Source organism: Aristolochia californica, unplaced genomic scaffold, assembly GCF_029961685.1.
Source record: "Aristolochia californica isolate CCGP_79_NKW_82.1479 unplaced genomic scaffold, dmAriCali1.0.hap1 SCAF_2, whole genome shotgun sequence".
Taxonomy (NCBI): domain Eukaryota; kingdom Viridiplantae; phylum Streptophyta; class Magnoliopsida; order Piperales; family Aristolochiaceae; genus Aristolochia; species Aristolochia californica.
Window position 1 is genome coordinate 6685530 of NW_027181881.1, and position 72089 is coordinate 6757618.

General features: G+C 37.5%; 4 protein-coding genes across 4 annotated transcripts; 1 reads left to right on the forward strand and 3 right to left on the reverse strand.

Annotated features, from left to right (window-relative positions):
• Positions 1 to 845: 845 nt before the first annotated feature.
• On the reverse strand, positions 846 to 3117 carry LOC137954838 (putative UDP-glucuronate:xylan alpha-glucuronosyltransferase 5). The gene is made up of 2 exons (XM_068801742.1): positions 2238 to 3117; positions 846 to 1771 (listed from the first exon to the last, which is right to left on the reverse strand). The coding sequence occupies exons 1-2, from the start codon at positions 3115 to 3117 to the stop codon at positions 846 to 848; spliced, it is 1806 nt and encodes a 601-aa protein (XP_068657843.1).
• Positions 3118 to 19798: 16681 nt separating this feature from the next.
• LOC137956861 (cyclin-P3-1-like) lies at positions 19799 to 23685 on the forward strand. The gene is made up of 3 exons (XM_068804512.1): positions 19799 to 20005; positions 21074 to 21481; positions 23182 to 23685. Exons 2-3 carry the CDS (start codon positions 21084 to 21086, stop codon positions 23456 to 23458), a joined length of 675 nt encoding a protein of 224 aa, XP_068660613.1. The 5' UTR covers positions 19799 to 20005; positions 21074 to 21083; the 3' UTR covers positions 23459 to 23685.
• A 99-nt stretch (positions 23686 to 23784) lies between these two features.
• On the reverse strand, positions 23785 to 27249 carry LOC137956860 (uncharacterized). The gene is made up of 7 exons (XM_068804511.1): positions 26921 to 27249; positions 26284 to 26364; positions 26094 to 26131; positions 25341 to 25420; positions 24973 to 25056; positions 24065 to 24173; positions 23785 to 23948 (listed from the first exon to the last, which is right to left on the reverse strand). Exons 1-7 carry the CDS (start codon positions 27170 to 27172, stop codon positions 23807 to 23809), a joined length of 786 nt encoding a protein of 261 aa, XP_068660612.1. The 5' UTR covers positions 27173 to 27249; the 3' UTR covers positions 23785 to 23806.
• A 9895-nt stretch (positions 27250 to 37144) lies between these two features.
• On the reverse strand, positions 37145 to 44232 carry LOC137955894 (ARM REPEAT PROTEIN INTERACTING WITH ABF2-like). The gene is made up of 19 exons (XM_068803098.1): positions 43875 to 44232; positions 43604 to 43764; positions 42903 to 43075; positions 42693 to 42813; positions 42523 to 42597; positions 42345 to 42439; positions 42109 to 42184; positions 41883 to 41990; positions 41369 to 41497; positions 41225 to 41293; positions 40849 to 40908; positions 40555 to 40678; positions 40334 to 40473; positions 39739 to 39802; positions 38900 to 38979; positions 38472 to 38536; positions 38271 to 38388; positions 38060 to 38184; positions 37145 to 37542 (listed from the first exon to the last, which is right to left on the reverse strand). Exons 1-19 carry the CDS (start codon positions 44137 to 44139, stop codon positions 37452 to 37454), a joined length of 2139 nt encoding a protein of 712 aa, XP_068659199.1. The 5' UTR covers positions 44140 to 44232; the 3' UTR covers positions 37145 to 37451.
• Positions 44233 to 72089: the final 27857 nt, after the last annotated feature.

Genomic DNA, 72089 nt, shown 5'->3' on the forward strand with positions numbered 1-72089 from the left:
ATAAACTCCCTTATAAAAATGTAAACGTTTTGTATAATTTGAATCAATGAATAAGATTTCTATTAGAATATTTGAAACTGGTGAGGTAAAGGGAAGGGTTGAGTTGGAAGAGAAGGAAGGCAGATGGGGTAAAAATGGATGCAAGAGAATTATTTTAATATTATAGAATTATTTTTAATTATTTTAATATTATAGAATTATTTGCTTATTATTTATTTTAAAAAATGCATTAAAAATATCTTAATTTTTATTACTTATAAATCATAAAGTTTGCTAAATTATTTCTTAGTTTTTTCAATGTTATAAAACATGACCCGATCACTTACCTGGTGAGGTGATCAAATTTTGTCCAAATAGGTTTAACCTGAGTCAAGTGCGAGTTAATAATTCTAAAATTTAAATATTAACTTATTTATTTGATATATTATATTTTTATATTCATATATTAAAATAATTTTTTTGCCATATATCTCATAAGCAAGAAAGAGATATTTAGAAAAATATAAAAAAAATTAGGAAAATACCAAAGTTTTAAACTTATTTGCAAGAATATCGTAAATAATATTTTGGATTTTAAAGATAAGATGCCAAGAGATGCGCTTCGTCCACGTCGATTTCAAAGGTCAAAATCTGAGTTTAAAACTTCGGAATTTTCTAAAATAATTTTTTAATTTCAATGCTGCTCTCCTTGTTTATTCGTTATCTGTTGGCAATTCGCATACAGAAAAAAGATCAACGAATTTACCCTTTGAGATTATTACATTGCAAAATTTACAATAAAATTCCTCCTTAAGCAGCCAAATCCTGGCTGCAAAACAAAAACGATCGATACAACTCCGACTCCGTCAAGAACTTGATAAAGAGTCCTCATGCTGGCGAGGATCCCTGAACCGGACGTTCCAACGGCTGTAGGCCAAATTGGCCTTCTGTGCATTTGCCCGCCATTTCTTGATTCGCAAACCCAGCTTCTTGGGCAGCCCGCAGAAGCGCTGCAATTCCCTCGGCATCGCATCGTACACCTGCCACCACCTTCTGTGCGCCGCCTCGCTGGCGAAGATCTGGTGCCCCCTCTCGTCCCAGTTACAGTCGTAGTCCCTGTAGCACATCCATGGCTTCAAGCCCAGATAGTGAACCGCGTATACCTGAGGTGGCAACTCCCTCGACGCATTGAGGTTCTTGAAGTTCTTGAGCCAGTTCAATCTGTTCGGCCACCTGTGCCACCATACGAACACCTCGTTCAGGTACCCCTGGTCTCCTCCATTGTAGGATACCAGCCTCTCTTTATTCTCCATCAACGTCTCGAACACACAGTGCGAGGGTTCAACCAGCATGATCCCCGAATTGAAGATGAATTGGTCATTACCAGCGGCGGAGAGCTGAGGTGAGGCGAAGAAGCCGTCCAGGTTCTCCAGGATTAAGAAATCGGAGTCAACGAAGATGATCTTGTCGTAGTCGGTCAGCTGCCATATCCGTAGCTTGCTGTAGTTCCACTCATTGTAGGCGTTCTTCCTGGCGAATGGGCTCCGAATGCGCTCGATGTCCCTGATTTTCCACCCGGCCAATTTCAGAGCCTCCCGGCTTTTCTGGGTAATGGAATTATCGGCGAGGAGGACGAGATCTTTGGTGGAATTCGTCTGGATTATGCTCCGAGCTAGCGCTATGGCACCACAAACGTAAGCCTCCGACGAATGCAGAAGAGTCACGTATGCTTCTTTTGGTAGGTGAAGTGGGTTCTTCATCTTTGAGAAATCATAATCTATTCTTCCTTGACCTGAGTTCATAATCTCTGTGGATATTAGGTTATGCAAAGCAGAATAAAATTATGAAGAGGACGCGAATTGAAATAGACAAGCTAGCACGTTTGTTCACCAACCTGCATTATAGAGAACCGAAGTCACACACATTTTTCTCTCTACTTGCCACAAAACGGAACCAGAATCCATTTCTTAATATCACGAGAGCTACCGACTCCATTATTATATCATCAAGCATAACTAATTTGTTTGGTAAACTCTAATATGATTTTATTACTCTACAGCACAGTCATATTCCGTTAAAGAATGGGTGGGCAGAAAACGAGAAACCAGAACAGAAGGGAATGAGAATCATCTGGTATTGATAAGGAAGGAGACGAGCTGCCTGCTGTTGATGAACCATACCATGATCGGGATTTGATGAAACCTTACCCACCCAAGTAACATTTTCATTGGAAAATCGGAAAAGAAATATAAACTTACCATGTTTTATAAGAGGCAGGGACAGTTGGCAGGACCCAAGTGGCAAAGCCAGCTTCTGCTCCAATCTCCTCAGGTCAGGTCTGTAAACCCTCAAATCCTCCACTCGTCTAACCAGATCTTCACACCTGAAAATCTCCAGCATGGGCGCGCTGGAGCCCACGAACACCGCCACCACCGAACCATTCACTCTCCTTCCGCTTCTCACAACCAAACTCGCCGCCACCAGGTTCGCCTGCAACCTGAAAACATCCCGGTCCCCGCTCGGTTGGTCTCCCCCGGAGGGTACTCGGACCACCACCACGTCAAAGTCCTCGTAATCTTCGAACCTCGGCATGGGAATCTCCGGGCATTTGGGCACAACCTTTCTCTCATTTTCGTCGATCCATTCAGGAAAGAATGCCTTCCAGGCGAGCTCCTTCGCGACTCTGTCGAAGCGCACCAGCTTAGTTTCTCCTACCTCCTGCCACTCCCTAATCTCTCCTTCATCTTCAACGTTCACCAATCCGACATTAACCCTCCTCCCACCAAACTCTTCCCTAACGAAATCCAACCGCCCGGGTCGTACTCGTGCGGCGGCATGAGCTTTCACGTCCAGGAACTCGTACCTTGGCTGCCGGTAAACTGTCCGCAGACCCAACTCCGGCGAGCGGGTAGATATTACAACAAGGAGCAAAATAAAGAGAGATAAGAGGCATACATAGGAGACCTTGAGCTGCAGCGGTGAAGGCTTCGAAAACATTGCAGGGTTGCAGCTCGTCTTCCCGGCACAGAAGACGGAGCGCCGCCATTTATAACCTGTAAACACACGCAAGGAAGAAGTAAGATCGTGGATCCACGTTCCGGGAAGTGGGTCCGAAGGGTTTGGAAGCTTGGAATGCATTGATTTCTTCCCTCTCGCTTGACCCGTAGCGCGTTCCGTAATTTATAGTGAAAAAATTCGTAGTACGATAGAAATTTGCTAACTACTTCTACGTCATTCTTAAATAGATATTAACCTCCCCTAAAAGATAAAATCAAACCTAATCACTAGCAGAGTATTTTGCTTAAAAAGCCGAATAATATTTTCTTGAGATGCAGAGAAATATTAAGCCTAATTTGCCCTCACCCGATTGTCCTTTTTGATCCTCTAATGGAAGCTAATTTATGGAGGTGATAATAAAGAGATTTTGGGCCTGTAGTGGAGTCAGTTACTCCTTTCTTTTATGGAAACTTATCATTTCAATGCAGGAGGCCAAACCCAAAGAAACTCAGACGACAGAAAGAACAAACTAAATATGACTTCCAGCACCTTCAGAAAACAACCTTACAACCAAAATTTGAACTACGCAACCTCCTGCTCAGATGTAACTAACACCTCTATACAATTCAAAACTATCCATAAACATATTGGAGAATTCCACAATAGACATCTATTACCCTTGTGCTTCATCATCTAATAGGCAATAATATGCTTGGAATTAGAATAGGCAATAATATCCCCTCATAATTAACCATGCCTTTGATGTATTGGAATAATCCGCGTTAAGGCCTCCAAATGATATTCTTGAGGATAATGCATGCACTGATAGTAGGGCTGACATCAAGTCGAGCCGAGCCGAACTCAAATCTACCTATGTTTGAGCCGAACTTGATTTAAATATTTCGAACTTGAGCTCGAGCCAAGTCCAGCCTCGAGTCTAAAATTATTATCGAGCTCGAGCCCAATAGTTTTAACCAAGTTCGAGCCAAGCTTGAGCTTCAACATTCATTTAAAACTTTTCAAAAAATACATGTCAAATAAATTGTATATAAAAGTATGCATACATTTTACATAAAATTGGGCATGACCTCCACTTAAAATTGGGCATAAGGGTAACATTGAATTGAGTTGAGTCCGAACCTTCCTATGTTCGAACCGAACTTAATTTAAATATTTCAAACTCGAGCTCGAGCCAACCCTAGCTTCGACCATAATAATTTTAATCGAGTTCGAGTTCGAGCTTGAGCTTCAACCTACATTTAATATTCTGTATAAAATATAGGTCAAATAAATTATATATAAAATTATGCATACATTTTTAAAACAAGAATGATGGAGGAGGTTCAGGATTGAATCTCGATAATGAATTAGAATGCACCAATAATAATCTTTTTTACCCAAAATATTGTCTATCTTATTTTGTAATTCTTGAATCGGGCCATAAATTTACTATGACCTCCTTAGTGCCCCTAGTTGAAAATTTATATTCTAGGAAAAACTAGAAATATTTTTTCTAGGATACATATTTTTAAAAAAACCAATAAATAAAATCTTATTACTATTAGTGACTTACTAGAAAATTACAAGAAATATTTTAAAAATTTCTTATGAAAGTTAAATGGACCTCTTATTGCCTCTTCTAGGGTAATAAATAAAAATTAATAATCAATCTAATATATTACTATACTTATGGATAAATTTTTAATCAAATAAAATGTCAAACACAAAATTGCTATAAAAATTGCCTCATGCTAAAAGTATTACATCATCAACTATTAAATACTTATTTAAAAATTTTCTATACGGTTTTCTAGCCCATCTTGGCAGGAAAATTTCACTTAAAAAATTATATGATTTTTTTAATAAGAATTTCCAATTAGATTTTTTTTTTCCAAAAAACATGAAGCACTAATAGTCCCTAGAAATGTATTTGTACTAAAAATGTCTATTCAACATTTCTTGAAAAAACCACTAATAGTCCCTAGAAACGTATTTCTACTAAAATATTTTTTCAATTTCTTCAAGAACCATGAAGAAGGGACAACCAGAGTTCAAGAAAGAGTTTTTTTTTTCACATGCTTATGATCTCGCACGTGCTAAATCGTATGATGTCTTCGCGCGTAGGGGGAAAAAATTATTTCTCCCTTAACTTAGGTTTCTGGTTTTCTGCTGAGATGACGCGGAGGGAAGGGGGTCTAGCAGCGCCGGTGAGGACCTGTCGTCAGGGCAGACGGCTATGACAGAAACAGTGGTGAGGCAAATGAGGGAAGGAATAAATCGAATCGAGCAACGGCGAAGGCGACCGACGAGCAATTGTTGACGGCGAAAGAGGTGGCCACAACAATGGACAGGAGGGGTTTGGCAGTGATGAGGGGATGAAGAATTTTCTCCCCCTCTCTCTCGCTCCCCTCCTCCCGGTCCCAACACCTGAGCATGTTAACGATCCGGCTCGTGAGCTTTCGAACCGAACCATGGTTCGGTTGAGTTTGGCTCGTTAACTCAAATGAGCCTTATCTAGATCTAGAACTTGGTTCGAGATCCAGATAAATCGAATTGAGCCGAGCTCGAGCCGCTCGCGAACCGGCTCGGTTCGATGTCACCCATAACTCATAGATATAATTCTGTTAGATTCTAAGGTTTCATAGTCTTAAGGTGTAAAAAGTAGAAGGAGAAAAAGCAAGAAGACTAGACACCAAAAAAAGACTTTTATTAACGATTTTTTTCGATGGCGGAAGTTCCTTTTTCGTTTACAAAACCTTCTATCTGGCAACTTTCGTTGACTAGTTTTCAATGGTGGAGGGTTTTGCCAGCAAAATTGCCAATTTTTTGGTAGAACGGAATTCAAAATTCATTGGAAGAGATTTCTATCGACAACTAATTTTATTTGTAATGTTCGTTGGTAAGAGAATTTTCACCTTATGTTATTTTAATTTTCCTATTTAATTATTCATAAAATAATAAAAAATAATTAAAAATAAGAGAAATAATATATAACAAATTTTTTACAAAAAATATATTACTAAATATTTTTTTTACAAAATATACAATTTTTTTTTTTAAATTAGAAAATTATAAATTATACAAAATAATAGAAAACTGTAGTCCATCTGTTGGAGAATCTAGTGGTGGCTAGTTTTGTGTTTGCATCTACCAAAAGGACCACTGCATCTGCATCTCTAAGTTTTTCATCTTATGCTCTTGCTCAACACATGCATAGTGCCTCTTTAGTTACCAGCAACTCACCCTCTATATTCTATGTACTGCGAAGAAGATCGTCGAGCCATTCTGGATAGAGGCCGTTAAGATAAATGAAACCTTGTAATGTAACCAGATCGAGATCCAAAAACCTGTATCTCATAATGGCATTCTCATCAACTAGCTCACCAACCTCTTATGCCTCTTGGACTAGCCGCTACATCTCCTCCTATAAAAAATAATATGGGTAATTAATAATTATTCATTCTTAAAATAAAATGATATATTTATAAGAAATACTTACATTTTGTTTTCGTATCCGCTAGTCCACTATCCTTCATCGGATTGATGGGTGAGCCAAAATTGTTCAATGTTAGAGCAATTTTTACGCTGCACATTTATAAGGACACATGCACGTAAATATATTAGAATAGAAGAATATTTGAAAGAAAACATACTTCAATTTAAACATATATACCATGTCCTCTCCGATATGCATAAAACACTTTGACTCTATGGCATATCGAACATTTTGTTTTCTGACGTTTTTGACATTTACTTGGGAATGTCTCTTTAAATGAAAATTAGACATGAGTAAAATAAAAAATAATTGATGATTTTAAAACAAAATTCATTCAAATGTAATTGCCTTGAACCTCTCTCCCTCAAAACACTTTCATGCACAACCATTGCCCGTCCTTGAGGGGAACCTCTTTATAAGGAGTAGTTAATGCTGCAATGTGTGGCCTCCATGCTCTTTATACTTGCCATGCATAGTAGTTTGGGGCAGTTGAAGTGCACCACCCAATATAGCATGCACGACAACTTGTGCTATTACATTACTATTTAAATAGACATCAAAATTTTCCTATAATGTAAAACATATCCAATCTTATCAATGTAAACTAGAAAAACTAAACGGAAATTTGTTGTTACCTCGATATAAGGATAAACACTAGATATATGATCTTTGGTATAGGCTTGAATTTTCCACCTTCACCTCCATAAAATTCTTCAACACATGGCCCACCCAATGAGTGAAAATGACACTATGGAGTCCTAATGCCCCACCTATGCCCATCTCAAAACTCCATTGTGTTCCTCCTTCCATCGAGGTATGACACAAGCTCATCAACTATGGACCATTTGCTCGGGCTTTGTGATCGCCCCATATGTGAGAGTGCAGATGGAGCCCATGTGGAAGGACCCACCAGTGTGGATGGAGATGATGTGGGTATATCTATATACATAGAACATAAATTAATGTGGAAACAATATAATTTAACATAAATGAGTAATAGTTAGTCAGCTATCGTACTTTGTGTTAGTGAGACACGTTGATTTTTAGAACTCCATGGATTATGCCATGGAGAAAATGAGAGAAGTTATGTTGGGGAGAAAAATGAGAAAAAAATGAAGTTATGACCTCTATCCTAACCCTCCCCTTGAAGTTCAAATTATAGATGAATAAACTACAATATTACTATTATGCCCCTAAAACTTAAACTAATTACATGAGTGCAATCTTTATTTACCTTCATGCCACCATTCGTGGACGTGTGGGCCTTCTCCTTGGTCAGTGGGCTTGAGTCCATCTTCCAATTCTTTTGGACTTGTAGGCTTTCTTTGGTCGTGTGGGCTTGGGCCCATCTTCCAACACTCCGCCTCAAGTTGGTGATCTCTTTGTTCTTTACCAAGAGACCCAACATGCACAATATAATGGCGAGAGAAGAAAAATCACTGCTAGCCATTAACAAAGCTCCATACTTTAATAAAAATGGTCATAGTCTGAAATAGTCTCTTCTCAATTTCAAAGGCGAAAAAGTAGCCCAACTGTGGGACACAAAGTCTACTCACTTTTCAAGGGTAGCTAAAAAACACCTTTTGGGTGAATAATAGACTATACTCACATAGGATGTTGCACACACTCTTATCCTTTGTATGTAGTAGGTCTATAGGCATTGCTCAAAAGTGATTTTAACAAATAATAAGAGGGTAATGGGGATTCATTGGAAGATAATATTTTGGGGCCACCATGTACTTTCTTCTTCATTAGAACACTGACAACAGTCAGCAACTGAGGAGTCCTTCAATAATAATGTCTCAGTGAGAGGGACACAATAGTAGCAGTGGAAATGGGTCCTGGGCCCATATAACACGTACTAAATAATGAAAGTCTTGAGTTGAGCAAACCGAGTTGACTTGACTCGCTGGGTTAACCCAAGCGGAACAGAGCATAATCACTGGTTCGTTGGTTCGGGTCACTCGACGAATTTAAATACAAAAGGAGCTTCTTCTTCCTCCCCCTCGCTCAAATTTGTAATGGACTAGGCAGATCGGGATGCGAGTTTGAACCAGCACCTCTCTTCTTAGAAGAAACAATATTCTCGATGGAGGAAATAATCCACTGAACAAAGACATGGAAATAAGAGCAGTTAGCTACCTGTGAGATAAGCCAAGAAATCAGCAGTGCGTATAATCCTCGTCAACGATTCGGTAGAGAATTTTTCCGAAATAAGGAACAACACTCGAATGTAATACCAACAAAGAGATAAGCCAACTAAGAGATGACTATAGGAACTCAAGAAAAATAAAAGTTGCTTCCTCTGTTTAGCCGAGAATAACTCTTGAGTGAAGATGCCAGTAATAGAAACTCTAGATCGGTCAACAAGCAGAGTGGTTCTAGGATTCAGAGATAGCAATGATTAAGGAGATCAGTCGGTGAGCAATCAATGGAATCCATGAAGGCCAAATCATCCAAAAATCAGTTAGTGACATCCAACTACGTGATATGATATCTTCAGAAAAAAATTCTAATGGTGAGTATGGTTCGGATCATAGCAAAATCACTAGGAAGTGGAATTCTATAAAAAATAGCAATGAACTTTTCAGTTACTTTGCTGCAACAAGCTTTTCCATCACTTTGTCATCTCTCCACACTGCAATAACGATGAGCACTCAGGTCATCATCTCTTACACCAGCAAACTCAACCAAGCCACTGATAGAGATAAACATAACGATAAAGATAATGATAGAGATAAAGATAACTAGTGATTCAATTAAAGACAAACTCAAATTGTAGAGTTGTAATAATCTACTATCTCTATTGTAACTCTATAAATAGTTTACAACTGATCAATAATAATTACGATAATATTATTATTTATTTCTATATTCTACATGGTATTAGAGCAAGTACTCATATGTGGGCTTTTTCCCAAATTATCCACACCACAAAGAGTGCCTACACGTAAGGAGAAGTGTTAAGGAATACTCCCACATGGATTAATGACTACAAAGATTTCAAGTTTAATAGTTGGAAAAAAGGTCTCCTAAGATGACTAGTCATTTTGGGATAGGCCGTGAACCCAACTTCACATGGTATCAGAGCAAGTACTCGTATGTATGTGGGCCTCAGCCCAAATTATCCACATGTAAGAGCCCAAAGGGCGTACACATGAGGGGGAGTGTTAAAGAATAGTCCCACATGGATTAGTGAGAACAAATATGTTGAATATATTAGTTGGGAAAAAGTTCTCCTAAGAGCGCCCGATCGATTAATCAAAACCAGTTTGCCGTCCTTGGAAATCCTTATCGGAAGCAGCCTCCGTCGCAGGCCATACCTGGTACTTTTCTCTTTCCCTTCTCCTTACAATCTTGTTGGAGATATTATTTTAAAAACAATCCTCTAGCCTTCATAGTAGAGCCAGTCCCGGCGCCAACCCCCCCCCCCCCCCCCCCCCCCCCCCCCCCCCCCCCCCCCCGACGCTTCCTTTGCTTTGCTCCCATAGCCCTACCGCCACCGTCCGCTGTGCCGACAACCACCCTCCTCTGTTTTAAAACTTCATAGAGCCATCATTGTCGCTCTCCTTGCTGTCACCGCCTCGCCTGACGTTCTTGTCACCGTCTGCCCAACTGCCTCTAGTGCAGCTACTCTTCCACCGGACGAAACAATTCCGTTTGCCCCGTCCGCTGCCCTTCCACTGGACGATGCGATTCCATCTGCCCCAGCCACTGCCCTTCCACAGGATGATGCAATTTCATCCCCCCAACCGCTGCTCTTCCTCCAGAAGATGCGATTTTGTCAACCCCAACCGCCTCTGGTGCCGCTGCTCTCTCCAAACCACTTTTGAGAACACACTATCTCTTTTTGAAGATCAAGATTGGACTCTCCTCTCGGAGCTCCATCTGGCGGGGGTATAATAGAGATAAATATAAAGATAAAGATACTGATAGAGATAAAGATAACTAGTGATTGAATTAGAGATAAACTCAAATTATAGAGTTGTAATCATCTATTGTCTCTGTTGTAATTCTATAAATAGTATACAACTGATCAATAATAATTATGACAATATTATTATTCATTTCTATATTTTACAGCCACGTCTCTTAGTGATGACATTGTTAAAGACACTCTCATTGTTAAAGAAACTCCTCCATCGAAGTGGGCAGGCAAACGGATGGCTTTCACCCCTGGTATGTGCTGATTTCAACAATTTCACCACCAACGCCGAGTTTCTGGTCATGTATTTGAGAAACCTCGGAAATTATTGGAGAAGAATCTACAACAGGACTTGGTTTTTTGAGAAGAGATACGGTTTATGGCTAAGAGGACACTGTCTTCTAGATAGTCTTAGTTTCAGAAGCTTCAAATCAATATACCTTCACTTTTGCAATGAATTTTTGACTCATAATCCATGGTCTTGTGGGTCTTTGGGTACGGTTCTTTGGTCTGGAACCCAGGGTTTGAATATGATGAAAAGAAAATTGGCTTCATCAAGGATTACAAGTGTGTCTTTGATCTAGCCTTCATCGATCATAGAGCACCTATAAAGCTAGCAAGAACTTGAATGAGTTTGGGCCCGTGTTAAAGAATGGTCGTAAGACAAAGGGATAAATATCTATGGGGAAATAGACCATAGTATGATAGTGGAGAGAGTGGTGGCAATTGTCAGCAACTGAGAGATATTATCAACCAGAGAAACAAAAGTAGCAATATGAGAAAAAAAAAAGGGTTTCTGGAATCCTAAAACCCGTACCTATGAGTCTTAAAAATCAATGCTCTGATACCATGTTGTTTTTCAGGACTCCATGTATTACGCCATGGAGAAAAGGAGAGAAGACATGTTGGGGAGAAAACAAGAGGAAAAATGAGATTATGGACTTGTGTCCTAAATTTCCCCATGAAGTTCAATTTATAGAAGAATAAACTATAATATTACTATTATACCCCTAAAATTTAAACTAACTATATCAATGCCATCTTTATCGGATGACTTTTTATTTACCATCATGCCACCACTCTTGGACGTGTGGGCCTTCTTCTTGGTTTGTGGGCTTGAACCCATCTTCCACCTTTCTTGGACATGTGGGCCTTCCTTGGTCATGTGGGCTTGAGTCCATCTTCCAACAAGACACAATATTCCCTCTTACGTAACTCACTATCATGCATCTCAGATGGTAGCAGTGTCGGCACCATCTCCTCGTATGATGTAGAGAGTGCGACCTGTCGTAGCCTAGGTAGACGAAGAGGCATAATATCAGATGAACTTGTATATGAAGTATATTTATAACATCAATAACATTATTTATAAAAAAGAATAACATTAACGATGTTTGAAATAAATAATTTTACAAAAAATAACATTGTACACCCATAAAATAATTTTATTTATTTATTGTCATCTAATAACATCATTGCTTTCTTCCTCCTCTTTGTCAACCTTTTCTTCTTCTTCTCTTGCACCATCTTTTCCTTCATCGGACCTGTCCTTCACCACAACTTCATCTTCTTCTTCTACATCCTCTTCGTTGTCTTTATCCTCAACCATTAATACACCGATACGATCCAAAGGAACATCTGATCTTGTCAACTTGCCAACATCATCATCCACTTGGTCAACATGGAGGTTAGAATTCGACAACTTCTGCTGGTATGCAATCATTCAATTGGTTGTAGATAATTATTCCTCTAATACATCAAACACACTTCTCATTACAACGTTTTGAACAATGCATCATGAATCACCATTTTTTGGGTCTTCCATGTAATACACCTTTTCGATTTGAAACACTAATGCAAAAGGGTCATCATTACACTAGGTCTATGATATATTAACATTGGTAAATGAGTCATCTCTCTTAATACCATGCCTACTATTGCTTGTATGGAACCATTTGCACTTGAGCACATAAATTGAATTGTTGTCCAATTACCGTAATTTTTATATCAACGACAACCCCATAATAATCAAGGCAATTATTTTTGTAGTACCCCTTAACAACACCACTGCTATGTTGAGTCCTTCAATTTGCCTAAAGTTGCTTGATGTGGATGAGTATGCCATTGATGATACAACTCAAGTAGTGACCTATTCCAAAATCAAATATATCACTATTCATTTCAAGTTAGTAACAAGTTACTAGGGTTTCAACTATAATAAATTAGATGACATCGGAAATATTCAATAAGCCTAGAGATCATGAGCTCATGTAATTAATCGAAGCAACTAACCTTTTGTTTAAGTTAACGACAAATTGTTCCTTATGTCATTGGTCCAAGTTAGTTGTACACTCCTTTTACAAAACTTCTCTATATTCTGTATAATAAAAATGCTAAACAATTTATGGATAATGTTCAATAACTAAAAGTTCGATAAATGAAATCACCGAGTACTTACAAGGTGTATTATTTGATCTCATTGCAATTTTAAGTACAGCCCACACCATCTTGTCATACAACTGCATGTCAAGGTTCAATAATTTTTTCCATGTAATTCATGTGAGGTGGGTGCAAAAACTGAGAGTTTGTCCTTCTAGTGATTGATAGTTCCATTATAATTCTGATATGTTTTGTTAAATTTTGTCTCATCACCATGCAAGTACGATGAAAAAAATGCCAAAGCTTTGTTGTCAATATATGCTTTTACAATTGAACCCTCCGGATGAGCGCTATTTCATAATGATATTTTCAATTTACGAAGAGAACCTATCGATCGGGTATATCCATCTATATTGTACTAGACCACATAGTAATGGTTCTTGAGGTAGATGAATTGCCACATGGACTATTATATTAAAAAATGAGGGTGGAAATATTTTCCAATTTGAATAAGATCATCACGATGTCTTCTTGTAATTTTTTCAATAAATCAACTCAAAGTGTTTTTTTAACACAACTCTCTTAACAATAATCACAACTCAATGATTGAAGTAGTTGCATACTTAATAGATAACCACGTAACCCCACTAGAAGCAAACATTGCATCATTATGTGATAACTAGGACTTTTTAAGCCCAATAAATTTTGGGAATCCACCTTGACACAACACGATATATTTGAAGCAACACCATCTGGGAACTTGATGGTACAAAGTCGTGTATAATATCGTCTTTTCTCTTATTGAGTCATTTTATACGTTGCATGGGGCATATAAACAAAATCACTGTCTCTCCTCAAATGCACTTCCATTTTAATTTCCATATCTTCTAAGTCAAGTCTAACATTCACTAAGTCTTTCATTTTACAGTTTATATTCAACAGTGTACCCAAAATACTGTGACAAATGTTTTTTTATATGCATTATGTCCAAATTATATATCAATCTAAACTTCAACCAATAACTCAACTCAAAAAATATGTACTTCTTCTTCCAATTTAGTTCATTAGCAAATCATTTCCTCTTCCTATTTGCTTGACTTTTACCTTAAAGCATAGCGAAGAGCTCTTGCATTTGCTGATCAAAATCTTATCTCGTTAACACTACCGGGGGGTGTGTCGATGTTCCTATATGCCATCAAACTTTCAATCTCTTCATCCCCTATTATAAAAACGTTGATGGCCCATGTAACATTATTTTTTTCCAAGTTTCCATTGCACATAGTGTGTTTGACTAATACATGTTGGACATGCCAACTTTCCTTGGTACACCAACTTGAAAGTAATTTGTAAGCGGGAACATCATTTATATACCAAAGAAGTATTGCACGCATTTTAAACACCTCTCTTGTGTTTGCATCAAATGTCTACGCACCTTTTGACCACAATTCTTGCAACAAGTCCACCATAGGGTGTAAATATACATCAATGTTGTTGTCGGGAGGCTTTTGCCTAGGAATTAGTAAACTCATCATGTAGTAGTGATCTTTCATACTTTTCCATGGCGACAAATTATACGACATCTATAACATGGGCCATATGCTGTATGATGTACTCATAATGGCAAATGGGATGGAACTATCGCTTGCAAGCCCTAGACGTGAATTAGGTGAGTCTACAACAAACCATTTGTGCTCTTTGTTAAACTCACACCAAAGTTCAGAAGCTTCCTGATGTCTCAATGTATCAATTTCGTCCAAACACACCTCGACATATGCCACTTCATGTCCTTGGTTGTATCATTTGACATCAGACATTATTATATGAAACATCAAGGATTAAAGCCAGAATAAAAACTTAGCTTTCCCAAGAAATTCCAACAAAAACTGAAGAAGAATACTTCAGTTCTTCAAATCAAAACTTGCACCTTGGAGTCCTGAAATAAGCTGCCCTGATACCATGTTGTTTTGGGGACTCCATCATCTCTGAACTTTAAGGTCACGTGTGATTAAGGAGAGGAACAAGAAGGAGAGAAGAAAGGAGAGAAGAAAGAAGAAGAAGAAGAAAAGAAGAGAAGAAGGAAGGAAGAGAAGAGGACGACTAGAGAAGAAAGGAGAAGGAGAATGTAGAGGAGGGGAGAGATTAGGGTTGATATGAATGACCTAATCCTCTCCCTTGAGCTTTATTTATAGTGGTCAAGAATACATCAATTACAAGTATACTCTTCACCCAAATAGGTGTGAATAAGAGTAAAAAATAAAATAATTATTATAATAATGCCATTTAAGCTTGACCAAATCTTCCTACATTCTTTTTTATGTAGATGTCAATATGTCACTTAACCTTTAATACAGTGGATTCAACTCCAAGTGCAAACACTTTAGAAGTGAACTAGCAACTTGAGTTCGAGATATGAACTATAATAAATAGTGGTGTTTTGTGTGGATTACATCTAGGTAATTGATGACTTCTAGGACCTAATAGGTTCTTGAAGAGTTTTTTTTTTTTTTTTAATTTTGGATGTAATTTGGTCCTTATCCATCATTGAATGGAAGTTGCCTCTCCATTTCCTACTTTTTATTACTTTTGTTTGAAATGATGCCTTAAAACCATGTTTTGTTTTTACAAATCTCAATAGAGGAGGTATGTGTTTCCACCATACTAAGAATTCTCATTAAGATTCCATAAAAAAATCTAGGCCAGGGCATCAAGACTTTCACATTGAGAAAATTATTTGTCAAGTGGGTCTCAAGTCAAACTTGAGTACGTATCATAATTGATTCAACAAACACCCTCCTATTTTATTGTGTTATTGTTTGTTATACATAAGTTTATAATAAATCATATTACTTAGTATTAAAAAATTATTATAATTTTAAATTAAAAACTATTAAATATAATAAGCACCTACCCTAAAGTTTAGGGGTAAACTTGTGTATATATATTTTTTCTACATATTAGTTTATTTGTAACTTAATATTGTTGAAACTTAGGATTCCATGATGTGTAATCATAATATTAGAATATTAAGGGGTTAGAAGAAGAAGAAGAGTTGTGGAGAGAAGGTTTTAGGAGGAGAAGAGGAAGAGTGACGAATTTGGAGAAAGAATAGGGTAATGGACTTGTCCACACCCTCCCCCTTAAGTTGTATTTATACATATCAAAAGTACTAATATTATAAGAATACCCTCTACCCTTGGACAAGTGAATAAAAAACATAAATCATAAACTAATTACATCAATGTCACCCTAATTACATCATATCCTCCAACATTTCCCCTCAAGCCGGGAGGTAATGACGATGATCCCAATTTGAACCAAATAACATAGATGTAGTAATAAACTCCTCCATCATGGTGCCCCAACACCGGGCAACGATTCTCAAAGGATAGAAATGGGTGATAAAATAAAAGTTGAAGCCAACCTCAAAGAATTTCAACCAAATATAGTGATAATAATCACTAAAGTGGGTAATGTCTGTCATTCACAAGACGACGATAAAAGACCCAAGGGTACCAATAAAAAGTAGAGTAGGTGATGCCTGTCATTCACATGACGGCGATTAAAGACCCACAAATACCAATAAAAAGTCTCAAAGGACTTAAAACACCGATATAAATAAAGGGACCAACCAAAGTAATGCTATGGAAAGGTTTGGCCAAAGGGGTAAGTGGGAGTCAAATAAAGGAGAATAGGAGAAAAGTTGCCAAATAAGAGGATAATAGGTAATGAGGAAGATAAAATGCTAAGGTCACCGTGTGCTTTATTTTCCTAAGAAATTCATATTCTGTATTAGATGAACCAATGCTGACAATAGTTAGCAATCGAGGAGTCCTTCTTCAATAATAATGTCTCAGTCAAAGAGACGCAATTGCAACAACGGATATGGGCCAATGCTTAAATAACACGTACCAAATAATGAAAGTCCTTAACAAGGATACATGAAATATTATGCTGTGAGTCCATCCTTGAATAAGGAAGATATGCATTAAATAATAAGCTGAAACAGAGTTATAAGCAACCAATAATTCAAGTGTTGTTAATCTTCTAAAAAAGAGTAACTAAATTGAGTGTTGCTGGTTCTGAGAGCAGGTGCAAGGTCTTCTAAAAAATAAAGAAGAGTGAATAAAATAGTAATAGATGTTGCTTCCATGCTTACTGTATTTGTGATTAATCCAGACACAAAAATCGAGAGCTAGCCATATTAAACCAACTAATTAGCAGCTAATGACCTAAGTATTCTATTTTTTAATATAGTCACGCTTAGAGATGTAATTACATAATGAAACCGATTTTGAAAGGCAAGATAAAAAAATTGAAGGCAAATCTTGAGGCTACACTGGTTATAGCTTGAAACTATTTCAGCGAGTGATAGGCTGAGCGAGGGTGCTCACTTCATAAGAAGATAAGTGCACCTAGTGTTGCTCCAATATGTTGTTAATATGCTACAAGGATTTTTCATAACTAGAGAAGAAACACACGTTTTGAATATGATCCTTAATCAAAATCTCGTTACATAGATATTTTTATAATTTACAACACTAAATCATGTAACTACATTTTTTTTAAGTTGCCATAATTCATAATAAGAACACTTATTCTCTTTGACAAATAAATTAAGGAAAGTTCATGAAAATAAGATGGTCTTCTAAAGATTCTTTCAGGATATTGTTAGTTAGCAAACAAAAACTTTCCAAGAATAGATCATGAGATACTTTTTTGATATTGTTGACCAATAACAATAACTCAAAAAGTGAAGCAAAAAAATTGGCTTAAATTCGGATCTTCACATGCAACATGTTACCAGCATGACCTTTGATTCTTCCAATGCGAATATCTCCTTAAATATAAATCAGATTGACACGAAATTTTTGCCTTAAGAAACTAGACTTAAATAAATTTCATCCAAGTACAAATTATCTCCATAAAATATAGTTCTTTTGAGATAAATAATCTGATAGATTTTAGATTCTGTCATCTGGCTGAACTGAATACTCTTTCTTCTTTGGCCAACATGACCATTGACTCTTCCTGAGATTGATTTCTCTATTTAAAAAATGAGAATGAGAATTGGTTGAATATGTAAGAAAATATACTTATAGATATTTCTTTTGATATATAATTCTCCATATAAAGTCTCGTTCTTGACCTCATAAAATGACTCAAAATTTGTAGCTTTCTGCTGTTGCTTGAAACTTTTATGTTGCTTTACCTTTGCTGCTTTAGATATTGATTTATCTTTCTATAAAAATATGATTTAAATGATTCTTTTGAGTTGGAAACTAGACTCAAATATCTTTCCAACGTATATAATTTGTTACATGAAACATAAGGTAAGAGAGTTAAAAATCCAATGAAAAACATGAATTGGGAAAGAAGATTAAAAGAAAAACGAGAAACTCTTCTTGTTTCATTTTCTTTTTTTCTTCTTCTTTCTCCCCTTCTTCTCCATCTTCTTCTCCTTTTCCTTCTCAGATCTTTCCCCACACTGATACCATGTTGAGACTTAGGATTCCATGATGTATAATCATAATAGAAGAAAATTAAGGGGTGAAAAGAAGAAGAAGAGTTGTTGAGAGAAAGTTTTAGGAGGAGAAGGGGAAAAGTAACAAATTTGGAGAAAAGAGGAGAAAAAATAGGGTAAGGGACTTGTCCGAACCCTTCCCAAATTGTATTTATAGATATCAAAAGTACTAATATTACAAGAATACACTTCATCCTAGTAAGAATGAATAAATAAAAGACATAAATCATAAACTAATTACATCAGTGTCACCCTTATTACATCATATCTTCTAACATATGCAATGATAAAGTAATTAAATCTATGACATTGGTTATGATAAAGTAATATTAATTATAGATTAGATATAAAGATTAATTTTTTTTTATAATTGTCGTTGTTATAAAACTCTTCTATTCCCCTATTTTTTTATTATTTTTCATACCTAAGTCTATAATAAAGTACATTTATCTATTTTACGTGTTATGTGAGCGGATTATTACTTAGTATTATTTTTTAATTATAAATTAAAATTGTTAAATATGATAAGCACCTACCCTAAAGTTCAAGGCTAAACATGTATGTATATTTATTTTTCTAAATATTAGTTGATTTGTAACTTGATACGATGATAAAGTAATTAAATATTAATTATAGTTTAGATATGAACATTAAAAGTAAATATGGTTATAATTATTTCTATTATAAAATCTGGATTGGACCGATCATTCGAACTGAATTCAATCATTTACATAGGTTATTTGTAAGACTTGGAGAGAGGAAAACCAACTGACCCGACCAAGTTTGTTAGTTGAATCGATGATATAACTTATCAATAATATTGCATAAAATTTACAAGTAATAAACATTGATAAATATTTTATAATAATTAAGTACTAGCTAGTATCATTTTGTGCATTGTTTAGGGCCTTTATTTATAATAAAGTAAATTTTTTTTTCAAACAAACTAATCGAGGTGAAAATATGGGATTGTGGGAATCCAAAAATTTGTATCAGGTCCATGAGCCTTGGCATAAACGGGGTACACTTTTGGTGGGTTAGCCAAGTAAATAATCCATCAAGTATCCACCCATTTCAACGCCTTAGTTACTTCTTTTACTTTAAATAATGAGTCATGTCCTAACAAGTTCGGTAACATATCAAATCAGTCGGTGATGTGCCGTCAGCCATTGGGGCATTGCCGAGTAAGACAACTATTGCTATGGCCCACAGAAGGGGAGGCACGAGATTGAGCGAAGGCCACGCTGGCACCCAACGTAATTAGCGGGAGCTTAGTCAGATCGTCGGTCGAATGAAGCTAAAGTGCGCGTGGTGGTTACGTTGTCGGAAATCGGAAAGGAGGCGGCATGATTGGATATTAGGAGGCTAAAACATGTCTTTTCCTTTAAAAAAACATATCAGCCGTTACAGTAAGAGTGGAGGGCGGGGGAGCAGCGGGTCCCGCCTTGCCGCAATGCCTGAGAGGCATTTTTCACACGGAGACGGCATCACCGACACCTATCTCGGGCGGGAGGGAGTGGTGAGAGAAAAAGGCAAATGGAATAAAGAGATGGATGCCGAGTGTTGAGTAAAGCTTTCTCCTTCTCTTATTCCACCTTTTGCTGCTCTCAACACCGAGAGAATGTGATGAGGGCCTTGTACATGGAGCATCATCTTCGTGCCTAGCGCTCATGTGGAGAAAAGAGTTCTTTAGATCTCTGTAAAAGCTGTAAGCTTTGCTTTTCTCTCTATCTCTCCTTCTCGAGTTTATCCCGTTAAGTTCACAATTAGACCTGCGCTTCTTTGCTTGGATAAAGTTCGGGTTTACATCTTTGTTATTTAACGTATTTCCATTGGTTCCCGCTTTGTAAGTTTGCGTTACTGCACATTGTGTTTGAGTCGTTTGGAGATCTCGTGCTTAGATATGTATTAGCTGGATTCTAGATGGATTTTTGGTTATATGATCCATCTTGTTCTTGTCCAGCTACGGCTTTTTCTTTTTGATTTCTATGTCAGGTAAATGCATTTGTTCCGATCGCTAAATCTCTGAATTTTGTGTTCAATTGGTCTTCTTTTTGAACTGATGGCTACTCGAGACGAACTGTGTTAATCATTCGTGCTGCTAGTCTAAACCTAAGATATCTACTGGTTTGAACGTGTCTTTGATGGTTCTTTATCAGCATTGATTCATTTGCATTTCCTTGTGTGGTTAGATTCAGTCATTTTATTTGTAGGATCTTTACGTAAATATTCAATTTGGTTCTTCTGAAGGTTTTTTCCATATGGCTTTCTATTCTTCCCTATTCAATCCTAACTTCTAAAAAAATCCTATATTAATTTTTTCGTTCCATCTAGATTTGCTTCCGCCATTGTGCTTTTCTGTGTAGTTACTTAACCTGGGTTTTGATTCATTTTGTTAGACTCAGTTACATTCACTTTCTCGTTCTTAAAAGAACTCGGTTCGGACAAGTTCATTTTAATTTGATTGGAGTGTATTATATATTTCGTTAGCTTTTACCATTAGTAAATCACAAAAATACTGCTAACTGGTCTACAAATTACCAGACTAAACCCGAGTGGTGCCCTGTTTGCATTTTTAATTCTGCTGTAAATGACAACATTAAAGGAAAAGACAATGTTGACACTTCACCTGTCTGCCTGAAGTTTTTTCTCTATACTATATTGGAAACTGTATGGTGGATGTTGACAAGAAAAGGAAAAAAAGAAAAAATTGCGTTGTAGCATTTTTACTGTTGCACATATTACCCAATGTTTACTTTTGTTTGATATTTTGCAGCAATCTGCACATGGGTTCATTGGCACATGAAACTAAGGCTTTAGCCTCAGATCTTTATTCAAAACTTGGGCTGAATGAATCATTCAAAGCAACTGGAAGCCCTCGACTGTTGGCTCTTCTCTCTTCTCTGCTTGAGAGGACCATCAAGAAGAATGAGAAGTTACTTGAGACGTCAGGGAAGAAAGAGGTGGTTACAGTTTTCCATGGTCTAAGAGCACCGAACTTGAGCATCCAACAGTATATGGATCGAATATACAAGTATACAAGTTGTAGCCCTGCCTGCTTTATTCTTGCATACATATATATGGAGAAATATCTTCAAAAACCTGATATGCACCTGACTTCCCTTAATGTTCATCGGCTTCTAATCACTACCGTTGTTGTGGCGGCAAAATTCATTGATGATGCGTAAGTAATGCATGTATCTGTTATGGTCAGCATATCTATGAATTTATGTTTCCATTATCTCTACTCCTTTAAAGTTTTACTGGAATGCTGTAAACTATAATCTAAATGCCCCTACAAGGAGAACTAGGAATACCTGTAGTGTAGGAAAATCTAGAATTCCAATGGTACTGTTTCTGTCCCATTTCCACCAGAAGTTATGAATTTGGAAATTTTTGGTGAGGGATTGATTTCCAGCTTAAGAGTTTAGACCTATCTGGAAATTGTTCAGATTGCTTAAATTTTTAGAACTCTTCATTTTGCCTTCATCACCTCATTTACCATTCTATTTTCTTACCTGTAATCCAATATATCTCACAAGCCTTGTTGATTCCAAAATTGTCATTGTTTGCATCATTTGAATTGCAAGGATGATAATGCCAGAAGTGCTGTCCCAAATTCGCACAATTACTGCCTTTTCTCAATGTGTTGTATTCCTCAACAGCACAGTCAAACTTATTTAATTTGAGAAGAATAGGTAAACGCACTGCTTCCTTCCTTGGATTGCTCCTAAAGCTCCCCGGGGGGATATTGGTGCACTACTTTGGGCCATGGCTAACCAATTTGTGGATTATACTTTCTTTTTTTTGCTCTTCATGGCTTCCAATGGAACTAAAGTTAATTGGGAACTATGGATGTTTTCATGAAAGCAAAACATATTTATATTTTTCCATTTCCATGTTGTTTTCTTGCTGTGGATAGTCTTATTTAATATGTCTTCATTTGACTTCTATACAAATTTAAATTACTTAAGATACTGTCTATATGTTTGTCTTCAAACATTTTACCTTTTTAATTGCAGAATTATACGTGATTTATTTGAGAGGGTTGGTCGGATGATTCTTTGAAATGTTGCAGAAGGTTTTAGAACTTTGTTGGGATGAATTTTTTTTTCTTCTGAAGTATGGAACTAATGGTCCTCTGTTTCTTTAATTGGTGGACTTGTTAACTAGAGTTTGCAAGTCTTGATAGAGGGAGGAAGAAGGATTTGGGGAGTAGATAGTGGATGCGATTCTTTACCGATTGGCCATCTTATGCTACAAACTTTTTTATTTTTTTTATTTTTTTTATTTTGAGAAAGAGTGTGTTTTATTAAAGAAAAAAAGTAAAACAAAGACTGAGGAAGGGAGACCCCTCATAATTCTGAGGAAAACCTCCTCCACTCTCAGTTTTGTTATAAAAGATAAGAGGGGGAGGGGGCTACTGCCCTATGGTGGGAAAGTCAGAGGTTTCTCCACCACCAGTGCTGAAAGAGAAGGAAGGAAGATGGCTGCCTCCTCCTCTTTGTGTTCCACAGGGAAAATTTCTGCGATAACATATCATAATCAACTGGGTTTTGACCCACTCCTGGCTCTTAGTGGACTCTGACCCTGTTGAGGGATTGGATTCTGTTGAACCTAGTTCAGTCAACTGGTCTGGTTGAACACACTGGCTGCTCCCGTCCAGGTTTTATAACACTGGTCACATTACTAACATTCAGGACACTTAAGCTCTCCAAGGCTTTGAGTTCCAAGGATTTGTGATTAAATTGTTAATGGTTAATTTTTTCAGATTCACTTTTGTTTCTATTCTTAGAGGGATCTTTTGTTGAAGTAGAACAAGCTTAAGTAGTATGACAACCAAAATATATAAAAAAAAACTAACAATTCTGTATTGATATGCAGATTTTTCAATAATGCATATTATGCCAAAGTAGGAGGAGTTAGTACAGCAGAAATGAATAGATTGGAACTCAAATTCTTGTTCAATCTAGATTTCAGACTCCATGTAAGTGTGGAGACTTTTGACAAATACTGTTTGCTGTTGGAGAAAGAAGCAAATGGAGGTGCCTACCAGGTTGAACGATCAATTCAAAAATGTGGGTTGGAAGGTTGGCCCAGCAAAGAAGAGGTCAACACCCATCAAGCAACCATCAAAAGATACAGTTGTGGTGCCATATAGGAAATGTTATTGATATGTATATATATTGGCTGTAAAATTGTTTCTGTTATACAAGAATTGAAGGTTTCTGCGACAAGACCGATCTATGGGTGTTTTGGTGGATCAAAAGGTCCTGGAGGATGCATTTGGGAATATGATAAAAAAAATTTGCTTTGAATTCTTCATAGCAGGTGATGTGTGCCACTTGGGTGTGCTAGTGCCATTCAGTTTCTTGCAGACAGGATTTTAAGAGGCAATTCAGAGAGAAGTAGCAATTTTGCCATTGCACTATACATGTGTCATCACTACCACGCAGCCTATGATGACATTTTTGTACATGAAAGAATCACAAATTGAATTCAGAGGACATCAGAACCAATCAACAAACTCGGTGGAAGCTTTAGATTCCTTCTTCTTGGGTTTCTGATACCTGTTGTTCTCAAATCTTGCTTTTGCAATAAGAGAATCCAGGATAGCTGCTTCAGCAGAACTAAATGGCGAGCTCAACACACTGTAGTATCAAAAGAATTACCAAAAAAAAAAAGCAAAAAGTCAAAAACAATTGTAATCAAGTTACACCCCTAATAAAAGTCCCCTCTATCATTGCACAAAGAATATGAAAGTCACCTCTCAAGTAATTCCTCCAGAATAAGCCTCTGAGAGGGAGTGACATAATGAATACATCTTCTTGGGCATTGACCAGCCCCAAGCTGAACTTTGTAATCGTCCCCATGTCCTGCTTTACCAGAACACAGATATAAGAAAGACAAAACAAACTTAAGATACGCATGCTATCTTTTTTCTGTAAAAAAAAATTCTGAATCATAGTGGTTTCCTAGTTAAGTACAAGATTTGGGAGAAGATATGTGTCCTAGTCTAAAGAGTAGTAAGAAACAACTTTCCTTGGCAAAAAGTAAGGGAGGGAGGGGGAGAAACTTGTGCATTAAAACCCTAACAGCTTTGGTATCTTTTTTGTTGTGTTCATCTCCATATTGCTTGATAATTGCAAGGCTGATGCAGATCTCTTCTCACTATTCCCTCCCTTTCTCTTGTTTAAGTTACTACACCAATGAATGACTCTTCCCTCTTCCACTCTTTCTTGATGTCACTAACCAAAAGATACAAGCTCTAACATAATGTCATCAAATTACAACTGGCATACTCTTTTCCCAGGTTGGCAAACCTTAGAGAAAGAAATGATTTACATTATAAGTTGCAAAGTGGAACACTTTAATCTATACTTATAAAAACATTTGACTGAAACTTGTAACAGAAAAGATCCTTGCCAGATAAAAAAGGTGCAGTTTGAGAAATAATTCATTTACCCAGACTTTGCGGCTCCAAGACGTTCTTCATATGCAACGGATGATAAAAGGTTTTAGTAATAGTTAAGTGCTACAAGCTGATAGAGATGAAACATTACATGTCTGTCTCCTCAGAGAGCAACACAAGGAAACTTGAAAACTTAAATATGGATTATACCAAAAAGCCTAATATCTAGAGAGAAGAAGAATGGAATTATAGGGTAATCTGACCTTGAGATATGGCCTGTGCAGTACCATAGGTAGAATTAAATGAAAAAGCATGAGGTGCCATTTTCACACATGAATTTGGACAACCTGGAGACAGAAAGGTGTCAGGGACAGCCACTTGATGTGTCAAGTTATGTCAAGGTCCAAAGTTAAAAAAATTTAAATTTTTTTAAAACAAAAAGGATTCACATTGAAATATCAAAGAAAACAACATTAAAAGAACTCAAACAAGAAAAACAGACAAACTATTGCAACCATTGAAGTGATATTTATTTAACAGGTTTAGCAGATTTGCTTTTCTGAATGCTCAGCAGATACCCAAGGAGCATCAACATGGTGAAACGAAATATATTTCAAAGAGCAATGAGAACCTGTGCCAACACACACAGCTTGATTGACAAAAATATCAAATGCCTCGCACTCTGGTTCGTCAAAGGGATCTGAGTTTTCCCTACGTAAACAAATAATAAATGATTCACAGCACAGTTTAAAAATTATAAAGTTGCACAAAAGGATTGATGATAAATATAATAGTACTACCATTCTCATAGAGAGTTAAGTGAAATGGAAAGAGCGAAACTAGTACACATAGAAGACGGGGGCAATATCTCAATGCAATGAGCAAATGTTTTGAAACACAAAACCAAATTTAAAAAATTTGGGTTTTTAACCTTATAATTGTAGCAAAATGATTCTATGTCATGCATGAACAAAGGACTATGGTATTTTCCGGAACAACTAAGACTGTTGCTAATTCACAAAAATATTTGCTTTTAATGAAAAAACGTCTCCTAGTCGTCAGGTTTGCAGCATTCTTTGTTCTCATAAACGTTTGATTAGTCAAAGCTAATACATGCAGGGATTTAGATACTCCTAGACACTTTTTGCTGCTAAAATGATTTCCCATTAGGCAAGTGTACAACTAGTCTTCTGTATCCAATAAAATATAAAACTAAATCTAATCAGTAATGACTGAAAGGTTCTCCAGTTCCTTTGAAGGTGTTTATTGATTTATTTGGTATTAAAAAAATTATCAATCATAATACAATTATAATGTTATCAATCATAATACAACACCAATCATAATACAACTATAATGTTATTAATAGAAAACCACAGTCTACCTTTCAGAAGTCTCAGTCTGGTGGGTCTCAGACAACATCTGCGCACATAAAGAACCAGTATGAAGACCAATTTAAATAACGATAGATGGTATATCTAGTGGAACTGACAATCTTAACCTTATTGAAATATGAGGGTTATGAGAATGTTTCCATGTTTCCAAGTTCTAGTAAAGGTTGTTCATTTTAGTACCTCATAGGCCTTTATCACACAACGAATCATAGCATCGGAAACTTTAAGATCTTTCTGAACGTCAGGATGAAACTCCTTGACCTTCAACATAAAACAAGGTATTATGTAAGGGAAGTTCATACATTAGTGAATCGAAGGGTGAGAGGCAGTTAGATATGCCAGCTTGCCGTCCCATTTAGAAGAAACGGTGGTTGTCAGCATCTTCTTCCATTCGAAGAGGACATATCGGAAAAAAAAATCAAATAGGGTTACAAAAAACAGAGGCGCAAGTGATAATTAACATAGTAGTAAAAAAACACAGAGTTCTCAATAATTCAGCTACCAGGCTGGTCCTGTTCTACATGAAGATTCCCACACTGGCTAGATATAACAACCTAACCGGATTTCTCGCCACAGAGAGTGGATTACTAAAATTGAAGAGCAAGCTGCTGGTCAGAATGACCCTAGAAATTTAAATATTTAAGCAAAAAATATCAGAGAATCATAGACAACCGAGCGCAACAACATCTCACGACATATTCACTATTACCCACTGATTCCGAGATATGAAAAGCAGGAAACAGGATCTTCATACGCAATAAACTTGAGTCATTACAACGCAATAAACAGATACACATGATGTCAAAGACAAGATTACTTTGGCTCGGAATGCTACTTTAAGGTCGGCTAGAGAGCAGGATGGGTCGACACCAAGCACTTCGTAAGGTGACATTCTTCTCAAGTCTTCCTCCGCGGATCCTCTGCATTTGATGCTCAAGTTTCTGGATTCCTTCTTCTTCTCGCCAGCGAATCGACATCCTCGGTTATACGAAGACGCCCAAAAGGTTATCTTGCCGGGGGAAGTGGACATTGAAAGTGCAACAGTTTTAAAGTGGAGCGACGAACTCATGCTTGTCCTGCTCTGTAAATCTACTGAAGCAAGAGGTCTTCAGGTTTTCTGCAACGACCCTGCTTCGAAAGCTTTGAAAGAGTTTATGGACGTGAAAAAGTTTCGATTGAATGTGTGATATATATAAATATGCACAACTCCATTCGATCTGAGATGCCATGATTTGTTTAGATGTCATAATTCAAATATAAACAAATTTTAAATACTACCAATAGAATCCTTCAGCTTTATCTAAAATAAATTAATTTTAAAAAATAAATTAAAGGATGAGAAGTTCCTTTGCCATTTGTGTGAAAATGACAAATATTGGAAGACGTGTCCAAACCCACATGTTCAAATGTGTGAAAGATGGGCTCAAACCACATACCATGGAGAAGGCCCATAGGCCCGCACAATGGTGGCATGATGGTAAATAAAGTATCATCTCATAAAGATGACACTAATGTAATTAGTTTATGATTTATGACTCTTATTCACTCTTATTAGGGTGAAAGGTATTTTTGTAATATTAATACTTTTGACATCTATAAATACAACTTAAAGGGAAGGTTTGGACTAAGTCTATTACCTTATTTTTCCTCATCTTTTCTCTAAATTCGTCATTTTTCCTATTCTCTTCCTAAACCCTTCTCTCGACAACTCTTTTTTTCTTCTCACCCCCTGAATATTTTTTTACTGTGATTATATATCATGAAATCCTAAGTTTCAACATGGTATCAGAGCAGACAATGATCTGAGATGTAAAAGGAGAAGAAGATGGAGAAGAAAGGGAGGAAGAAGAAAAAAAAAAAAAATGAGTTTCTCGTTTTTCCTTAAATCTTATTTTTTCAATTTCTATATTTCATTGGATGTTTCACTCTTTTACCATATTTTTAATATAGCAAATTATATATCGTTGGAAAGTGTTGATTTTCAGGACTCCATGGATTTAGCTCTTGGAGAAAAAGAGAGGAACACCCACTGGGAGAAAACTGGAGGAAGAAGAGGTTATGGACTTATTATCCTAACCCTCCCCCTAAAGCTCAATTTATAGATTAATGATCCTAAATTATTACAATAATACTCCTAAAATTTTAACCTAATTACATTAATACCATTTCTATAAGATAACTCTTTATTTACCATCATGCCATCATTGTATGGGTCTTCTCCTTAGTTTATGGGCCTTGAGCCCATCTTCCACATTTCTTGGATGTGTGGGCCTGGTCTTATGGGTTTAGGCCCATCATCCAACACTCCCCCTCAAGTTGGTGGTCTCTTCTATGATGCCCAATTGGCATAAGATAAGTGAGAGTAAAATCACTCTAAGCCGTATGACATCGCTCTATACTCTAGTCATAACTCATGCAAGATATAGGGCACACTCATATCTTCTGTAGGTAGCAGGTCAATATGCAGTGCTCAGAAGTGTAATAAAACTCCTCCAATACCGTGTCCCTCCACTGGACACCGACTCTCAAATAGTAGGAGTAATAAATACCAATTAAGGGGGATAATGGGTAATCACCCGAAAGATAATATTTTGGGGCCACATTTGCTTTCTTCATCATTAAAATAGCCAATGCTGATATTTATCAGCAATTGAGAAGTCTTTCTTTAATAACGTCTCATCCAAAGAGATACAATAGTAATAATTTAAATGAGCCTGACTCAACTAACACAAATAAAAAAATCCTTAGAAATAACCCAAAAAATAATCTGTTGCGAGTCCATCAAAAGGTTATGCACCAAATAATATCCTGGCACCCAGTAATAAGCTACCAATAATAATCTAGCCAGCGAAAAGGAAACCAAGTCGAGCCGAGTTAGGTATTACCAATATAGCTTAGTCGCGAGAGAAATATGTATAAAACTCATGACCCGGACCCGTATAACTGATGCAGAAAACAAGTGGGTCGAGTCACTTGACCCGGACCCAAGTTGACCAGGATCGAGTTGGCTTGAGTTAACTCGGCAGAGTAGAAGCAACCTCGGGTCGGCGGGTTGACTTGGGCTATAACTCGAACAATGACTCGGCTCGATGGATACTTAACTTAGGAAATATTTAAATAGGCAACAATATCATCTTCCCCGAACAGCACGGGACTGCGACGTTGGTTCCCGAATAGCCAACGATGAACCAACGAGAAGAAATAGGCTGAAACATAAACTATAACAACGGAATTAAACCATCAATCACTTGTCGCTTCCCTCTTGTTTCTGTAGTGGAGCAACGGTCAGAACCAAAGAACCGGAGATCAGAACTAGAGATCGTCGAGTCTTCAGAAACAACAACGGAGCAACGATGAACCAGCTCGAGATTCTGAAAAAACAGCAATGAGAATCGACAACAATAACGGCAGATAACTTGGCGGGATCAATAAGAGATAGCAGTCGTCTTCGCCTTCCAGAAACAGAAACAAATCTGGCGCAATGGCTGCTAAGTGCTTCCAGAAATCAATCGGCAATAATAATCAGTATCAATCAGCAAGATTACCAGGATAGATAGCTGGATATTTCCTGATTAACAGCAGTAATCCAGCTAAGCGTTGCTATGTATCAATCCAACTTTCCAAGCTAAGCGTCGACAACTTATGGAATGATGGGAATGACGAATGTACTAGGCAGGATAAGATCAACTCGGAATGACAGGCATGCTGGATGAAAGAGCAATACAACTTCCGAATAACTTCTGAATCAGGCTGACAACAGAGAAGATACAATTCTATCTTCGGAAGGTAGCAGAGATATGAGGTAGGATCAAAATGAATCAGGATGGAATAACAACGCTATCATTAGCAACGTAGATTAAGTAGGAGTGGAATAATCAAATAATCAAATAATCAATGGGAAAGCCAACTCCCAGCAATTCTTCCAGAAATAAACAACACGAATGAGACAAGTGTGGCAATCGGGATACCAGAGACCTATCAGAAGTGTAATAACCAAGTTAACCGAAACTTTCACCGTTAATGTCCAAAGGCTCAGTGGTGATGACAGCCAATTCCAATGAAGAGATTGTAACTTTTCGGTAGATATTCACAGCAGTAACAACAGATCAGCACAGAGGCAGCAGAATCGCCGGCGCAATATGGACTTGATCTCGGCTTGGTTTTTTTCTACGTTTGCGCCTTTAAATAAGGGAAACGAGGGAAAGAAAAAGGTCTCATCTCTCTCCCTCTCTACGGGCTTCTGCTAGAAGGATTAATTGCTTTGACGCTATATCAGAAAGTCATCACTGGTAGGTACATCATCTGCAACATCCGTGCATTAGAGATCTTAGAGCTAAAGCTGCGTGTTTTTTTTCAGCATGCATTTTCATGCGAGGTTTCATATCTCGCCTCAGACTCGAAAACGCCACACGAGTCTAACACAACTATGTTGATCATGAAGATCTAATTAGACACCATTGCAAAGTATGAGATGAGAATCACAAGATTGCAGAACCAATAACAAATGAGATCCAAAAGGTAAATGGGTGAGATAACAAGATAGGCTGGACTGGACTCACATCGTCGGGCAGCAAAAGAAAATGAGCAGTAAAAAAAAAAAAGTTCTAGTAATTAAGAAAAATGAACCATTAATATGAGAAAGAAAAAAAAATAGGTTTCTCGAATCCTGAAAAACCATACTTGTGAGTCTTGAAAATCAATACTTAGATACCTTGTAGATTTTTAGGACTCCACGAATTTAACTCATGGAGAAAAAGAGAGGGACACCCATTGGGAGAAAACTGGAGGAAGAAGAGGTTATAGACTTATTATCTTAACCCTCCCCCTAAAGCTCAATTTATAGATTAAATATCCTAAAATGTTACAATAATGCCCCTAAAACTTTAACCTAATTAAATCAATGCCATTTCTATGAGATGACTTTTTATTTACCATCCTGCCATCATTATATGGGCCTATGGGCCTTTTCCTTAGTTTATGGGCCTTGAGCCCATCATCTACATCTCTTGGATGTGTGGGCCTTCCTTAGTCTTATGGGCTTAGATCATCTTCTAACACACTGGATATGTGGGCATTCCTTAGTTGTGTGGGTTTGGGCCCATCTTCCAAAACATTGGATATGTAGGCATTCCTTGGTTGTGTGGGCTTGGGCCCATCTTCCAACAGAAAAATATTTGAGTTTAGTTTCCAAATTGTACGGGAGATGTTAGCCAACGAGATCATCTATCCCAGTAGTAGTCCCTTCTCTAGCCTGGTGCTCTTAGTAAGAAAAAAGGACGAAAGCTAGAATTTTTGTGTTGACTACAAAGCCCTTAATAAATTTACCATACGGAACAAGTTCATCATCCTGACCATTGAGGAGCTCTTGGATTAGTTAGGAGGATTATAAGTTTTTACCAAGCTAGACTTCAAGTCTGGATATCACCAAATTCAAGTGAAGGAGGAGGACACCCAAAAAAAATAAAACATTCTGCACTCATGAAGGGCACTATGAGTTTTTGGTGATGCCATTCGACCTCACTAACGCATCCTCCTTCGAGCCTTGATGAATAAGATCTTCTAGCCACACCTCTATAAGTTTATATTGGTCTTCTTTGAGGATATCTTGATCTATTGTTCGGACCATGCAACAAACTTGTTACATTTGCAAACCACTCTCCAACTATTAGGAGATAATCACCTGGTTATGAACCCCAAAAAGTGCTCCTTTGGTCAGCTCTAACTAATTTAGCTAGGGCATATGATCTCGACAGGTGGTGTCTTGATTGACCCCTCCAAAATCATAGTCATACTCCACTAGAAACCACCACAGGACGTCAAGGGACTCTGCAATTTTGGGCTTCACTGGATGTTGGCCTAGGTGGCTTCTCAAGAGGGGGGTGAATTGAGAATTACAAATTAAAATTTAACTAATGCATGAAAATACGAGATTTTTTGTTATTGATGTTCCCTTATTGGTATTCATTGCCCAAGAACCCATGCTTTGAAAATTCCACTATTTTAGCTCTAATAGCTAGAATTTATATCAAAGAGATTTTGACTCTTGTTAAGCCATGTGTAACTCAAGTACACACTTTTACAATCAATCTCCCCAAAAGATTGTTTACATTCTAGCTCTAACTAGACCCTTTCCATCTAGATTACAATAGGTTCTAAATGATCCTTTCAAATGTAAGAAAGGTAAAATACTTACACCCTTTACAGTTGGAGAGTACCTTCCCCTTGAGAGATCCAAATATCCAACTTTGCAACACGATGAAATAATAAGAGCTTGTCTAATGCAGAATGGAGGAAAGAGTTTGAGAATTTTCAAAGGAAAAACTCCCTCTTTCACTCAAAAGTACTTTGAGAAAATTTTCAAGTATTTGAGAATAAAGAATCAAAGATATGCCAATAAATTACCATTAACTTCTCTATGGGAGGTTTGGTGGAGGTATTTATAAGTTCTCCAAGCCAAACTAGTCGGTTTTTTCCTGTTTGCAAAAGTCAGTGTTTATATGATCGATCAATTGAGTGTAAAAACTATTTTTCTATCAGAATGTGTCTTATTGATTAATCAATATCTTCCTATTGGGTCTGATATTTTAAGTTGATCAATCATGGCCAAGGTATGATCGACCAATCAGAATTTCCTCTGGCAATGTAATGCAAGTATGATCAATTAATGAACTTCCTATGATCGATCATACTTTATGTCCTGGCAAAGTTTTGTATGATCGATCGGTCATGTAGATTGATCAATCATTCAATGTTAAATTCACTTATCTGGCTTCCTATGATCGCTCATACTTTATGTCCCTAATTGGCAAAGTTTTGTGTGATCGATTGGACATGTAGATTGATCAATCATTCAATATTAAATTCATTTGTCTGGATAGTATTGATCAATTAGTCCAAGTGGGATAATTGATCATGCTTTATAGCATGATTTGGCCATGTTCTAGATTATTGATCAATCAACGTAGGTTGATTGATCACGCTTTATGATCTTGGCCTTTGCACTTTTGGATGATCAATCATTGGCAGATGTTGATTGATCATTCTAGTATCAGTTCAACTAAATTGACTTTGAAAGTATGAGAATGAATGATCCTAAGTGCTTTTGACAAGTTTAGAAGATGTATATGATATTTTTAAAACATGTATGAATGCAAAGTATGCCCTAAAGCTCCAAGTTTGTATTGTATCTCAAATCGAAGGAGTTTGGCAACTGTCTTTTACATAGACTTAGTTTTGACATATATCAGTAAATCCTAAACTATAGTCTTCATCTTCCAAGGGTGCTTCTTCAAGATTGACTTTTTATGATGCTTGAGTTCTTTGAGTAACTTAATTTGTTTTTAAGCTTTAGACCTTGAAATGAATCTCTTGAAGGAAAAATATCTGAAATATTTAATTTATAATTGTCAGAACTATTAAGTTTTGTTATCATCAAAATAAAAAAGAGAGTCAACATTGGATACTACAGATGGTTTGTCAAGGGCAACGATAAAATTGTTTAACTGCTCATTCAATTGCTCTAGAAAGATGCCTTTCAACGGACAGACACTACCAAATGACATTTGAAAAGTTGAATCAAGCCTTGACTACAATACCTGTGCTAGCCATGCAAAACTTCTATAAGCCATTCATTTTGGAGATCGACACCTCTGACACAGGAATTGGGGTTGTCCTCATGCAAGAAGGGCAACCCTTGGCATTCCTAAGTCAAGAACTACCATCTAGGGCCTGCTAAAATCCATCTACGAGTGTGAATTGATGGCCATCATCTTCGCAATCAAGAAGTGGTCACACTATCTCCAAGGCCGACGGTTCATCTCCCACACCAACCAAACGAGTACGCTTCTTGATGGACCAACATTCGAAGGGAGGAGAACAACAAAAGTGGGTCACCAAGCTCATAGGGTTTGATTTTGAAATCCAAAACAAACCGTGTGCAAAACTTCACGCAAGGAAGAGTCCATGGATATATCCACTGCATCCCTATATATTTTTCCTGTCTTAAAGAACTGGAACAAGAAATCCACAAGGATGATGGACATCGCAAAATTCAGCATGAACTACTCATAAACAGTAATAGCCACCTGCCCTTCCACATCGTCAAGGCTATCTTATCTACAAGAACCGCTTAGTGCTGCCATCTTTCGCCACTTGTATTCCTCTCCTCCTGGAAGAATTTCACTCCATCCCTTTCGTGGGACATTCAAGGTACTATCTCACCTACATGCGCATCACCAATATGATGTACTAAACATGCCTCAAAAAGTGATGTACAATGATTTGTAGCCCAGCTATGAGGTCTACTACTAGAACAAATATAATGCACTCACACCAATCGGGCTGCTCCACCCACTTCCCATCCCTGACTAGGTATGGGAGGATATCTCCCTTTACTTCATCAACAATCTTTCCACGGCTCTATGGTTGGACACTGTTCTTGTAGCCGTGGATAGGCTGATCAAGTACAGTCATTTTCTCCTTCTCAATCATCCCTACACCGCCACCCAGGTTGCTTCCTTGTACATCCGTGAAATTTTTGACTGAGACAGGTTCTTCTTTAGCACTTTCTGGAAGGTTTTTTTAAGCAATCAGGTACTCAACTTTGCATGAGTTATACCTATCATTCCCTAGATAGATGGTCAGTCTGAAGTGGTCAATAAGTGCTTGACCACATACCTCCATTGCTTTGTGAGCAACCATCCTCTGGCAATGGCCTAGATGGATGGATACCTTGGGCTGAATTTTGGTACAACACCACATTTCATCGAGCAACCCACATGACTCATTTTCCAAGGAGGTGACTTTGTCTTCCTCAAGTTACAACCCTACTGAGAAACTCAACCCCCATTTCTATGAACCCTTCAAAATTTTGGCCAAGATTGGTGAAGTGGCCTATCGCCTTGACCTTCCCCCATGTCCCGGCATCCACATTGTATTCCACATCAATCAATTTGAAAAGCCTACTCACCAACCCATTTCCAGCCAACCCTTATCTCATCGCCTAACAGATGATATGGTACTCTCTGTCCAACAGGTCCACATCCTTAGTACCCGGCAAATCCAAGATTGGCTCCTGTAAAGCACTCTGTCAAATGGAAAGATCTCCCTGACTTTGAAGCCACATGGGAACATTACAACACCATTTTGTCCCAATTCCCTTCATTCCACCTAGAGGATAAGGTGCCACTCAATTGGAACCCCCGATCCTACGTTTATAGAGCAGAAGCAGGAAGATGAATCAAAAGAAGACGAATCAGACAGACAAGGGGGAATGGGGCACCCAATGCAGCACATCCACCTAGCCAGCAGCAAGGTTGTCTCTTAAAGGACAATTAGCTATGGGAAAAGGAATAAAAAGAGGGAGCTGGAAGAGTGGTGGGTAGAGGAAAATCAGTTTAGTGAAGGATTCTAGACCCTCGAAGTCTAGAGAGGAGTAACAGTCACAAGCAGCTCTTCCATCATAGTTTTGTTTAATCCCACCAGCACCGGTAAGCTTCTTTCTTATACTTCGATCTCCAACACAATCCTTGAGAGCTACTCTGGGTCATGTGGAGTTTGGCATTCAACATAATAGTAAAAGATAGATGATTTAATTTATGTGGATAATGCAAAGAATTAGTGTGCTACAACAGAGCCAATTTCTCTTTTTGGTAGGGGTGGATTTGGTGGCTAACTTTTGGAAAAGAAGATTTTACCAAGTCGTTTCTCAATTCACAACAGCTCTTATACACCACCATTCATGACACCTACTTTTTGTTCTTCTCCTCGAGTAATTTGGAGTCCAGGAAGGATACCACCTACTCTAAACAAGGGCAGTCTTCAAGGCAAGAGGGATGGCAAGATGGAGAAGGTGGTTTGAGAAGGTCTGCCTGTTTTTTTTTTTTTTTTAAATTTTTTTGTGAGATTTACCATTGTCAAGTTTCTCCAAAACCAGGGACAAGATCATCATGATCATCAAAATTCTCTTTACCAGAATTTTATCATGTCCTTCAATTTGTTTCTAAATTTATCTTCTTGTTGTCTTTTGAGTTCATTAATGTGATTGTATGAATCAATATCATTCACTCAAGGAACGTTGCTTGGAGATTTTTTAAAATTATAGTTTATCAACCACTCTCATCTTTGTTCTTTGATAATTCTTAGAACAAAAAGCCATTTGATTACTACTTTTTTATTTGATGTTTGAAATTTGGATAGTATCCAAATCAAAATACTATCTGACAAAGTTGGATCAAGAAATCTAATCTCAAAGGGTTCATTTAATTTTTGGACTCAAGATATTTGAATATATACTTAAAACGAATCAAATAGTATCTAGTTTATTTACAACCGAGGTAGAACAAGAGACACTAGAAGAAGAAAAATCAAAGCACAATGCACTTTAAGGAAGCTATCAAGAGAACTCAAAAGATACTTGAACTAGTGTTTGCCTTCCTTGTGCTATTTATAGAGGAACATAATGACATGGGGCCAAAAGTTAATACAAGATGGTGTACATGGTGCCAAAATGCCATATCCAAGGTGGCAAAATGTCGCAGGCTCATCATACAAGATTCTCTCTCATGACACCATAGTCTTCGCAAGGGCTTCTCGTGATCTTCACATGAAGGCTTGTTCCCCTTTGTCTTGAGGTGCAATTTCGTTCCTCTATCTTCAACATGATTAGATAATTGCAGTGCTTCTATAACTAAAAACCTTCGTATATGGGTTTCATGCAACGAGTCTCAGAAATCAAAAGCATTATGTATTTCTATGGCTTGGGATCCGTCTATAGACTAAGTTGACTGCTTTCAGCTGCACACTTTTATGTCCCTGGTTAACCATTTTTGTTTTTTCAGCATCAATCCAGCTTATCTCCTTTCTAAACGCTTTTTTTTTTTTTTTTTCAATTCAGGAATGGAAGTGATGCTCCTTTCTTACTAACAGTAGCCTTTGAATATCTCAAACTGCATCTGAGACTTCGATGTAAGTCTCAACAAGATCCCTCATAGAAAGGAAAAAAAAACAAAAAACACCCAAGGAGATCATAACGCACATGAACTATGAGGCTTCACCACTCAGCAAAACCTTTAAAAAGCAAAGAACCGATTACATCACCAATGGACTCTACTAAAGTTAGTTAATCAGCTTGCTGCAGAACAAAATTACACCAGAAGCATGTTAGCTTGAGAAGTGGGACACCCAACTTGACAATCAGACAAGGCTACCCGGGAATAATCATTCCTAGCTTTTTCCCCTTTGTTTAATGTCAGCATTGCAAACAATGACAGGACCCCCAATTCCCGACTGTACAATGTTCACCACAGAATTTTGTTAGTTTACCAACCAAGGTCAGAAGTGTCATGCATCTAAAGTCGTGTGCTCCGCTGATTCGACTTGAACACTTTTGAGAAGTAGCAGCGCAGCTCTGGTATGATACGATGGATGAGATGTGAAAACCTGCAAATCAGATCACAAAAAACTCAGTTTGTTACGGTCATAAAACACAAATATAAGTACTGCATTCATTTGCTGCCAGATAACACAAATGTTCTCTGCTTCCAACTTCAAAGTTTGTTTCGGCTTCAATTCTTCCCCACTAAGCAAAGTTTCAAAATCTTTACAAAAACCCACTTGTTCAAAACATTTTATAAATCGCTTCAGAGATCATTTACAAACCCCATCAAACTTAAAAGTCACTAGTGACCAACCCAGACAGCACGTTGTTAAAGCACAAGAAACTATGCACCACCCTTTTCCAAACCTAAAGAAAACACTAGCTATAATATAGTTACTTCATAGATAGGTGACCATGGCAGGACAGGGTGACCGTGCCCAGCACCCACACCCCACCTCCCAAAACAACAAAAAAGAATAAATAAATAAATTACGAATTTTAAGTAACCAAACACTCCTTGCAAGCATATGCATGTTGCATTCATTTATTTGTAAGGGGGGCAGAGAGAGAGAGAGAGACCCAGGCTTATCTCTCATCTTATCAAACTGCTCCAAGATGAACAAAATACAAGTGTGTCTCAATGACATGGCATGGAAGGCCTCAGACAATTCGTACATGGATGAAACATTCTCCAGGAATATATCCTGAAACAGTTTAATTTTGAGTTAGCAAAGACCAATCTCATAAAGGACAAGAAACTACATAGAAGGTACAATTAGTTGATCGTCACCTGTGCAATGGCATACTCGCAAAGGCGCTTAAGACCCTCCAAAAGATACTGATCAGCAGCTCTGAGGAGATCTTGCGCAATATCCAGAGTTACATCAACTGAACCCGTATAGATGAATCTGTGCAAGGTGCAAAAGTAGTATTCTAAAACTTACATAGATTCAATTACCAATATGAAAAGAGAAAAAAACTTCATCCATACCTCATCATCAATTCAAACACCTCCCATCTAATATTTGGAATCTCGATGTCACGTGCATCTTTTTCCTGAAAACACAATTCCAGTTTGGTTTTCTTTGAATGCAAATAAGAAAGGAGAATAACTGCAAAATAATATATTGGTCATAACTTCCAAACAATAGTATATGGGTCATCACAGAAAAATCAGAAGATACATTGGAAAATAATCACACTAAAAAGCATATTAAAGAATGTACAGATAGCAGTTACTTGTATTTAGAATCAAATACAGCTGCAAAAACTGAAATTGTGATATTTTCTATGCTAATGATCTGAAGCATTTGACAATCACACATGAACTACTGGCCATCACCTTTCACACACTCAGAACCCCCACACATAGAGATAGATAGAAAACATGCGAAGATAAAAGCCTAAAAAATTTCTCACCCTGTAACCACCATCAAACATTGCACGAAATGCATCCGAAGAAGCAAGTAAAGCAATTCTGTGAGCGTAAAAGCGTCTACCTAAAACATAGAATGACAAACTAAATTAGAACTAAAAGACCAATAAAACAATATATACAGACCAATATTAAAAGACCCAGTCACAGGCTCAAAGAGGAGACTGGGAACGGCTGAACCAAGGTCATCTGGTTTTGACCACCAATTGACCCAAGGTGACACCAATATGACATCATTTTTAGTAAAAATTAAAAAAAGAGGTCAGAGGAGTCTTTATCAGGACAAAGAAAGGGGCAGACCCCCTCTTCCAATCTTCCACTAGTGGACTGGAGCACACCCTCCCTTCAACCTTGTGGACAACAGGTAGGGCAGGGGATCCCTCCACCACCATTCCAAAGAAAAAGGGGAGATGTGGTGGCCCCCACCCCCTTCCTGTAAATTATAAACACCCACCCACCATTGATAAAAGGAAGGGTGAGGGTTCTTCCCTCATCAGAGCCAAAAAGAGGAAAGGGAGGCAACCAGCACCCCTTTTTCCTTGCTGGCCCCACACAATATGGGCCCAATGGACCAGGCCAGGTCAACCGGGTGACCAGTTGAACTAACAAATCTGATCTGATCAGCTAGGCTTTGACCTTCCTCCGAGCTCAGAGTCTTGCACATGGATAACCCAAATAAGGAACCAGGCCCAGTTGATCCTAGTTCAACCAACCAGTTCCATCCAAGTTTCATTACACTCACACAACCAACTGTAAGACAACCACAAAGAAATTAAGAAAACAAAATCAAATTGAAAAGGCAAAGAGGTGGAAGATAAACAACCTTCAACAAGAAAAGTAACATCCGAAAGTGTTGCACTGTTTACATACTGCTCACCAAGATAAACCTGAAAAAAAAAGACATCAATAAACATCAAGTAATGAAAAGATATTATAAAAAAACTACAAGGTAACAAAATCTAACTAATGATATTAAAGATTTTAATAACAGATTAGCTCCATTGGATCAAGAGACATGGAGAATAAGGCAGCATATTTTGCAATTTCTTAGAAGACTATATTTTAATAAATGACCAGAAGCCAAAAGAAAATCATATTCAAAAGATCAAACAGAAATAAAAACAAACACTGCTGGAAGCAAAAGGCTTGTATTTTTCAATGGATAAGAGCAGAAGGCATGGGCACAGACCACGGTAAATAAATTAAAGAACTATATTAGGATTTCCTACTTCATTGCCTATAGTCACTAACATTCCATTAGAGAATTCTTCTATGGCTTATCCTTTTTCCTAGAAGCAGTTTCAAACCCAAATGTTTTAAATCAACTCAACAAGTTAAACTTGCAAAAATCAAAACTCATAACCATCAGTTGTCTACATTTGTGTACTTTTTTATCGATTAGTCATAGACATCTGAACCTGTGGTGTTGGCGATGGGGGTGCAGCATCCATGGGTGAGAGTGCCATGGCCTTGTTGGCCATCTTGTATAGTGCTACAGAACCATCTTGCTGCTGCTTTGGATTGTTTGACGCAAGAAGACCCAAAAGCAACTCCAAACCTGCTCAGAGACAAACATGGTTCACACAAATGCACATGCAGGAGAGAAACTGAAGAAAAATGGTATGAGACTAGCTCATACCATTATTATCAATGAATATCTGTCTTTGATCATCAGGAGAACAAAGGTGAGCAAGTGCTACAGCAACCCGCCGTTGAACAGCCTTCTCTCCCACATGCATCATATATAATAAGTGCTTCAATACCTGTCAAACGAAATGATAATGCTTGTCAAAATTTAAAAATCACATGTAACAGGTAATTTCTAGTAATAACATGTCTTGGATGTTAAGAGATAGCGAGAGAGAGAGAGAGAGAGAGAGAGAGAGAAGCATATATGCAAAAATCTGTTGTCCTCTGGAAAGACAAACCATACCCTTTCATGAATCTTCTCCTCTAATCTTTTCAATGTTTTTGCCACACAATCTTTCGTTGCCTGTTATTGTAATTGTCACACCCATGTCAGCAGTGTTATGGAACTAGGACCAATTACATAAGGCTGGGCAATAATTTCACAGCAACTTATACCAAGTAAAGCAACAAAATATTGAAGATAATTATACTCATTCAACCCATCCAACATGCCATACTTCTTTTGAATGTTAAATATACAAGCACACACACCCCTTAACTCCTGGTGAGACTTGAACACAAGACTTCACACTAGAAACCGCCCCATACAATCATTGAGCCAAAGGCCCAACAACTCATGTCAACATCATAGGTTAAAAGTATCCGAGCTAAGAACATACTTGAACAATGAATTCTCCATCCTGAAGCTTCTGAACCCCCCCAACCCTGATGAAGTCAGAGACATTGTCCTGCAGATAAAAAAGAATCACTCCCTTTCTAGTGCCAAATAAGAACTACATATCAACATTATGTGCACATTATACCTCATTGTCAGCTAGACCATAAAGAGCAAATGCAGCATTATGTTGCAGAGATCCGTTCTTGGAGTCAAGAAGCTTCAGCAAAGGCACTAGACCTCCATTGTGAGCAATACCAGCTTGATTGTGTGTATCCTAATAAAGAAATGCAGCATTAATAGAGTAAAAAATCTGCCTGCTAAAAGCCAATCTAAAAAACATTCATGAGGTACACATTCAAGCATAATGGAGAGAGGTATTTCAGCACCTATGCCTATATATATATGTCAGAGAAGGTGAGAGATATTTATTACCTTCTCCACAAAAAAGGAAAAAAAGGACAAAAAAAAAAATTCCACGCAAATAAGAAACAAAGGAAGAGGAAACAAAGCTATTTGAAGAAATCTGTCTACTTGGATAGTTGGCAGATAAAATTGTCCTATGGCTGTCTGTCTAGCCCATTGCCGACAGGAAGCTAAGACTCCAGTGCACTTTTCCCATTTGAACCACACAGCCATAAAAAAAGAATAATGTGAACAACCTGTGCCAACCTCCCTAGTGCAAAAGCTGACATCTCTTTAAGTTGAATATCTGGAGATTGCAGCATCTCAATCAAAGGTCTTACTGCGCCTCTCTGTACAATGTGAACCTGCTAGCAACTCAAATATCAGGGAACATGGTAAAATCAAATGAGCTGTTTGACAGAATCAGAAGTAATAGGATTCCTTTCAAAAGAAGAGAGAGAGAGAGAGAGGTCCTGAAACAACCTTGCAATCTGAATCAGTTGCAGCAAATTGACCAAGTAATAGTGCGGCTTCCCTTTGGCTCTCTGAACAACAGGAACTGTAGCACCATGAAATTAATGTCATAGACTGCAATTTGATATGCTAATTTAAGGCACAGAAAAACCAACAAATATGGAATTCAAAACAAATAAGTAAGGATAAACACATCTGCTCAAAGAACAAACATAGATACCATAAGAAGCCATATTCAACTATACCTCAGTAAGCCAATAACAGGTTGCAGAGCCCCAGCAAGGAGAACTTCTTTCTTAATGTTTGGAGATGAATGGACTAGGTTACCTATAACACCAACCTATTGAACACAAGGAATTATTTCAAGCCACTGAAGTAAAGCTACTAAGCTCATCCAGAAAACAGTTCGTGTTGGAAACTTACTGCCTCATAGTGTATTGCAGCATCCTCTGATCGAAGCATTAAGATCAGGGTTGGAAGAGCATTGCATTCGACAATCTGTGAAGTGTATGATATACACAACATAAACCTATGTCTAGTACGAGTTTCATGAAAACAAAGTAATTAAGAATTACTGAAAAGAATAGTCAAACCTGATTCTTGTTATCATCATTTTTAAATGCCAGAGTTCGTAGTGCTCCAGCAACTGCCCTTTGTACCTTTGTATCAGTGGAATCAAGTAACTCAACAAGAGGAGGAATCCCCCCTTCAACCCTGAAAAGATGGGTCAGTGCATTAAAAAATGAGTTATCATTACAAAATAACAACGATTGTTCATTGGAAAAGTAATCCGCCCACCAAACCTGACAGAGGTTTTGATGATACTATTCTCATGAGCAAGATTAGTGATAGCATCAGCTGCTCTACGAATAACACCGTTGACAGCACGGGAGTTGGAACCATCCTTACGCCTCTTCAATAGACTTACAAGATGAGAAAGCGCTCCACTGTCTACTATCAGCTGTTGGTGCTCTGGCTGTCATACCAAGAAAGCACAGGCATAAGTAACAAGGTCTAAAGAGAAATCAAACAGAACAGTTCCTGATAAGTAACAAGAAGAAACAGCTATTATAGTGAAAGAACATAGGATGGGAGGATTTAGAACAGCTTTTCAGACTCCAGAAAAGTTGCAAAGATTTGGAAACCACGCCAATTTGCCATAAATTAGTAACACAAAACAGATAGACAAAAGATTACTAGCAAACACCGTGTCTCGGGACTGAAAATAGCAGAAACGCAATTGCTAATCTACAAAACTGCCAGTAGGTATTCAACTATATCAAAATACGAGACAAAAAAAAAAAAAAAGAAGGAAATAGTACACAAAAAAATTTATACAGCGAAGGAAAATCACATTATATTGCTGTTAACGTAACATCGGCACTGCCCAAAACAAGCACCCTACTGCAACTACAGAATTGTGTACAGAAAACAGAAATTTTGAATAAAAGCAACTCAAGCTTCCAAGGGGGAAAAAAGATCAAGAAACCAGATCCTTGATTACCTTGACCGCTAGAAGTCCTAAAGCAAACGCGCTTCCTTTCTCCACCTCATGTTCAAACGGCCTCTGCCCTCCGTCACTCTCTCTTAAGACTGGGGGAGCTTGTAGATGCTTAACCAGCGCGGGTACCGCACCAGCTTCCACTATAACATTCACAACCTCCTCTACGAGAAATAACAGGTAATAATCTCAAAACACCGAAGAACAGTAAATAGATAAATAAAGGACTCTGATTTTTCTGTCCTTCCATTTTTATCATTTTTCGTATAGTTACCGTTCTTAGCGAGTTCAGCGAGAACATGAGTGGCGCACTTGGCGGCAGATCGATCAGCCTCTCTCCACGAAAAAGTAGAGCAGAGTATTTTAACTTGCGCCTGAATCTGAGAGACTAGGGTTTGGTGAGGATCAGCTGACAGCACAGAGACTAAAGGTTTATGTTGTTCTTCTTCTTCCTCCTCTTCGTCGTCTTCAATTTTCACTTCAAATTTTCTTTTCTGCCCTTTTCTCTCCGGAAGCGGCTGCTCGTGCTGCTGCTCCATGGGAGACGGGAGGAGAGAGGAAAGGTAGGGGGTAGAGATTGCAGGATTTTGAGGGTGACAGAGGAAAGAGAAGAAGGGTATTTTGGTCAGAGAAGGGAAAAAAGAGCTTTCCGGAGTCGGGAATGGGAGTTTCCTGTCATTTTGTAACAGGCTGATTATCTGAATTCCAAACTAACCCCGCCTCTTTTTTTTTTTTTAATTTTTAAGCTAAATGGCGCCGGCTGACGTTATTGGTCATTCGAAAAAGAAGCACCTGAGACGCGCGTTTTGGTCTCCATCTGTAACACGTCTGCCCCCTGGTCACGTCAATTAATGTTTGATTATGCGCACAAACTACATTAGTTGCCTTTTACAAGCGTCTCATATTAAAAAACTCTGGGAGCTAAATAGGCCTTCTCGGGTAGCAAGAAGCGAGACCGCTTTGCACGTTGAGGGGAATCCGGAGTACGCGCGCCCTTATAGTGCAGAAGCCGTAGAGGCCGTTGATGAAGGGTGGACTTGTTTAAAAACATCCAGAAATCATAGCCGTCCATCTTCCAATCTGTACCACGTAGATCATGTGCGCCCGATCACTGTTGAGTGAATTATTTCAGTTGGTAGAGCCACGTTCATTGAAATTGCCACCAAACCAAATTATTGCTTCGACCTTATTTCTTACGGTAAATAATGATCATTCTAAGGGGTAAAACAGTCCATAAAAAGCCAAGGTGAGGCCAATTAAAAGAGACACAGAACAGAAAGAAAGCAGTAGTTGAGTGATTTAGAAATCGAATCAATCGTAAATGAGATGGTAGAAGTGGGGAAGAAAACCGTAGATTTCCATCGAAAAGGATCTGCCGTCTGCGAAGAATGTGTTTCCGGCAGCTCCGTTTGATCTCCTGGATGCAGAAAGAGCAACTGTGGCTGCTAAAATACGAGGCACTTTCTCCGTTTTCTATATGCTCGGCTTTTAAAGTGGATTCAGACTGCCGAGTGTCCTTGCCGGACAAGATACTACATTTCACGAAACGCTGCATTTACTCAAAAAGAGGAGGAAATCTTGGCACTGGAATGACTTCAGAATGTGGAATTTTACATCTCTGTCGAAATCCAGAAGAGGCCAGGAGACATATCCAGGTACGGAAATGCCTTGTCGTTGCATCTGTTTAGGACTTTTGTAGCCATTTAAACTAAAATTTTAAGATTTAAAGCAAGAAAAAAATGCCGAAAGAAAGGAAAAGGAGACCTACAAATTTTGAGAAGAAAGTAACCTCAAGTGATAATTGGTTGGTGAGGAAAATGATGTTTCATCATTAATAATAATGAAGGAATGTAAGTGCTTCAGCCTTGACTTCATTTATAGATTAAACTAGCTTTCTTCGGTTCATCTCATCGCCTCCACGACTGGAATTTTTCGTTCCAATTTCACAGAGTTTTGCAAGCAATTCGATCGAAATGCTGGAGGCATGAAGCTTTGGCCCACCATCGGCTAAAAATCTGGTCACTAGGCGTCATTCTTTCAACTTTCAAACTCGCACACTCTAGCCTTTGATTTGATAACCCATTTAAAAGTACAAACAATTATTGTGACTAATAGCCTTATGGGCTTGTCGGTTTGTCTTCTCGTGTGGGATGTCCAAATACAGAACCAGTCTATGGCTTTGTTCCACCTGGTTGCTAACTTGTTTATCATTATGTTGTCGAAGCCTATAACTATACTTTCAGAGGCTTGACATTAGAAGATTTGAACTTCTGATATGTATAAAACCTGCTATATATGTAGAACTCCAGATAGTTAAATTTTATAACCACACTATTACAATTTATTTTTCTAAAGAGCAGTTTTGCACAACCCATGCCTCAGCTTTGTGTCTGCCTTGTTCAATCTTCAATGTTATAGTTGGTTAAGTTCTTTTTTTTTTTTTTTTTTTTTTTTTTGCGATGGAAGGTACTGGGCTAGGCAACTATTCTGAAGTATTTTATAACAAATATAATGCATAATTTTTTGTTATTTTTTTTTTATCTTGAGATGTGTCTGCCATTATAACCCCAAGCATTTTATTATAATGTATTAATTACTAATATTTACTAGCTACAATGTAAATAATGTTCTTTGTTCTTGAAACTATTACTTTTTTTTTACTTTATCTTCATAATATTGGAATTTCAAAGTGACTATAAGAGTCAAGGTTATGGAATCTAAACTAGATTGGAGATTTGAATCTAGTTCAATTGAACCTTGCACCTAATTGGGTCAAATATTTCAAAAACCTTGGAAAGAAAAAAAAACTAGCGAATGACTAATCTTAACTAACAAACTACAAAAATCTAACTTCGACTAGACAAGTCTTCTCTCTTCGTCTTCTAGAACATAGATAGGGAAATGTGGGGACAATCACATACCGAACAAACTTTTTTCACATTGTGTTGTTCTTTTTTTTTTTTTTTGGACTTTTGAGGTTTAGCTACCCATCATAAGCCAAAATGTGTTTTTATTACAATTTTTCTAATTAATAATATTTATTAGTTATAAATGCCAATAATATTTTTATTCTTGAAACAATTACTATTGTTGTTCTTATCATCATTATCTTGGTTTCATCAATCATGGAGTTAAGGGCACTAACCATGGTATTTAATCACTATTGTCATCGATATTGAGGGGATTTATCCTTATGGGTTATTCCACCTTTGTTCATTGTTAAATAATCTAATGGCATATCTTGTAATTAAGAGGTACACTTTTGTAATTACTAAAAGGTTTTTTGTGTTTTGATATTTATCATGTATACCCAATTCTAAAAATAAGAGGATTAGAGAGGTCAAGCTCACCACTTGATTTCCTCTCTACCACATGAGTTCTCCTATTCCCTCTCTTCTTCTTCTCTTCTTCTCTCTTTTGTTTCTCCTTCTTCTCCTCTTCTCAAGCATGGAACCTTAATCTAGCATGGTATCGGAGCAAGGGTTCAAGGGATACAAAACAAGTTGCTTTAAGTCAAGTCAAGCTTATTAGAAGACGTCCAAGTTCAACCTCTGGAGGATGAAGTTGTTGAAAAAAAATCCAACACAACTCTCGATTAGTTAAAGGTCTATTCATCCCTATCCTTTGTATATCTTTTGTCATTGAAATACTAGCTATGAGTCACTAAAATGGACATCCAAATCAAGGGACATTTTTCTCAAAAAAGGGTCTTTTTTTTTTGCGAAAAAAAGGGTTGTCTACTGGTCTAATTTAGGGTTATTGAAATCTCTTTCATTAAGCCCTTAAATTGATGCAAAAAACTCCTTCACATGAAATAATAATAAAAAAAACTCCTCTATAGTGCTAGGATAAAAGTCTTGATTTGAAAGTTTAATTAACTCCACAGTTCATGAAATCCTAAGTCAGCGTTTGTTGAACTTATTGAAGTAAAGTTCCTTGTTCTAAGTTATTTTCAACCCTTATTCAAGGCATTATTTTTGTGGGATTTTCCAGCGATATTTACTCTATTTATTCATTATTAAGTTTCTTACTAATCCATTGTACTTCATACTTGTTGGGTTATGAAAAGGTTGGTTGTGCAAGTGATCTACAAGAGTAAAATTTCAACAATTATTACTACTATTAATCTAGTATTGATCCTTGTTCCTTGCCTTCATAAGTTGTTGTTTTTTATTCAACATTCCTTTAGTATTAAAAAGTAGTTTTTCTTTGCTGGCTTAAGATGGCTGAAAGTGTTGGCCCCGGTGTCTTTTCAAGTGGGGGGTGAATTGAGAATTTCAAATTAAAACTAAGTAGTGTGTGTAATAAAAAAATCATGCAAATTCACAATTTTACTGTAAAGTAAATATCTACACAAGATAGGAGACAAGAGAATTTTTTTTATCAATGTTCTCCTAATGGTATTCACTGGCTAAGGACCATTGCTTGATAAACTCCACTATTTCAAAACTCTAATAGCTGAAATTTACACAAAGAGATTTCAACTCTCTTTTAAGCAACATGTAGCTCAATACATGTTTTTTACAATAACAATCTCCCCAAGAGATTGGTGCTTATTGACCCTTTCTATCTAGATTAAATAGGTTCTAGATGAACCTTTCACGAGTTGAAAATAAAATAAAAAAAACTTACACCCTTTACTTGGAGAGTTCCTTCTCCTTAAGAGACCCAAGCTTTCACTTTTTTAGCAGTACAATATGGAGTAAGGGAGCTTGTCTAGAATGCAATGCAAAGAAAGGAATAGAAAGAGTAGTGAAATTTTTAAGGATGAGGCTCACTCTTTCACTCTAAAATACTTTCGATAAGTTTTTCAAGTTTGAGGATAAAAGTTCAAAGGTTTTGCCAATCATTAACTTCTCTATGTGTAGTTTGGTGGGGTATTTATAACTTCCCCATGCCAAATTAGCAATTTTTTGCCCGTTTACAAAAAATCAATACATTAATTGATTGATCATTGTAAAGTATTTGGTCGATCAATTGGCCATAATGACTCTTTTTGTGTCAGAATGTAATTTATTGATCGATGGACTCATTAACCAATTTGTTAGCGTTGGTCCTCAAAAGTTAAGTTGATCGATCAATGCCAAGGGATGATCAATCAACCAAAATTCCCTCTAGTTGTGCAATGTAAGCATGATTGATCATGTTTTATGTCCTTGATTGACAAGATTTTGTCTGATCAATTAATTGTGTGGGATGATTGATCATTCCATGTAAAATTTTCTTGCCTAGACAGTATTGATCGATCATTGTAAAGTGTTTGGTCGGTCAATCGGTCATAATGACTTTTTTTTTTGTGTCAGAATGTGACTTATTGATTGATGGACTCATCAATCAATATGTTAGCGTTGGTCCTCAAAAGTTATGTTGATCTATCATTGCTAGAAGATGATCAATCAACTAGAATTTCCTCTAGTTGTGCAATGTAAGTATGATTGATTATGCTTTATGTCCTTAATTGGCAAAATTTTGTCTGATCAATTAATTGGGTGGGATGATCGATCATTCCATGTAAAAGTTTCTTGGCTAGATAGTATTGATAGATCAATCCAACTGGGATGATTGATCATCGTTATAACATGATACTGACAGCGACTAGCCAATACACCCAAAAGATCGATTTGTTGGTGCGGAAAGCTATCGCCTACAAGAGTAGACGGAACCACTCTGACACCCACCCCGCCCATTCTTGACTGCATCTCACGGGATTCGAACGCGGGACGTGGCATGCCCAGCTCTGATACCAGGACAGTGGCTACCCAATACACCCAAAGACCGATCTGTTGGGTGTATTGGCTAGTCGTTGTCATGGTATCAGAGCTGGATTCATCTGAAGATTGACAAAGCATCTCCGTCCGAATGTTTTTCGCCCGAAGTATCCCTGTCCAACGACCTACGCTGTCTGACGACTCTGTTTTTGGCAACGCTTTCGGGAGTTGTCGGAAAACCTTGTTGAAGCTCGAAAAAGTTGTCAGAAAAGCTCCAATGGGCGGTTCCGTTGTCGGAGAAGCTCCAATAGGTGGTTCCGTTGTCGGAGAAGCTCCAATAGGTGGTTCCGTTGCCTAGAAGGAGGTTCTCGTCGGGAAAGGAGTTTGGGAAAGGAGTTCTTGTCAGAAAGGGAGAAGAAAGGTGCGTTTTTTTCCCGCCTCTGATCGATTAAAAGAAAGATTATTTGGCATAAGGTTGTTTTGAAATTTTTAGAAACTTTGGGGGCCAATTTGGAATTTCTAAAGCTTTTGGGGTCAATTTAGAATTTCTGATATTTTGGGGGTAGATTTAACATTTCTAGAGGTGTGGGGGTGTATTTAAAATTTCGTAAGGTGTGGGGGTATATTTAGAATTTTGGATAATATGAGGGAAAATCGTGACTTTCTAAAGGTGTGGGGGTTTATTTCAAATTTATGATAATTTGGGGGTAAATCTTGAATTTCTGAAGGTGTGGGGTCTATTTGGAATTTCTAAAGAGTGGGGGTATCTTTGGAATTTCTGATATTACGAGTAGGGTGGCATCGAGCCGAGCCGAGCCGAGCCCGAACTTGCTTATGTTTGAGCCGAGTTTGATTTAAATATTTCGAGCCGAGCTTCAAGCCGAACCTCATCTCGAACCTAAAATTGTTATCAAGCTCGAATCCAAAAATTTTAACCGAGTTCGAGCTTCAACATACATTTAAAACTTTATAAAAAATATATATAAAATAAATTGTATATAAAAGTATGCATAAATTTTATATAAAATTGGCCATGACCTCTACATAAAATTGGGTATAACCTATTTATATAATACATATATAAGATTGGGCATGACCTCTACTTAAAATTGAGCATAATCTATGTATATAATACTTATATAAAATTTTGCATGACCTCTACTTAAAATTGGGCATAATCTATATACATAATACCTGCATAAACACTCCATAAACACTCCATTAAATTGTCTATACGTTCCATAAAAACTCCATGAAATTGTTTATACACTCCATACACTCCATAAACAGTCCATAAAATTATCTATACATTCCATAAACACTCCATGAAATTGTTTATACACTCCATACACTCCATAAACACTCCATAAAATTATCTATACATTCCATAAACACTCCATGAAATTGTTTATACACTCCATAAAATAGTCTAAACACTCCATACATTGCATAACATTATCAATAGACTCCATACAATAATCAAACACAACAAAATTAAATGAAGTATCACTATCAATTTACAACCCAAATAAAAACTATAAATCTTTTAAATAAAATCTTATTACTATTAGAGACTTACTAGAAAATTACAAGAAATATTTTAAATTTTACTTAGGAAAGTTAAATGGACCTCTTATTGCCTTTTCTAAGGAAATAAATAAAAATTAATAATTAATCTTATGTTACTATACTTATCGATAAATTTTTAATCAAATAAAAATGTCAAACACAAAATTGCTATGAAAATTGCTTCATGCTAAAAGTATTATATCATCAATTGTCAAATACTTATTCAAAATTTTTCTATACGGTTTTCTAGCCCATCTTGGCAAGAAAATCTTACTTAGAAAATTATATGATTTTTTAACAAGAATTTATAAATAGAAAAATATTTTCCAAAAACATGAGGCACTAATGGTCCCTATATTTCTACTAAAAATGTCTTTTCAACATTTATTGAAAAACCCACTAATAGTCTCTAGAAACGTATTTCTACTAAAATATATTTTCAATTTCTTCAAGAGCCATGAGGAAGGGACAAAAAGTTTTTTTTCCTTGTTTATGATCTCTCACGTAGGGGTGGCTTCGAATAAATTATATATAAAATTATGCATACATTTAAAAAAAAAGAATGATAGGAGAGGTTTAGGATTGAATTTCAATAATGGATTAAAATGCACCAATATTAATCTTTTTTACTCCAATTGTTGTCTAGCTTGTTTTGTAATTTTTGAATTTGGCCATAAATTTACTATGGCCTCCTTAGTGCCCCTAGATGAAAATTTATATTCTAGGAAAAACTAGAAATATTTTCCTATGATACATATTCCCAAAAAAAACCTTTACATAAAATCCTATTACTATTAGTGACTTATTAGAAAATTATAAGAAATATTTTAAAATTTTATTAGGAAGTTAAATAGACCTTTTATTGCCTCTTCAAGGGAAATAAATAAAAATTAATAACCAATTTAATATATTACTATACTTATCGATAAATTTTTAATCAAATAAAATCAAACACAAAATTACAATAAAATTACTTCATGCTAAAAGTATTACAACATCAACTGTTAAATACTTATTCAAAAAATTTCTATACAGTTTTCTACCCCATCTTGGCAGTAAATTCTTACTTAGAAAATTATATGATTTTTAATAAGAATTTTAAATTAGAAAAATGTTAAAAAAAATGAGACACTAATAGTTCATAGAAAATTATTTCTATAAAATATATTTTTAATTTTTTCAAGAGCTATGAGGAAGGAGAGTTTAAGGAAATAGGATTTTTTTTTTTTTACTTTATGAACTGGCATGTGCGAAATCATCTTTGAGTGGGGGAGGGGGGATATTATTTCTCCCCTAATTTCTCCCCTGAACATAGCTGGTTTTGGTTTTCCGCCGAGACGACGTGGAGGGAAGGGGGTTACAACGTCAGGGAGGACCTGTCGTCAGGGATGACGGTTGTGACGGAGGCGGCGGTGACGGAAACAGAGGCGACGACGAGGAGAGTGTTGGAATGGCTTGTCTTTAATATGCATGTTGCGCCTTCGCTAATAGACATGTCTTTTGGCGCAATGGTTAGTAATAGAGAGGAAGGAATTGGAGGAAGAAATCGGACAGATGGCCATAGAGGCGGCTGACGAGCAGTTGTCGACGGCGGTAGAGGCAGCAACAACAGCCGACGGGAGGAGCTTGGCGGTGACAACAGCCGGCGGGAGGGGCTTGGCGGTGACAACAGCCGGCGGGAGGGGCTTGGCGGTGACCAGGGGGGTGGGGGTGTCACGCTCCCACTCCCCTGCTCTCGATCCTGATACCGATCCCAACTCATCTCGAGCTGGCTTGCGAGCCGACGAACCGAACCTAGCTTACGTCGAGTTCGGCTCGTTAATTTAAACGAGCCGATTTTGGAGCTCGAGCTCGAGAGATAATGAATCGAACCGAGCCGACACCGAGCTGAACTTGAGCCGCTCGCGAGCCGGCTCGGTTCGAAGTCACCCCTAATTGCGGGGGTAGATCAGGAATTTTTGTTGGATCCATCATATCTACAGACAAGTTAGATTTCTCTCCTATTCGGTTCACAGTCAAGAACTACTGTGCTTGGGAATTTCAGTTCCGGTTATTTGTTCAGGGAAAGGGTTTATGGGGTCATATTGATGGGAGTAATCTGGCACCTGGCGATGTTGATGCATTGTCAAAATGGATCATCCTGGATGCTAGGGTCATGACCTGGATACTTGGATCCATTGAGCTTCATCTAGTCCTTAATCTGATGCCCTACAAAACTATAGTAGATATGTGGAATTACCTGCCACAAAACTGCGCAGCGGAAGCATGGTGGGCCCATAACCCACAGGTCCCAGGATCGTGCCCAGCTCTAATACCATGATAGCGGCTAGCCAATACACCCAAAAGACCGATATGTTAGGTGTGAAAAGCTACCGCCTACAAGAGTAGATGGAAACACTCTGACAGATACGACCATGTTCTAGATGATCTATCAATTGATTATGGTTGATCTATCATGCTTTATAGTCTTGGCCTACACTCTTCTGAATGATCGATCATTGGCAGAGGGCTGACCAATCATTCCAATGCCTGTTCAACTATGTTAACTTTAAAATCATATGAATGACTTTGTCTAAGTGCTCTAACATGTTGTAAGAGATGTATATGATGTTCCTAAACATGTTTATATGCAATGTATGACTTAAAGGTCCATACTCAAAAAAGGGAGTGAGGACCCTTTTTTAACATATGACTTTTACACTTAAACTCTAGTCTTTTGGTTATCTTCTTCCTTGTGGGTACTTCTTCAAGAGACGTTCTTCAATGTTGTTTGAGGTCTTCAGTAGGTTTGATCGTTTTAAAGCTTTAGACATTGAGGTGCATTAACTCTTCAAGGTAGAGTATCTGAAATACAATTTTACAATTTGTCAGATCAATTAAGTTTTGTTATTATCAAAAGCAATAAGAGAGTCAACCTATGGTCAACAATCTCCCCATTTTTTATGATGACAAAACCTAACTTTAGAAAGAAAAAATTGCACTCCCCTAATTTATAATTTTGACATATGTTCCCCCTTAATTGTTGCATAGATTGGTTAAGTTCTTTTAAGTGTCAATTTACAATTTTTTGTGTGCCTAGGGATTCTAGGTCCAATTTTCTATCTTTATCTCCCCCTTTTTATCATACTCAAAAATATATTATAATATAGACATGAAAGTAATCAAATTTTTTTGGCTCTAAGGCCATGTCACATATATATGCCAATGATTATAAAAGTTGTACTACAATGCTTTAAGTGATAAAAAAGAAATAAAAAATTTCAAGCATTTGAAATACATAAGGGAGTCAGTAGGTGGTCCTAGAGACAAGTAGCCAGAATGAAGGTGGTAGCTGACTGAGCATGGTTGTGAGACGGTTCTCGATCCTCTCCTAGCTCTCTCGAATCGCTATCTGACCAACCTTCAATTGTTCTTGAGTAGTAAGATCAGTTACTTGTGTCGCCTAGAAGTCATCCAATGCTTCTTCAAGTGCTAAAATGCAATCGATGGATGATGAAGTGCCTTCTTCCATTCTTCTCCTCTTCACGAACTCAAACTGATCCGCGAGAGGCTCCGGGCTAAGCTCATCACTGGAAGCTACAAGTTGTGGGGCAACCTCTCTCTGTATTTTTTCCTTCTGAACCCACTGACCTCGCCACTTGGCCAAGCCAAACTTTCCAACCTTGGTCTCTCCGATGGACATCTTTTTGGTGATGTCCACCATCTCCTCATTAGAGAGATTCACTCTACAAGGTCAGAAGAAAGCCATGATCTCTTGAATGTAGGGTAAACCATCCGCTCTTGAGCTCATGGCTATGTCAACCATCCGACCCGCCATAAAGTAACCAAAATCAAGTTGTACCTTCTAAAATATCACCATAATAGAGAAGATGTACGTGGTAGTAAACTTCGAAAATGTGCCCTTCCTTAGACTAAGGACATGTGAGATGATTTCCATAATCACCCATTGAGGCATGACGAGGTTCTTTATCTTGACCTTGTAGGGTCTCCCTGCTATTAGGCCAAACATCAAAAGAACAACGTCTTTAATGTTTTGTGGAAAGTTCAGGTGAAGATCCATTGGCCAGTTTTCCTTCACATACCGGGTCATGCCCATGAAGGATGTGTCAAGAAGGTCATTCCAGATCATAAGAGAGCTTGAAATTGTAGAGCCCAAGCTCCTCTACCTTGAGATTCGAGTAGAAGACCTTCACGAGGAGTGGGTAGACATGCTCCTCTCTCGCCAATAGACATTTATAGGGTCTAAGTAGTCCCTCAAACCCATCAATCTCATACTCACAAAAAGAAATGTCAACCTTACTGAGTTCCAGAATGTTTTTCTAGATGAAACTCAAAAAATACCTATCCCATTGTTGTCTCGTCAGAAAGTGCTCCCACCAATTGGGATTTCCTTGCAAATATCACTTTCCTTGAGATGGGTTTTCTTCTTAGCCATCACTTTCATCCTTTCCATGGTGGAAAATCGAGTTTGAGGGAAATTTGGGCAAAAAAGAGGGTTTTATCCTCGAAATCAACCGAAAATACGTAAAAAAATCGCAAGAGAACGAATTTTTGGGGCTCTAGAGCTTTGAGGATTCATTGGAAAATGATTTGAAAATGATTTGGAGTGAAGATATTTGGTTAAAAATCATCTATGTCTCTTCAACTTCTTAGTCCGTTCAATGAATAATTGGTCATTCTGTGCCGATTGAATGATCAACTGTTCTAGTTGATCGATCAACCAATTGCTATTGATCGATCAATTGTTTTAGTTGATTGATCAACCAATAGGTATTGATCGATCAATGACCCAGTCACATTGACAAATATGTAATCTTTTAATTTCCACTTCACTCTTTTGGCACTACAAAGGTGAATTGCTTATGCCTAAGTGAATCAAGGTGGGTTACTCATGCCTCCTTAAAGCTTAGAGAAACAATCAAATCTTAATGGATTTATAAAGATAACCGCTAATTGATTTTCGGTGGGGAGAAATTCAATTTTAGTGATCTTGGTTTGGACCAACTCTCTGATGAAGTGATGTCTAATTTGTGTTTTTCGAGAGTGGTGAACCGGATTCTTACTTAAACTTATGGCATTCATGTTGTCACAATTGACTAATTTTTTTTGTTTTTTTGTTCGAAGTCGTAGTCATCTAGTTGTTGTTTCATAGAAAGAAGTTGAACACAACAACTTCCACATGCTATGTATTCAACTTTGGAAGTGGATAGTGCAACCGAATGTTGTTTCTTAGAAAACCAAGAGACAAACATATTTCCAAGTAATTGGCAACTACCATTTGTACTCTTTTTGTCAATTTTGCAACCGGAAAAATCAGCATCCGAGTAACCTACTAGATCAATGACTGAAGAGTTTGAGTACCAAAGACCCAAGTTTAGTGTACCATGAAGTTAACGAAAAATTCTTTTCACTGCTACTAAGTGAGATTCTCTAGGATCAGATTGAAATGTAGCACATAGATATACCGACAACATTATATCTAGTCTACTGGCTAAAAGGTAAAGTAGGGATTCTATCACGCTTATATATAGTTTTTTATCTATGGCCCTACCAGAGTTGTCTGAGTCAAGTTTCAAGGACGAACTCATGGGTGTGCAAATTGACTTAAGGTTTTCAATGTTGAATCTCTTAAGAAATCTCTTGGTGTATTTGGACTGATTTATAAATGTGTCATTTTCAGTTTGCCTTACTTGAAGTCCAATGAAGAATATAAGTTCACCCATTAAACTCATTTCAAACTCATTCTTCATTACACTAGCAATTGTTGACATTGAGAGAACCAAATATGATATCATCCACATAGATTTGAACGGTAATCAAGTATTGTTCATGGTTCTTAGTGAATAGTATCTTATCTACACTTTCTCTCTTATAATTTTCTAAGAATTTGCTTAATCTTTCATACCACGCTCTAGGAGCTTACTTTAACCCATATAAAGCTTTATGTAATTTGTAGACATGGTTAAGTTTGCTCAAATCTTCAAAACCTTCGGGTTGTTCAACATATACTTCTTCTTGAATGTACCCATTTAAAAATGCTTTCTTTACATCCATTTGGTAAATTTTTAACTTCATGTGAGTGACATAGGCTAAAAGAATTCAAATTGCCTCTAGTCTTGCCACGAGTGCAAAAGTTTCGACAAATCAATACCTTCTTCTTGGTTGTATCCTTTGGCAATTAATCTAGCTTTGTTTTTCATTAGATTTTCTTCATTAGCTTTGTTCTTAAAAACCCATTTTTTCCTATGACTTGTTGATTTTCGGGTCTAGGTACAAGAGTCCAAACGTTATTTTTTTTTTAAATTGATTCAATGCTTCTTGCATTGTCATGATCCAAAAGTCATCTTTTCCCGATTCAAAAAATCTTTTGGTCTCTATTTGAGAATGAATGCACTATTTTCCATAGTCATGAGTTGCTCTCCTAGTTGTAATTTTGCCTTGAAGGTCACCAATGATTCGATCTAGATGATGATTAGTCATTACCGTATAGTTCTTTGGCTCCATAGGTAGTTTTTCTTGGTTATTCAGGTCATTAGGGTTCTCTTCAAGATTTTGGTCTTGAGGTTGAGATCCTGGTGATGAATCAAAGGGGTTTTCCTCTTCATCATCTGAAATTGGAGTTGAGGTTGGATTTGTCAAATCAGATTCATCACACTCAACATGAACAAACTCCTCTACACTCATAGATGTTTTTTTTATCAACTCTATATGCTTTGCTACGAGTAGAATAACCCAAGAAAATTCCTATATCAACCCTAGATTTTGTTGAAGAGAAGATATGAAAGCCTCTTACATGACTCATAATAAGATGTCTTACTGAGACAAAATTATTATGGAAGGAGGTCTCACAAAAGAGTTTCAGATTAAAGGTGTTTTAGTTAGTCTTCTATTTATGTTGGGTTATTTAATTATGCTAGGACTTATCTTTAAGTTTACTCTGATTAAATTAAGTGAATGAAGTTATTCACTTTTTCAAAAGTTCAACATGGTATCAGAGCAAGTTCTATGAGTTGACTCGATCAACCCACAGAGATAATGTGATCCTTTTTCAGATCTATGATCTCTAACAATTTAGGTTCGTATCTGTTTTTTTTTGTCTTTTCAGTCCCTTTACCCGTTGTTTGCTTTGCGTTTTTACCTCTATACTGAGCTTTTATTATTGCATATTATATATTGGAGTTTTATTGTGATAAGGATCCTCTTATATGTTTGTTTACTGCGGCTTGGTAATCCTTATCGCTCTATCTCTAATGGCTCATGGTAATCAGCTTGCTATCATCTTGTTATTGCGGTGGATTGATTTATTTTTTGGAAGGTTTTCTTCACTTTGTTGATGCGTATTTCTGGCAACAACAGCCAACAATCCGTCATTGGCATCAAACTTATTTATGGAAAATTGCCTCCAAGACAATGTAGAGTGTTGTTGCTTATTCGGTTATGGTATCTTGCCGATACTGAATCACCGTAACTCTCTGCTAATTTATTGTTGCTTGATTTCCGGAATTTTGATCTTGCTGCTACCTGTCTGGAAACTCCTTTGATTGCCACCTCTAGTTTATTTTTGTCTCGTGCTATTTGGGAGCTAGCCCCACGGGACAACTCAGGCTGTCATCTTACGCTCAGCTGGTTTATTTCGGGAAGATTGTTGAGAATATATTTGCTCTGTTCGGAAAGATTTACTGTTGATTCTCCGAGAGATATCGCCACTACTGGTTTTAGAAAAATCTTTGCTCGTCTTCATCACTACTGAGCATTTGGACGTTAACAGAGGAATTTTCTGCAAATCCGTATCACTACCACTGTTGCCTCTTCGGGATTTTTCTACTATCTTCAAAAATATTACGACAGATAATTTGAAAACTCCTCCTTCATCGGGTTGTCTCTTTGTTGGCATTAGATTCAAGAGATGTTTCTTATTTTGAAAAAATTATTCGCCTTTACTGTTACTGATTAATTGCTGATTTCTAGAAATTATCCACGGGCCTTTCCATAATGAGTTCATCGCTAGCTTCAGAGGAAGACGATTCAACTGTGTTTCTGCTTCTACTTTTTGGGAGGAGAGGTTTCTGTTTCTGACCCGATGTCGCTCTCTGGTTTTCCCTATTCGGGAGCGGGGAAGACGACGACACTGCTTCTCTTCATCGATAGCATTGTTTCTGCTTCTGTACGTCGAAGACGAAGGCCACTAATTCCGTGAGCCATCAGCCATCTTTCGTTTCTGGTTCTCGTTGGTTTATCGCCGGCTATCCTCTCTGGTTCGCTACTGTTCCGAGCTATTCGGGTGTCGTGGGGAGGAAGATGATGAAAAATCAAAATGCCTAAGTTAGGAAAATTAAATGTGCACTGGTTCTGAGTCTCGCGCTGGGCCACTCCTGTTCTGACCCAACCCGGATTGGGCCGAGTTCACCAAGCGACCCTGTTGACCCGAGCACCGTCTATTGCTTATGTTCCTTATCGAGTCAACTCGATCCGCGTCAACCTGACTCGGCCCACTTATTTTCTGCCTCGATTATACATGTTCGGGTCCCGAGTTCTATACATATTTCTTCCGCGACTTGGCTATATTGTTTTACTATTTGACTTGGAGTAACTCGGTTCTTTTTCTCTGGTTGGATTATAATCTTGGAATATTACTCGATTCCAACATACTATTTGGTGCAACTTCCTTATTTACTGATGGACTCGCAACGGATTATGTCATGTGTCGATATTACTCTTAAGGACTTTCATTATTTACCGGTTATCTATTGCTATACTACTGTAATTTTGGTACATGTTATTTGTGCATTGGCCCATTTCTATTGTTGTTATTGTGTCTCTTTGAATGAGACATTATTTTTGAAGAAGAACTCCTCGGTTGTTTGCCTTAGGTTCATTATTTGCTGATTATTGTGGATATTGGTTCGTCTGATGCAGAGTTTGAATTTCTTAGAAAAATAAAGCACATGGTGGCCTTAACATCTTATCTTCTGCTTTACCCATTACCCATTGGTTATTTGGCAGCCTCTCTCCTACCATCCTTTATTTGACTCTCACATACCCTTTTGGGCCAACCTCTTGCCTCTTGTGTGTTGCTTCGGTTGGCGTACCTTTATATCGATATATATATATATATATATATATATATATATATATATATATATAAAAGTGTTTTAAGTCCATTGAAACTTTTTATATATATCCGTGGATCTTTTATCGCCATCTTGTGAATGACAGACATTACCCACGTATCACTAATTTTTACCCTTTGAGAGTTTGTACCTTGTGTTGTACTTATACTTGGGATACCGTGATGGAGGAGTTTATTACTACATCTATGTTATTTGGTTTAAGCTGCGATCACTGCCATTACCCCCTAACTTAAGGAGGGAGAAATAGAAGAAGAAGTACAAGAAAGAAGTATTTTATTCCATGTTGAATTTAGGACCCCATGATTGAAATCTCGAGCAAGATGAGAGAGGGAGAAGAAAAAGAGTAAAGAGAGAGAGAGAGAGAGAGAGAGAGAAAGAGAGAGAGAGAGAGAGCTTGGGTAGAGAGGAGAGCAGAGAAAAAAGAGAAAAAAAGTTTCAACTAGAGTGAGATTCTTCACGAGTTGAGAAGTGGAGAGCTTGATCGAACCCTTCAACCAAGACCTCTATTTAAACTATTTTCATTACATATTTAAAGATAAGATAGGATCCCTAGTATCCCTAATTCAATCAATTATGATTATCCAAATCTAAATAGAATAAGGGAAGATAAATCGATTACATTAATCAAGGAAGATTGCCAAATCTTTCAACTCATGTGATAACGATGCCAACTCGTGTGATGACTCATCATGCTACCTCACGTGATCATGGTGGATCCCGCCAGTTCGTGTGATCATGGTGGATCCCACCTTGTGACACTCTCCCTCAAGCTGGGGGTGAGAAAACATCGTAAATGCCCAACTTACTGTAGATGGTGGACAAAATCTTATGAGTGACTGGTTTGATGAGAATGTCTGCAACTTGCCCTTGTGAGGAAATATGTTTGAGAGATAATATGCCGGCTTAGAATTTCTCTCGTATGAAATGGCAGTTTACTTCAATGTGCTTTGTTCTCGCATGTAAGACTGGATTTGAGGTGATATGTATAGCCGCCTCCTGATCGTAATGTACATCCATAGGGGCTTCTTTATAAAATCCCAGTTCAGTGAGAATGGATCTAATCCATAGAAGCTCACTAACTGTGTGTGCCATGGCCCTATATTCTGCTTCTGAACTGGACCTTACAACTATATTTTGTTTCTTGCTTCTCCATGTAATCAAGTTCCCTCAAATCATTGTATAATATCTCGAAGTAGATTTTTTGTCATCCGGGGATCCGGCCCTGTTTACATCTGAGAACCCTTCTATGTTGAAGTGACCATGGTTCTTATAGAGAAACCCACTTCCTGAAGCTCCCTTCAAATATTGCAATATTCTTTCTAGTACTTGCCAGTGAGTAAGTTGTGGTTTGTGCATGTATTGACTCACCACACTTACTGCATATGATATATCGGGCCTTGTTACACAGAGATAAATGAGTTTCCTCACACGTCTTTGATATTTTTCGATATCAACAATTTCTCTGATGCCTGCAGATAATTTTGTATTGGAATCCATATGGGTTTTTGTTGGTCTACACCCCATCATTCTTGTCTCCTCCAATAGATCAAGGACATACTTCCTTTGAGATAGTATAATCCCATGTTTGGACTGCAGTACTTCAATACCCAAAAAGTATTTAAGTAGTCCAAAATCTTTTGTCTTGAATTCTTCGTATATGTTTTCCTTGGTTTCCTGAATGCCCTCGGGATTAAGACAATATCATCAACATATATGACCAAAATCACTTTGCCTTTAGGTGTGCCTTTATGAAATACAGAGTGGTCTACAAAACATCTGTGAAATCCAACCTTTATGAGTGCTTGACTAAATTTATCAAACCATGCATGAGGAGACAGTTTCATACCATAATGAGCTTTCTTCAACCGACATACCGACTCCCCCTCAACAACAAATCTAGGTGGTTGTTGCATATAAATTTCTTCCTTTATATCCCCATTGAGAAAATCATTTTTCACATCAAGATGATAGACCAGCCAGGAAGAATTAGCAGCAAGAGATAATAAAATACGTACCGAGTTCATTTTGTCCACCAGAGAGAATGTTTCCTCATAATCGATCCCATAACACTGTGTATAGCCTTTAGAAATGAGGCGGACCTTAAGGCGAGCGACAGACCCATCCGGATTATGTTTAACATTAAAATCCCACTTACAACCGACAAGTTTTTTATCTGATGAAAGAGGAACTAGAGCCCATGTTTGATTCTCATAGAGTGCCTGTATTTCTTTGTCCATTGCCACCTTCCATCCTGGATGTTTCAGAGCCTCTTGATAGGACTGTGGGACTGAGATGGAGGAGATAGACGCAAGAAATTGACAATATGAAGAGAATAAACGATGGTGAGACACAAAATTGGATATGGGGTGAGAAGTAGAGGGCCCAGTCCGAGTTCTGGGTTCTTTTCTTAAGGCAATGGGTCGAGTATCATATTGTGGTCCAAAAGGAACAAGAGAAGATGGACTTACCTCGCTAGGATCGGCAAACTCCGCAGGTGTGATTTCAACCAGCGCTTTAGGGGGTTGAACAATTTTCATAGCATGGGGCATAACCGGTCGAGGAGAGGCTGGTACAGAAGAGAGACTTGGAGGAGCATTGTTAGAGTAGTATGAAGAGTCTTCAAAAAATCTTACATCCCTGGATACAAGTAACCTTTGGAGAGTGAGATTGTAACAAATATAACCCTCCTACGTTCGAGAGTATCCTAAGAAGATATAGTTGACAAATTTTGGATCAAGTTGGACTATGTTATGGGGAGGTAATATGAACAAAGCATGTATAACCGAAGACTTTCAAGGGAAGCAAAAAAGGATCACCATGTGGAAACAATAAGGAATATGGGGATTTATGACCGAGAACGGAATAGGGTAGCCTATTTATAAGAAAACATGTAGTAAGGATGACATGTGGCCAATAAAACTATGGGACTTTCATGGTATACAATAAGCTGCGAGCTATCTCAAGAAGGTGACGATTTTTTCGTTCTGCTACACCATTCTGTTGGGGGTGTAAGCACAAGATGTTAGATGGATAATGCCATTCTCTTAACAAATAGTTAAGATCTCTGAAAAAATATTCGTTGGAATTATCAAACCGAAGTACTTTGATTTTTTTACCAAATTGAGTGACAACCATAGCATGAAATTAATAGACTCGTGGTATGTGTAAAATCATCAATAAAGGTAATAAAGTACTTGACTCGGGAAATGTTTGAGATGCTCAAGGGTCCCCATACATCTGTGTGGATCAATGAAAAAGGAGCAATACTTTTAAGTTCTAGACGAGGTGAGTATGTGGTCCTCTAGTGTTTGCTTAGTTGACACACTTCATAATTTAAATTTGACCTATCCATAAAGGTAGGAAAAAGAAGATGAAGAGATTGTGCGGATGGATATCCCAACCGATTGTGCCATAGACTTGTCTCAGTTTCCTTGGTTGAGATGACATTTATTTGAGGCACGTCCAGGTAGTAGATCCCCCCTTGTTCATGGCCTCCATCAATCACTTGCTTTGTTATATGATCCTGAAACACCCAAAAAGTGGGTGAGAAGGTAATTGAGAAATTAAAATGTTGTATTAGCTGATTAATAAATAAAAGATTCAAGGGAAAGGTAAGAAAAAAAAGAATATCTGTGAGCGGAAGTGATGGTGTAACAGAGGTGGATTCTTTCCCGAGAAATTTAGTTTGGGAGTCGTCAGCTGTGGTAACAAGTTTATTCGAGAGACATGGAGAAACTAGTGAAGTATATTTGTGTTACGTGTGAGATGCTCGGAGGCCCCTGAGTCAATTATCTAGGATGAAGAGGAGGAAGTGGCAAAGAGCATACCTAAAGCAGTGGTGGCAGCAACAGTTGAGGAGGAAGTTGGAGGAGAGACCATTAGTGTTTTCATTTTTGGAATAACTCATACTCATCATTGGTAAGGGTTTTCTTTTCTGTTGATGGGGAAGATTGGTCCTCCTTTGTATCACTTACTGAGGCTTGATTACCCTTAACCCAATCCGGTATGCCATGGATTTTAAAACATCGATCTATAGTGTGTCCATATTTCCCATAATGGTTGCATTCCTTGCCATTTGTTCTGAAAAAACCATTCCTTCCACCTCTTCCTCGCCCTCCTCCATAATTTCTTCCACGGCCTCGGCCGCGATCGATTGTATTCCCCTATGCCTGGAGTACATAGCGGATGACACTTTAGTAGGAGAAGGAGAAGAAGACTCTGGAATGTGGAGTAATGTGGCACATACATCATCAAAGGTGGGAATAACAAAGGCGTTAATGAGTTGACTTTTAGTAACTTCAAGATATGGCTTAAAGTTTGCTAGGCAAATGACAGTGGCTAAGCCTTCCTTCCGGTTGTCTTGGATAGAGACATCGGTGGAGGTAGGCTGAGCTAGCTTCTATTCTTGAAGAAGGCCTCTAAAACGAGCCAAATATTCATGGATATTTTCTCCTTGTTTAGACATGAATATTCTTTGGAGAATATCATATGGCCTATGTAATTTATCAAGCTAGAGTACAACTTAGCACATGTTTTCCAAATTTGTTTGGCTGTGTCAAGATGAATAACATTGTTGGAGACAAGTTATTTCATGTTGTTGATGAGCCAACTAATTACCAAAGTGTCATTTTTTAACCGCGTAGCATAAACAATATCTTCTTCATCAAAGGGTGGCCCAAGTTTGGTGAGGTGACCAAGTAGATCCCTTGTTATAAGGAACCGTAGAACCGATGTGGACCAGCTCAGGAAATTTGATATCCCTCGCAAGGGTATAGTAGTAATATTGAGAATATAATTCTTGTTACCCATGTATTCTTCAACCATAAGAGGCAATTAAAGGGTAATAATGTACTCAAATTTAAAGTAGCCTAAGTAAGTTGCTTAGAGATTCAAGACCAACCAGCTAGCTCGAGTAGATGGGAGGAGAACCCGAGCTTATCAAGTCTTTAGGCAGGAGGGAACCCTCTTAGGCCAGTCAACTTACTACCCAAAAATATATATAATTAATTCTCTAGTCTTCTTTGTAGAGAATAGCAAAAATCAATCAATAAGCATGAGATCAAGTAAGGTAAGGTAGCAATTCCGAATTAGATTCTTTCCAAGATCATTCCAAAAATATATTTGAATCTAGCTTGGGATAATCCAATATCTATTCAGTTCCTCATGAATTAGGCAAGATATAATTGATAAAAAATCAAACAAAACCAGGCGTAATCAAGAAAATATTGTAAGACCTAAAAAAACAACAATCTTTCTTCAAATGAATTGCGTCAACTGGCCTCTTCCTTTCTTATTTTTTACTTGATTCCTTTCATGTAAAACACAATATTCTATGCTTGATTCTCCAATAAAAATCAGCCACCTTGTGGCTCTCAAAAAATTCTCCAAAAAATCACAAAATCGAGTAGAGTTCTTCAAACAACACGGTTAATGGAGAAGCTTAGCACAAAAGCTAAGTAATTAGATTTATCAAATAAAATGGATGAAAAATCACTCATAATAGGCTCAAGAACAATTTTATTCATCATGAAAATCTTGTTCCCACAAAATTATAACCATTTATGGAAAAAATCTCAACATAAACCGATTTTCAGCTAAGAACTTGCAAACTGACAAAACTGCCTTGGTAAACTTCTTCTAATCCGAGATGCATAAATCTCAATAATTTCATAAGATGAAGACAAAAATAAAATAATCTCTGAACCATTTTCTAAATATCCGAAAACCAAGAGCATGAAGTAATAATAACAATAATAAAAAAATTATCTCACAAGCTTCAATCGTGCTTCACAAAGAGCCTTTTATGAGTAGCTTTGATCATAACTTCTTTGAACATTCTTTTGATGTGGGGATCCTAAGTTTGATGCTCTGATACCATGTTGAATTTAGGACCCCATGATTGAAACCTCGAGTAAGATGAGAGAGGGAGAAGAAAAAGAGCAAAGAGAGAGAGAGAGAGAGATCTGGTAGAGAGGAGAGATGAGAAAAGAGAAAAAAATAGTTTAGTCTAGAGAGAGATTCTTTACGAGTTGAGAAGTGGAGAGCTTGATTGAGCCCTTCAAGCAAGACCCCTATTTATACTATTTTCATTACATATTTAGAGATAAGATAGGATCTATAATATCCCTAGTTACATCAATTATAGTTATCCAAATCTACATAAATCAAGGGAAGATAAGTCGATTACCTTAATTAAGGAAGATTGCCAAATGTTTCAACTCATGTGATAAGGATGACAGCTCGTGTGACGACTCATCATGCCACCTCACTTGATCATGGTGGGTCCCACCTTGTAACATTCTGTATGTTGTGGTAATTTTAATGTGACAAAAATATTCAAGGAAGGGGGAGTACAAAAGATGAAGTTTTTGCATCTAAGAAGAAATTTTTGCAGAAAAGAAAATTGAAGACCAAAAATCCTTTTTATTGCAAGCTGAAGTTATAAACTCCAGCTTGAGGGGGTAATGTTGAAGAAAAGATATGAAACCCTCTTACATGACTCTCATAATAAGAAGTCTTACAGAGCCAAAATTATTATGGAAGGAGGTCTCACAGAAAAGTTTCAATTTAAATGTGTTTTAGTTATGTTAGTCTTATATTTTTGTTGAGTTATTTAATTATGCTAGGACTTATTTTTAAGTGTTAGAATTTGGGTGTAATTGGGACAAGGGTAGTTTAATTATAATTGTACTCTACTACTTTCCTCTATTATAAATAGGGTTTCATGTACTCTGGTTACATTAAGTCAATGAAGTTATTCACTTTTTCATAAATTCAACAGATTCAAATGTCCCTAGTTTTTCCTTTGGTTCTTTTAATATGAATACTTTACATCCAAAGGTTCTAAAGTAAGTAATGTTGAGAAGTGTTCCCGTATAATACTCATATGGAGTTTTGTTGAGAAGTGGTCTTATGCTAACTCGATTAATGATATAGCATGCGGTGTTTATAGCTTGAACCCAAAACCTATGTGGCATGTTGCATGCATGAAGCATAACTCTAGCCATTTCAATTAATGTTCGATTTATTATCTCAACAACCATTTTGTTAAGAAGTTCAAGGAGCTGAAAATGTATTGTCTATACCATGCTTTGTATAATATTCTTCGTAATGTGAATTTTCCAATTCTCCTCCATGGTCACTCCTGATTTTGACAATGCTATAGCCTTGTTCTTTTTTTTTTTTAACTTTTTCACATAGTTTAGTGAAGGCTGGAAAAGCATCATCCTTATGAGCTAAGAAATATACTCATGTGAACTTTGAATAGTCATCTACCACCACTAAGGTGAGATGTTTCCCATTTAAACTTAAGGTTTGAGTAGGTCCAACTGAGTGCATGTGGATTAGTTGAAGAAGACGAGAGGTTGACACTACATTCTTAGATTTGAAAGAAATTGTGTTGTTTTCCACGTTGGAAAGCATCAAAAGGACTCTCTCTTACAAAATTTTTATCTGATAGTCCTCTCACTAGGTTCTCTTTTCAGTAATTTGTTCAAGGTGTCTATTCCTATATGTCTTAGTCTCTTATGCCATAACCAAGATTCATCAATTTTTGCACCCAAAATAGATGACACTAGTTGAGGGCAAATTAATTATGTTGACTACATAGAGATTCCTATTTCTATGTCCATCTTGAACTACTTCATCATTTTTCGTTCTTTACTAAGCATGTGTCATTTTCAAATGAAACTTTTTTTCCTTTATATAAAAAATTGAATAATAATGCTAAGTAAGTCATGCATCAACCCTTCTACATAATACAAATTAGATATGAAAGACGTTGAGGTGAAAATTTTACTATTCCTTTTATAGTACCTTTGTTGTTGTCTCCAAAAGTTACACGACGTCCATCTTTAGGATTTAGTTTAACAAACTTCTTCTTATCACTGGCCATGTGCCTTGAGCAACCATTATCCAAAATCCAAATATTTTTTGGTGCCTTGGCTTGGAGACAAACCTACATCACGAAAATTTTAACCCTTAGAGATCCATTTTAAGTTGGGTCCCTTCGAGATGACACTTGGAGTGCTAGGTGATTGCCCAAGTTCTTTTGGGTTACCACAACCTTTCCGGTTAATTTGGGTACCCAAGTTTGTTTGATGCCATTTTCATTCTTAATGTTGCAAATGTGGTCATAGTAACCCACCTCATTGCAATAGTGGCATTGAATGTGCGGAATGGGAGAGAATTTCTTGATTTGTTTTTTCTTTTTCTTCTCAACTTTCCTCTTGGGTGTGGATTTGAGAGATATAAGTTTGACTTGTTGTTCTAAGTCTAAGTTTTTCTTGTCAAATACAAGTCTATCACATGATAGCTTGTCTATGACATGATAATTTGTCTATCAATCCACTTTCTCTCGCGGAAAATAAGTTCAAAACTTGTGTCAAACTTCTATCATGTGATATATTTGATTTTCAGGATTCCATGGATTATATCATGGAGAAAGAAGAAGAACACACGTTTGTCATCATCGTAGTTTTGCTAGAAGTTTGCTCTACTCGGCATGATGTTATTCTCTGTTATCTCATCCTATTACTGTTAATCTCTCTCAAAATCGTTTCGCTCTAGTATTGTTCTCATTGGTCTCATCTAGCTTGGCCGTTGAGCCCATTCCGAGTTGATCTTTTGTTCTTCCCTCTGGTGATCTTGGTGAAAGCTGCTTGGGTCTCTTGACTCAGTCCAACTCAATGCCTTTCCAAAAGGCTTCCATTAAAGAGAGTTAATCGCTCATCTGCAACTCCGATAAAGTGAAATGTAAATCTACTACTTTAGAACATGTTAACATCTAAGTGGAATATAAATCCACCATCGGCTTCAACTCGGCCGTGAAGGATCTTCTGCTCTGTGATTGCCTCCCATTCCTGATCTTTGTAGGAGAAAGAGGATTTGACAAGAAAATGGATGGGAGATGATTCCATTTCCAAAGTCTGGCTTCTCACTTTCTTGCGGTGGTACTCTTTGACAACCATTGATTCTAGTCTAGCTCTGTCTCTAAGGATTAACCCTCTAGTGGATGTGTTCTTCTCTCATCCAGCTTGTCTTCTAGTTGGCATCTTCATTTGGAAACCATCCTGATTGCTTCATTCGTGTTGGAATATATGGTAATTAGTTTACATTTCCTGTGTCTTCTTCACTCTTATTAGGGTGAAGGGTATACTTGTAATATTGGTAGTTTTGATAGCTATAAATATACCTTACGGGGGAGGGTTTGGATCAAGTCCATAACCTCTTCTCCTCCACTTTCTCCCAATGGTGTCTCTCTCCTTTTACTTCGTGACCTAACTTCATTGAGTCCTGAAAATCAACATGGTATCTGAACATTGATTTTCAGGACTCGTAACTATGGTTTTCAAGATTCCAGAATTCCATTATATTAGATGCTTTATTTTTTTCCTTAGTTTTTCTTGGAACTTCAGTTTTTTTTATTTTTGTTGCTTGTTTTCCCCTTTGTTGTTGCCTCTTCGAGAATATATTTGCTGGTCAAAATTCTAACAATACTTGCTGCTGCCTTGTTGGAAATCAAGATACGATAGTATTTGCTGAGAAACATTCGTAATCTAGAAAGTGATGTGAGAATCATGAGACCCTCTTGTTGAATGCAGCAAGTGATTTAGAAAATAATCACCGGTTCTTTCGTGATTCAGAAAGGAAGTTTTTCCGCACGGTAGTGGTTTTTAGGAGAAGTTCCAGCACGTAGCTATCATTATGGAAAGTTTATAGCAAGATGAGTGCTTGTAACCAGCAGGTCACATTGCTGAATTAAGGAAAGTCTTACTGATTGATATTGGGACGTTGGTGTTTGATGCTTTTATTCGGCATGTTATTAATGATTTCTAGTACGCAGTTGCTATTCAGATTACAAAATGTTTTTTTCTTGATCCAACCTGCTCACCGCTCTATTTTTCGGAAAGTTCCTTTGCTGATTGATTGGTTTGTTGAAGAACAACAAGGTCAGGATCAAAGTCCATACCTTTTATTCCTCGTCTTCTCTCAATGTCTTTTCCTCCATAACTTAAATCATGGAGTTTTGAAAATCAACATGGTCTCAGAGCTTTGATTTTCAGGATTCCGACTATGGTTTTTTAGGTTTTATTCTTCTTCTTTTTTGTTAATTGTTGGATATTAGTTTTTTTATTTTATTTTGTTGCTCGTGGTTTACTGTGAGTATTGTCTTCTTTTTCTTTCTGGTCTACACTTTCATCTTTATTTCTTAGCCTATTTATTTTGGATGGTTCTCTTGTTTCTGTTCCTGTTAATTTCGGGAGTTATTTGAGGGAAGATTTGGGTTGACGAGATGGGAATTTGTTGCTACTTATTATCTTCTCATGCTCGTCTTTTCTCTAGTGTTGGATCGGATCCACTATGTTTAGAAACTACCATCCAAAAAAATTCTGGTCTATGATCCCTGGTTCATCGGATCTCTGCTGTTATGATCGCTTATTGCTGGACCATTGCTATCATCGTTATTATTTTCTATTGCCATTGTATCTTGCTTGTTAGCATCTTCTTTCGGAAACAAGTCCGGTGATTCTGCTGTTGATTATGAGTATCATGTAGCTTGATTAATTCTTGTAATTCAGGCTTCAACACGTTTCTTCTACTGCTGCTCATGGTATATCTGTTGTTGTTGATCTAGCCTGCTACCCACCTCAGTTGTTGTTTCTCTTACAATCAAGCATATCTGCTAAAACTGTTATGGGATCTTGCTGATATTGACTTGCCGTAGCAGAATCATTTTTTACGCTATTTATTTATGAGTTGTTGGTTCATCGCTGTTTCCATTATGGGAGCAACGAACCAGCAAGCGCTTCACTTCGGAATACAAAGACTTGCTGAATTAACATGATTTTATGCTATCTGGAAGATTATCACGTTAACACGTCTTCTCTAATCCAGAATCTGATCATTTATTATCACGAGGAGATAATCTCGAACTGTTGATTTATCGGCTTATCTCATATATGCGTTTCATCACGACTTTGTTCGGCACCACGAGGAAGAAGAACTGTAGCAAAATTAAATGTTTACCTAAGTTAGGAAACATTTCATCGGCTCGTTGGGTTTGCCTAAGTCTCGGACCGGACCCTTTTGCCGAGTTAATCCGGGTCAACCCGGACCATATCATCATCTCTCTTGATGTTGCCGCCCTTCGCCTCGATGTCTACAATGCTGACTGTCCCAAGCCAGCCGGTGCCGCAGCACATAACCCCCTTATAAGAGCAGGGGCTCTGCCACTGCCGATTTCTCTCCCTCCTTCGGCCAGGAGGTTGAGCAGAGGCTTCTTTTCTGTTTGCACAAAATAATCTCACGGATTTGCGAGAATCTCAGTCCCATTGCCTTTGTCGGAGAAGACGACCCCAGACTCCGCCGAGTCATCTTGTCGCGACCCTGACTCTTTGCAATCACGACACTGCGGGGAGGAAGAGGAAGACGTCTATCTGCCGATGATTTATTTCAACCGGTATTGATTTTCCTTTCTAGAAATATTTGCCACAGCCGGTGTTGCGATAATCTTTCCCTTTGGTTTGTCGTTCCACTCTGTCGGAGGAAGATTATGAAAAATCAGATTTCCTAAGTTAGGAAACCTGATTTAAATCACCGGTTCAGTAGACTGCCAAGTCTCAGACCCATCGAATCGAGCTGTCTGTCTAGATGTTGTCGAGCAGGACTAGTTTACTGAGCTGCCGCAGATTTTGCTAGGTTAACTCGAGCCAACTCGGGTAGGGCAACCCGACTCGACCCACTTGTTTTATTGCCTCAGTTATATGGGTCCAGGTCCCGAGTTTCATACATCTCTCTTCCGTGACTCGGCTATATTAGTCTGATATTTATCTCGGTGCGACTCTGTTCTTTTTCTCCTACTGAATTATTATATTGAGGTATTGGCAACTTATTCCTTGTTCAGATTATTGTTTGCTGCACAGACTTGCATCAAATTGTTTTATGGGTCATATTAAAGGATTACTTGGTACGTGTTATTGGGCCTAGGCCCTTTTCAAGGCCCATTTTAACTGATGCTATTGTGTCTCTTTGATGGAGACATTATTTCTGAAGAAGAACTCCTCGGTTGTTTGTCTTGGG

Excerpts from the sequence above, each read along its gene's own strand:
- LOC137954838 (XM_068801742.1), bottom strand. The coding sequence starts at position 3,117 with ATGCATTCCAAGCTTCCAAACCCTTCGGACCCACTTCCCGGAACGTGG. Across the intron at positions 1,772-2,237 it reads CCTGCCTCTTATAAAACATG|GTCAAGGAAGAATAGATTAT; the intron begins GTAAGTTTATAT and ends TTATGAACTCAG.
- LOC137956861 (XM_068804512.1), top strand. The coding sequence starts at position 21,084 with ATGGGTTCATTGGCACATGAAACTAAGGCTTTAGCCTCAGATCTTTAT. Across the intron at positions 21,482-23,181 it reads GCAAAATTCATTGATGATGC|ATTTTTCAATAATGCATATT; the intron begins GTAAGTAATGCA and ends ATTGATATGCAG.
- LOC137956860 (XM_068804511.1), bottom strand. The coding sequence starts at position 27,172 with ATGAGTTCGTCGCTCCACTTTAAAACTGTTGCACTTTCAATGTCCACT. Across the intron at positions 26,132-26,283 it reads GTGTGATAAAGGCCTATGAG|ATGTTGTCTGAGACCCACCA; the intron begins GTACTAAAATGA and ends TTATGTGCGCAG. Across the intron at positions 25,421-26,093 it reads CAGACTGAGACTTCTGAAAG|GGAAAACTCAGATCCCTTTG; the intron begins GTAGACTGTGGT and ends TTGTTTACGTAG.
- LOC137955894 (XM_068803098.1), bottom strand. The coding sequence starts at position 44,139 with ATGGAGCAGCAGCACGAGCAGCCGCTTCCGGAGAGAAAAGGGCAGAAA. Across the intron at positions 41,498-41,882 it reads CACTAGGGAGGTTGGCACAG|GATACACACAATCAAGCTGG; the intron begins GTTGTTCACATT and ends TTTCTTTATTAG. Across the intron at positions 38,185-38,270 it reads GCGAGTATGCCATTGCACAG|GATATATTCCTGGAGAATGT; the intron begins GTGACGATCAAC and ends AAACTGTTTCAG.